The following is a 64,452-nucleotide window of genomic DNA, read 5'->3' as shown; positions in this document are numbered from 1 at the left end:
TCTTAAAGATGTCAACTTTAATAAAAATTTTGTTCATTGATCTTCACCTCTCTGGTAACGTATTATTTCGCTAAACAAATCGATCTTCATTTATTCCATAGTAATGTACATGTTTTCCTACATGTTTGCAGGAACGTTTATTATTGAGCATTTCACACTTAGCTCTGAATATACCTGGAATCCTTTGAATGAATAGTAGAAGGGAGAGTACAAGATCCATACCAAAGAACTATTCAGTAGTTCCACAACTTTTCACTGAAAGACCATGAGGAGAGCACCCCACCATTGCAATGCCTCATTTATCCTAAATCACATGCCTATTCACACATGTATCTTTGTCTAGATAATCCATACTATGCCAATATCGTACTTAATATCATAGACGTTGGTGATGAATATAGGCTCTAGCTTTCTTCTTCAGGTTGTGACTTGTGGTCATGTATATTTTTGTATTATAATTCAATTATTTTATCAGTTCCACAACACCTGCTTGAACTTTAATAGTCATCAGGCTGAGTTTACAGATGAATTTGAGGAAAATTGATGTCTTAAAAATATTGCAATTTCCATTCCATTCTATGGCTCATGCAGTGAGTTCACATCTGTGATACTAACCCATTGATTTGTGGAAAAGAAAAGAATGTAAGTTCAATGCCAGCCCAGGAAAACATTCACAAATCTGCATTTCCATCAATAAAAGCCTGAGCAGAGGAGCTGGGAAAATGGTCTAGTGTTAGAGTGCTTGCCTTGTGTACATGAATCCCTGGGTTCAATTCCTCAGCACCACATGTATAAATAAGCTAGAAATAGAGCTGTGAATCAAGTGGTAGAGTGTTAGCCTTGAGCAAAGAGAAGCCAGATACAGTGCTCAGGCCCTGAATCCAAGCCCCAGGACTGGCAAAAATAAAAAAAAATTTTAAAGGCACTCTTTTAGTTCTGTTTTAATAACAAGAGACTTATCTGTAGAATAAAATAGAATGGGATTTCATTCCCATTTTCATCTGAAAATTTTACTGTCTCCTCTTCTCCTCTCCTGTCCTTCTATCGTCTCCTCCCCTTTCCCCCCTCCCCTCCCCTCCTATTCTCCTTCTCCTCTCTTTTTTCTCTCTTCTCTTTTCTCCGGACAATTTATGTTTGCAGTACATGTTACTATTCATGATTCCAAACCCGTGTGGTTTAGAATGTGTGTAAGGCCACTCTGATGGCCTTCCGCAGTTGTGGGGGTTGCTTGATCAGAGCCCTTGCCCTACCATGATTGATTGTGTGCTCCCACTGCGCCTAACTTTGGGTGATTATGGAGACTTGAGTAAATGGTCAGCTGTGCATTCAAAAAAAAACAAAAAACGCCAGAACTGGAGCTGTGGCTCAAGTGGTAGAGTGCTAGCCTTGAGCAAAGAGAAGCCAGGGACAGTGCTCAGGCCCTGAGTTCAAGGCCCAGGACGGGCAAAAATAATAATAATAATAAGATTAAAAAGCTGAACAGAGTGGAGTGTATTTATAATTCACCTTTGGAAAAATATACACAGGAAGATCATGGTACAGATTAGGCCCAGCATAAACATAAATGATACCTGAAAAACTGAAGTAAAAGGGTTATACCTAAATGAACTCCATGTTAAGGAAACGATTGTTACATCACAGTTGTAACTACTTTCAACGTCCCATGTGTATCTGTACCTTCTATTATTGATGATGTTCTTTTATTACCTTCCTGTGGGTGTACCTACACTTTCTTTGTAATCTTATCTGAGTATACTGGAAACCGTGTATACTGGTATTAGAACTCAGAAATTGAAAGGGAATACCAAAACTGAGAGACACAGGGTAAAAAAAGACAAACAACTACAAAAGCAATACTTGCAAAACTGTTTGGTGTAAGTGAACTGAAAAACTCAAGGGGGAAAAAGGAAAGGGGGAGGAGGGAAGAGGGTATGAGGGACAAGGTAACAAACAGTATAAGAAATGTATCCAATGCTTAATGTATAAAACTGTAACCTCTCTGTACATCAGTTTGATAATAAAAATTTGAAAAAAAAGGCTTATGGCTAAGTAACTATCTGGAAAGTCTAAGACCCTGATTTCAAACTGCAGTAAAACCAAAAATAAAATAACATTTCCAATTTATGAAAACGGTAATATTCTCAAGTTATTTAAGTTCATTTTACCAGAAAATTATGTTGTGGATGTCAACACAGAGATACTGAAAATATTTTATTACAGTGTCAAAGTATTACAAGTTTTTTCAGATGATAAAAATGTTATAAATTCATACTTTTCCTATTTAATTTGCTTTAGGCAGTGGGCAATTCAAGTTGTGCAACTGTTCCCTTATGATACTTTTTGGTACAAAACTAGTTACGAATTGCATTGTCTTTTACATTGGCTAGAAAATGTTGTATGATAGTATTTTAAATGAAACATCAATGATCACAACTTATTACAAAATACCTACATTTTTCAGTTTTTCTATAACTCTATTTACCTGAAATATTCGCTTTTTCAGATAAATGAAAGATACTTAAGGATGATATGTGTTAAAATCTTTTTGAAATCGGAATACACATTGCTCACCCCTGTAATCCTAGCTGATCAGGAGGCTGAGATCTGAGGATCACAGTTCAAAGCCAGCTCAAGCAGGAAAGTCAGTGAAAGTCTTATCTTCAATTAAGCACTAAAATGCAGGGAGTGGGGCTGTGTCTGGCTTTCAGTATAAAAGATCAAAGACAGAAGCTCAGAGACAGATTCCAGGCCCTGACTTCAAGCCTCAGGACTGCTGCGCACGTGCATGCGTGCGCGCACGCACACACACACACTGTCTCTTCCAAAAAGAAGAAAGAAAAATATGGCATTGGTGGCGCATAGCTCTCAGTCAAAGTACTTGGGAGGTTGAGGAAGAGGATAGAGAGTTCAGTCCAGAAAAAGATTTGCAAGTCTGTAAAGGAATCTTTAAAAAAAAAAAATAGAAAGGGTTGGTTGAGGGGCAGAGGGAAGGCAGGAGAAAATGAGGAAGAGGTAACAATTTTGACAAGAAATGTACTCACTACCTTACATACGTAACTCTAACCCCTCTGTACATCACCTTGACAATAAAATTAAATAATAAAATTTTAAAAAGAAAGGATATGGTTAAAGCACAGCTTTGTTGATCTATTGAAATATCTAAAATAGTTTTCAAAGATAACTTTGTTGAGCTATGCCTCCAACATTTTCTGGGCAGGAAAAAATATTTTGCCAAAAAATTAAAAGTGAATTGTAGAAGTAGGATTCAAATGTAGGCCACCTGAGTTTAATGCCTACAGGATTACCACAAAAGTCCATGTGCTTTACTTAACAGAGCACAAAAGTATAGTAAGTTAGAAAATTCTTACCTGTATAACACTTTAACAAATAACATTAAGACCAATAAAAATTTCACAATAATTTTAAAACCATAAGTGTGAATACTTGAAATCAGTAACATTTTCCACTACTAAACCTATCTCTCCTGGATGGAATTTAAGGAAAAATGTCAAAACTAGAAAATGCAAAATTTATGAGCATGGTTAGAGAAATGTCATTATATGTTTTAATCGCCAGGATCACCTTGTGAGTTTTTCAAGGAGAACAATTAGATGATTTCTGGGAACTCTCAGAAACCATTTATTACTTTCACTATCATAATGAAAGACTGAAATAGCTGAAATCTGAGATTCAGTATCCAGGCCTCAAGATTAAACATAAAGATGACCACAGACATCTAAGTTTCTAGGAGGCTCCACCTAGACACACAGTTACTTGAAACTCATTCAAGTTTTCCTGTTGGACTTTCCGAAGTGCACGACTCAGCTGGCAAGGTGCTGCTTCTCATGTGGAGCTCAGACCCGCAGCCCAGGCAGCACCTGAGAGCCTGGCAGGCTCTGGGCTTCCTCTCCAGCTCCACCTGAGACCTTCTGCATGGGAACTTGTGAGTGTGCGCATGCGCCCTGAATCTTCACAATTCTCTAGACAGTTCGTGTGTCCTTTAAATTTTCCACAACCTTGAGCTACGGGCAACAGAAGCACAGGTTTCCCAATGCACTCTGCCTTCATATGGAAATTTCAACGATCCCAGTTTCAGCTGTCGGAGGAAATGAGAAAATGATTTCTTTTTTTCATTTAGCCTGTATGTGTTTGGAAAGACGCCACCCTATACCTTCCCTGAATAGCCTTAAGTGGCCCTGTTCTCTGGGAAAACAATGTTGTTAAAGTCTGTGTGATTCTAGAAGAGATGTCAGATGTTATGACAACCTTCCATAGTTACCTACACACCTAGAAGACAAGCAGTGAGTTTTCAAATCTTGAATGAGGAAGGAGGAAAGACTATGGGAATTACGACAAGACTTACAGTCTTCAAATTGCATTAGAGAACCAAGACTTCTAATTTTAACATGAGAAGGAGTATAGATCACTGAAAATGAGCAAGATTTACAAACCCTATTATTTGATTTATGTACATTTATTACACACGGGACATGAATTGATAACCTTTTAATTAAGAAATGTTGTTATTTGTATATTTATGTAATTAAAGAACCTTCCAAGCTCTTGAAAAAATTTCTGACATCTTTAGGTATGTGTTTATTGGTCAGGCAGTGATGAAAATCCGCTCTGCTGAGAGTCGCTGGAAGGCCTTTAATACCTGGGCTTCACATTTACTTGTGGTCTTCCTTTCTACTTTACAGCCATTAGTATGTATGTCCAACCTCCCTCTAGTCATTCTCGTGACAGGGGTAAGATCATGGCTCTCTTCTATGGCATTGTCACACCTACCCTCAACCCATTTATCTATACGTTGAGAAACAAGGATGTGAAGGCTGCCCTGAGAAGAGCACTGACTAAGGCGTTTTGGGTGAAGACACGATGATATCTGTAAAGATGGATGAATGCATTCACCCTTCAAAGAAAAATGTTGGATATGGAACTGTTGAGGAAACCAAGCTTCCATTGGCACGAAGTCCACGAGTGGACCAACGAAAAGCAAGCAACACTTGGCAACATCTAGACATCACTTTTCCACTTAAGAGCATGCCATATCCCTTCCCCCTCAGTGGAAAGTTTCATAGCCCTTTGCCATAAACCAGTGGAAAAAACATCCATATTAGCTTAATGTTTCTAGACAGGAGAAAATAAGCTTAGAAAAAGTCAGTATCATCGTCTGAAATGAAATGTAAACATCATACTCATCATAAATGCCCCATCTACATAGTCCAGACTGGTGTACAAGTTGTGTGTCTTCATGGAATAATAATTTGTTTCCATTGATTATAGTTGTCTTGTTGCCAAATGTACATATTGACATTTGCCTTAATTAAAAGTTTTGTGTGTATGTATGTGTATGTGTGTCTGTGTGTGTGTGTTTGTGAGTGTGGGAAGACAAACTAGATTATATTTGAACATGCTTTTGATTATTTCTCTGTTATAGTAAATTTAATAATTAAAACTGTACCTGTGTCCCAAAAGGAAAAAATCAATAATAAAATATCATTCTTAATAAGTTTCTCTTTGATGGTTTATAAAACCACAAATAATCACTAGCTTCAAATTATTATCACACTTTAATATGTGTCCCTAAAATTTCTTTTAGAAATATAACTTCCCAGAGTTAAAATGGTCTGTAAGTGTATCTAATCATTTATTTATTTTAGTTCTCTGTAGTTATTCCAAAGTAATGGATTGCAGTCTCTTCATAATGTATGACTGGAAGTCTTGAAAAATATGAAAATTTTTAATACCCTCAAGTGTGTTTTATTAGAATTTTTAATTTGGGGAAATAAATAAATATGTTAGTGGTGTGAATGCTGAGATTTTATTCTAATAAGTATGTGAATGAAATACTAATTATTTACCGGAGTTCAACACTGCCAAAAATTATGAAATATTGCAATTTCAAATATTGAAAATATGATCTAGTACAAAGCATATTTAAAATATCTCCCCCAATGAAGTTCTCTATCAAATTGCAATTATGACACACAATATATTTTAAATGAATGTCTCCATTTCTCCCCAGACATAAATGTAACTTGGGCTTTTCCTCAGATTATTCAACCATTTCTGAAACTTCACTTCTTCTTCTGACACTAATTAATCCCAACCACATGAGCTTTCATTTCCTCAAATGGATCCTATTTTGAATGTCTCACCAGAATAGCACATCCTTCAACGCAAGTCCTTCTCAACCCATATAATATCTGTGTCTGTATCCTCTTCTTAGTACCACATTGTGGACATACTGTTTGATAAATAGGCCCAACTGGACTTGGAGCAGGCAACACTTTTCCTAAAGATTCTTGTAACCATTTCCTGTCCTCTGTCCAATAATTGCAAGGGTTATTTTCCCGTCAGCGAAGTCTATGGAGCAAAATTCTTCTTTGTGGCTCCAAATGGTAAGAGAGATGAAGCTGAAGTATCAAGAAAAGACCTCTGGAAATATATTTGCAAATCCTAGATTATACAAGGGAAAAAATTTCCATTTCCTCAATTTTAGTATAATCTGAAAAAGTACTCTTGTTGTATTTGTTATCACGGTGTGTCTGCTAATACATGACTCATTCCCTCTTGGGACTCATATCAATAGGAAATAAAATATATCCTAATGTGAATTAATAAAATGTTTTTCTGTACTGACTTATTCTATTCAAGCAGTGCAGTTTTCAGTTGCAGTGTATTTTAAAACACAAAACAAAATGCTACACATTTTTGTATTAAACTTATTTAGAAGCCCAGACCAAATTCAAAGGAAATTAATATTGAAACTATTATTTTATATTAGAATAAACGTGGAAAAACATGAACAACATTTCACCATCCTCTCAATCTGCATGTCTCTGATTGATTTGTTATCTTGAACATTTTTGTGTGTACTTGTTGCTTTGATCATTTCAAGCTACTCCACCTTTTCTGTTATTAAAATCTTTTCGCTTGGGCTAGGGATGTGGCCTAGTGGTAGAGTCCTTGCCTAGCATACATGAAGCCCTGGGTACTTCAGTACTTACCACATAAACAGAAAAGGCCAGAAGTAGCGCTGTGGCTCAAATGGTAGAGTAATAGCTTGGAGCAAAAGATGCTCAGGGACAGTGTCCAGGCCCTGTATTCAAGCCTCAGGACTGACAAAAAGAAAAAAAATCTTTTCACTTCAGTATACAGTCAACATATTAACCCTATCTCCAGTGAAAAGTTATCAGATAGGTCTCTGTAAGGTCTGCCACCAGGAGAGCTTCATGCAGATGTCCCCACCCCCTTTCAGTCTCTCCCCAGTACCTGCAAGTTAAGTAGGTAATTGCTACACCTAGAAGTAGTTACCTCCCCCTTCTCTGAGGTCTCATCTGAATCCACCTAGCCACACCTCCCCTGCCCCTGCCCTGGATAAGGAATGGGCAGGCTGTGGTTCAGCCTTTCTCCCGCCATGCATCATCTCCACCACAGGCCAGCAGTTAGGGAATAAACTTTTCTCTTACAGTCTCATTTTGTAGTTTGTCTCTTCTTTTGCTGATTGCTTTCTTTGCTGTGCAGAAGTGTTTTAGTTTTACGTCAGAAAGAACTGACTTTACATAATATCATTTGCATATTTTTGCTTTCTTTATCTGTATGTCTTCTAATCTTATCCAAAAATTCCTTGCCCAGGTCAATATAAGGAAACGTTTCTACCATGAAAATAAAAGAAAGCAAAAATTCAGCATTCAATTAGATAGAAGGAAGTCAAATTACACATGCTTGCAGAGGAAATTGTCATATTTATTGAAAATCATATAGAATCCTCCAAAAATTGTTAGGACTAAAGAAGAATTCAATGAAGTTCCAAAGCTAACATAAAACAATCAATAGCTTTCCTATGTGTCAATATACAGCTGTTTTGAAAAGATAAAAAGTAACCCATTCTTAATAGCACAGTGTATATAATACTTACATAATATATAATATATTTATAAAGAATTAAAATTAAAAATTACATATAATGTATAAATATATCTCAGAATACATTTAACAAAAGGGATGTAAGAATTCCACAATGAAAAAAAAGAAAAGAATTCCACAATGAATACTATAGAATATTGGTCAAAGAAAATAAACATTGCTAAGTTCCCATACTACACAAAAAAACTTATAGAGTCACTACAATTCCTGTCAAAATATCAGTCACATTCTTCACAGTAAGAGAAAAAAAAATCCTAAAATTCACAATGAACCAAATAGACCCTGAATAGCCAGAACAATGCTCAACAAAAAGAATAAAGCTGAAGGCATTGCATGCCCTGGCTTTCAAGCCTACTACCAAACAGAAGTAACTAAAACTATATGACACTGGCTTTTTAAAAAAATGTTCCAAATGTAACAGAATTAATAATCCAGAAAAATCATATCATGCCTTTATAATCCCCTGTCTTTCTGTCTCTGTCTTTGTCTCTCTGTCTCTCTCTGTGTCTGTCTTTCTGTCAGACTGTCTGTCTCTCTAGTGAAACTGATCAAACACAGGGCTCTTCTTCCAGGCATTCTTTACCATTGAGCCCAATTTTTAAAACCATTTTTAAATTTAAATGTTGACTAATGCATAAAAACAAAAGTTTAGGTAATGTTTGATGCATGTACAGATTCTGATGTTTAAATAAATGCCTTCTCAAATACTCACCATTTCTTTTGGTGGCAAGACTTAAGCTTAGGATCTCAGGCTTATTAAGTAAGTAATCTACCACTTAAGACCCCTTTCACTAGACTTTTCTGTGGGAGGAAAAAGGTTGTCACATGTTTTCCTGTGGCTAGTGTCAGATTGAAATCCTCCTACCCATGCTTACTACCTATGTAAGATTATAGGCATATACCACCATGCCCAGCTTTGGGGATGGGAAGAATGTGATCTCAACCTTTTCTCTAATTTGGCTTCAAATAATCATCTCCCCTTTCTCTTTTTTCCTGGGATTACAAATATTATAACTCCTAAGATATACAGCAGGTGATTGCTATTTATAGTCACCCTATTATGGAATAGATCACAATAAATTCTTACTTCTAACTATAACTTAGTACCCATTTGTAATCTTTTTTCATCTACACTTCACACCCTCTAACAATCAAAATTCTACTCACATCATAAGATAAGATTTTTGAAATTCCACTAGTGTGAGGCCATATGTGCCTTTCTGTATCTGGCTTACCTCACTTACCTCTATGATCTGCACATCTAGACTTGTCTCCCATTGCTTATAACATAAACTCAAAATGGACTAAAACAAATGTAAAGGTGTGGGTCTATATTCAATTTTTTTTTTCAGTCCTGGGGCTTGGACTCAGGGCCTGAGCACTGTCCCTGGCTTCTTTTTGCTCAAGGCACTATAGCACTCTGCCACTTGAGCCACAGCACCATTTCTGGCCATTTTCTGTATATGTGTTGCTGGGGAATCGAACTCAGGGCCTCATGTATATGAGGCAGGCACTCTTGCCACTAGACCATATCCCCAGCCCAATATATTCAATTTTTGATAATCAAGTATCTAGATGACTTTTAAAAATTTAATTGCTTTCATTGCTAAGACTTGATCTCCTATTGAGGGTTCTTATCATAATATGATAATGTATTTTCCATAACCATAGACTATGCTTTGAATCCATTTGTGTTTTAATAAAAGTTACTCATAAAGGCAATTTTTCCAAACTTTACTTTTTTAGAAATACAGTTTTTATATATAGCTTAAAGCTATGAATGTTTAATTCTAAGATTCTCTGATTCTATGAGTATGAGTTCTGGTAAACAAATAATTTTACCAAATATCATCTCTTATTATATAGGCCTATAAAAGCATGCATTGTATTAATTGATGACCAATTAAACTGAAATTATTAAGGAAAATAACACAGGCAGGATTGTGACTCCGATGGACACTATTATGAAGCTCACAAATCCCTGGGTTCTCTCAAAACATTTTCCTCCAAAGCAAATTTTTAAAAATATTCCTTGTGGGAGGAGGTGGGAACTGGGGAGGGGGGGAAATAAGTAGGAGGTAACCAGTTGGATAAGAAATGTACTTGCTTTACATATGAAACTGTAACCCCTCTGTACTTTGACAATAAAGAAGAAAAAAATACTACTTATTGCAGAAATCTGTGAATTTAATCACAAGAAAACAAGTTATGGACAATACTCATTTTCCCTACATGAAACACAGAACTGTAAGGATTTATAAAACCACATTATTAATTAGTGACTTTCCACTGAGGCTATTCCTTGAGGGAGAGCCCAATAAAATCACATGCTTGGAACTCAAAATGTTTACCTAAAGCACCAGCTTTGTTTAATAAGTTGTTCCCTAGTGCCTGGGCAGCTCTGGCTTCATTGTAGGTATCATGGACTTAGTTAAACTGTCCCTAATCTATGTTCCCTATGAAAACACCTTGCTCCTATCCTTAGATAAAAAGTTTATTGCTAGATTCTAGAAAACATACTCAATATCAAGCACTAAGATCTGTTTCTTCTAAGATCAATATTGGTGAGTTAAAAGTCTTTAAATTTTTTTGAATTTCATCTAATATTTAAATAGTGCCTGTTTAATGTCAGTGACTATGCCAATCAGCTATAAAATTCTAAGTGAGATATGGAATTTCTCTTTATAAAATTAACAATAGTTTAAGTAGGCTGGAAAATATACACAAAAAGGGAGAATAATAAAGTTAAATAAATTATAATATATCTTAATGGATACAATCTGAGTTCCAGTACAATCTGAGTTCAGTTCTATTTGGGCTCGCAATTTTTTTTAGGAAATTTTAAGTGAGAAGAAATAATATTACTTTTTAAAGACAATGAAATATTTGGAAAGAAAATGAGTAGGGCATCTAACAGGAGAAATTCTAAGCAAAAGAAATAGTATGATTGTTTAAAACCAATAGCAGCCTTATAATATTATTTATTCATTTAGATTATTCTCAGTAATTCCTCATTATTAAACATGGCATATTACATGGAATAGAAGAAGTCACAATGAGAGATACTCCTGGAGAGGTAGTTTTATAACACCTTGTGCAAGATTCTGTTTAGTATCCTAGGATTTATTTTTGGACATCATTTTATAATAAAGTCAACCAGAAGATTAAGAAATAAAATGAATGATTTTGTAAGATGTGACTTGTATCATTCATCATTCTAGCATTAGCATGGAAGTTGGATTGGAGTTACATATAGCTGAAGAATGAAATGTTTCCAGAGATGAAGGTTTGAGCTAATCTACAGATGACAAGAGTTAATAAGTGTAAAACACAATTAACAGACAAAAGATTGACATTTGATTGCGTATACAGAAGACAGAGGTAGCGTGCCTTCTTAGGAACAGGTATCAGTGACAAAGAGGTAGTTGGGAGAAAAGATGAGTTATGATCAAAATATAAACAGTGGTAGTGCTTTAACTACCATACATTTAGTGAACTAAGAAAACATGAAGAAAGCTGGATTAGCTGCCTCCATTAATTGGACTCATTTCAGAAAAAAAAAAATTGACAAAATAAAGGTATGGGGGGGGAGTTGGAGACCATTTTCAGCAGATGATCAGAAAAGGACCTGGATTCAGAGACTAAGAAAGGACAATCACAAAGAAAAGAAAACATACAATAACAAGGGGTGTAGAGACAAAAGAACAGAGGTGTTCTAAAAGAAAAATGTCAGAATAATGTTATATATTTGAGAAAAGGAAGGGGTTGCAGAGAATCATAGATGTGTGGAACTACAGCAATAAAAAGAATGGAGACTAAATATGTACTAAGTGTGAAACAAGGGGTTCTCTATGTCTTTTAAGTGAATGAGAAGTATAATCTATATATTAAATAATATAGTTATATATTATGCATTTTAACACCATTAAAATAATCTCAGTAATTTCAGGGAACATTCCTGAATATAATCAAGGCAGTTTATGACAAGCCAACAGCAAGCATAACTCTAAATGGTGAAAAACTAAAGCCATTCCCTTTAAAATCAGGAACAACGCAGGGATGTCCACTCTCTCCCCTGCTCTTCAACATAGTACTAGAATTCCTAACCAGAGCAATTAGGCAAGAAGAAAATATAAAGGGGATACAAATAGGAAAAGATGAAGTTAAACTTTCTCTCTTCGCAGATGACATGATCCTATACCTAAAGAATCCCATAGACTCTACCCCCAAGCTACTAGAACTGAACCAAAACTTTGGCAAAGTTGCAGGATATAAAATAAACCTTCAAAAATCAAAGGCCTTTCTCTATGCTAATGACCCGAAGACCGAGGCTGAAATCAGGAAAGCAACTCCTTTTTCAATAGCCCCCAAAAACATAAAATATCTAGGAATAACCTTAACCAAAGAAGTGAAAGACCGCTATGATGAGAACTTTAAAAACAAAATTAAGGCTGAACTAAGGAAATGGAAAAACCTCCCATGCTCCTGGATTGGGAGGATTAATATAATCAAAATGGCAATATTGCCAAAGGCTATCTACAAATTCAATGCAATACCCATTAATATCCCAACACCATTTTTTAATGAAATAGAGGAAGCAATCCAGAAATTCATATGGAACAATAAAAGATCTAGAATAGCAAAAACAATCCTAAGCAGAAAGATCAGTGCTGGAGGAATTACAATACCCAACTTCAAGCTGTATTATAAAGCTATAGTAATAAAACATCTTGTTACTGGCACCGGAACAGGCCTGAAGACCAATGGAACAGAATTGAAGACCCAGAAATGAACCCACAGAACTACGCCTACTTAATCTTTGATAAAGGAGCTAAAACAATAGTATGGAAGAAAGATAGCCTCTTTAACAAATGGTGCTGACAAAACTGGCTCAACACATGCAACAAACTAAAACTAGATCCTTATATATCACCCTGCACCAAAATCAATTCCAAATGGATCAAAGACCTAGAAATCAAAATAGACACCCTGAAAACACTAAAGGAAGAAGTAGGAGAAACACTTGGGCTCCTTGGCGCAGGACGGAACTTCTTTAACAAAGACCCAGAAAGGCTACAAATCAAAGAAAGTTTGGACAAATGGGACTGCATCAAACTGCAGAGCTTCTGCACGGCAAAGGACATAGCTCGTAAGATAAACAGAAAGCCCACCGACTGGGAGAAAAGCTTTACTGGCCATTCAACGGACAAAGGCCTCATATCGAAAATATATGCAGAACTAAAAAAATTACCTTCTTCCAAAAAAAAACCTCAAAGAACCTATAGCCCCCTCAGCAAGTGCTCTAAAGACTTACAAAGAGACTTCTCTGATGAGGAAATGAGAATGGCCAAGAGACATATGAAAAAATGCTCTACATCACTGGCCATAAAAGAAATGCAAATCAAAACAACATTGAGATTCCATCTCACCCCAGTAAGAATGTCATATATCAAGAAAAATAATAATAACAATTGTTGGAGGGGATGTGGGCAAAAGGGAACCCTACTTCATTGTTGGTGGGAATGTAAACTGGTTCAGCCACTCTGGCAAGCAGTATGGAGATTCCTCAAAAGGCTAAATATAGAACTCCTCTATGACCCAGCAGCCCCACTTTTGGGTATCTATCCAAAAGACCACAAACAAAATCACAGTAATGCCACCAGCACAACAATGCTCATCGCAGCACAATTTGTCATAGTGAGAATCTGGAACCAACCCAGATGCCCCTCAGTAGACGAATGGATCAGGAAAATGTGGTACATATACACAATGGAATTTTATGCCTCTATCAGAAAGAATGACATTTTCCCATTTGTAAGAAAATGGAAGGACTTGGAAAAAATTATACTAAGTGAAGTGAGCCAGACCCAAAGAAACATGGACTCTATGGTCTCCCTTATTGGGAATAATTAGTACAGATTTAGGCAATTCATAGCAGAGCATCACAAGGCCCAATAGCTATACCCTTATGAACACATAAGACGATGCTAAGTGAAATGAACTAGATGTTATGGAAACAATTGTTATATCACAGTTGTAACTACTTTCAACGTCCCATGTGTATCTGTAGCTTCTATTATTGATGATGTTCTTGTATCACCTTCCTGTGTTTGTACCTACACTATCTCTGTAATCTTAGCTGAGTATATTGGAAACCGTGTATACTGGTAAAACACACACACACACACACACACACACACAAATACATAAATCAAATAAGAAAGTTTCTTCTATTTATGACTGTTACTGCCAAGTGAAAAATCATAGAGAGAATTCCCATTGAGGACAACACACAGAGAGTTCACAGCAAAGAGAATGGAAAGAATGAGTTTCCAAAACACAAAGTTTTACATGAGTAGCAGATACTCTATTTCATGTATTAGTATGAGGGATCGGAATTAACCCTTTTTTCTTCAAGGTATCCTTGAACTTTATGAGGTATGATCTTATTCAGTTTTGGACTATTTGACATATCTGCTAAAATATTCAATTGGTTTAAAGTATTGTACTCCATTTAGACAGTCTCATTAGAACAATTGCTAGGTTCAATATATATTGATTAATTTAAAAAAATAATCTCAGTAAATGAATATGATTAAACATGTAATTTGGCATGGCATTTTATACACACATGTATACACACATACACATAGAAACAAAGTGCATGAGAGAGACAGAGAGAGAGAAGAAGAAGTAGTAGTCGTAATAATTTCGTTTGTGTCTAGGTAGGAAATCGAGGGACTGATCTATGTTTGCTCATTGAAGTGAATGGCAAAGCCTCCTCCCAAGAAACAAGGAGAAAACTGTTGAGAGAAGATTTGTATAATAATTTCAATTTCTTCAGAGAAGTTTATATAATATATTAGAAGAGCCAGATTACTGAAAGTACATGTGTTTTCAAGAAAATAGTTTTGACATGAGAGTTCAAAAATAGGAGGACAAAGTTCAGAAATGTTTTATAGACACTTGCATATCACCCAACATGTTTACTTATAGGTACATTCTATTTACCACAAATGAGGGAAAGCGTGCAACTTTTCTGTCTCTGGGTCTGGCTTACTTCACATAATATAACTCAAGTATTTTTATTACCTTACAAATGGTAAATATCATTCTTTCCAATGAATGAGTAAAATTCCATTTGGTGTATATACTACTTCTCTTCATCCATTCATCCATTGAGGGACATCTGGGCTGATTCCGTATCTTGGCTATGGTGATGCTGCAATGAAAATGGTTGTGCTGGTGGCTTTCTGTAACCTTGTTTATGTTTTATAGGATAAATGCCCAGGAGTGGAATTGCTGAATCACAGGTACTTCTATATTTAGTTTTTTGAGGAATCTCCATATTGTTTTCCAGAGCTTTCTAACCCACCAACAGTGCATTAGAGTTCCCTTTTGGCTGCATCCTTGCCAGCATTTGTTGTTTGTTTTCTTGATAGTGGCTATTCTAACTGGGATGAGGTAGAATCTCAGTGTTGTTTTGATTTGTATTTCCTTTATGGTGAGAGATATTGAACATTTCTTCAGGTGTCTATTGGCCATTCTCCTTCTTCTGAAAAGCCTTTAAGTCAGTAGCTCATTTATCAATTGTGTTGTTATTTCTTTAAGGATTTAATTTTTGAGGGTTTAATGTTTTGAGGTATAAGTATAACTGATAGATTCCATGCATATCTCAGACAGTATAAATGTGTTGCAAGACTAGGTCAAAGACCAGCAAAATCAGCACTGGGAAAAGGATACATCCAAGGGGGATTCAAGGGGAGAGGCATAGATGAATGAAGGGGTAAAGGAGTAGAATGCAATCAAGCATTCATTGTACATGCCACAAAATTTAGAAAAGTGAGAGAAAAGAAAGCCCTATTTTTCTCTCAACCCTGTTGCCATACTGTGTTAATTGGAGACAGGGCTAGAGGTTATGAACGTAGGCCTCATCTAGCCCTAAGAATATTCTTTGTAGAAAATCTCCGTAAGTTTGTGTCAATGATTTCCTCAAAATAAATTATAGGAAAAATGATAAGATACCTGTTTATGTGGTTTGTTTTTAACCCTTTTTCCCAAGGTTTAAGGCTTAGTAAACAGAACAGACTACCATATCTGATGGAGTAACTCATATAGCTTGATGGCTTATGTTTGGTCCATATAGATTTGTAACCACACTTGTTTACTCCATTCAGTAACTATTATTTAATTCCTATAAATTAGATTCCTTGTCAAGGTTGGAGGAAAGATGATGTTTCAGAGATGAAAAAAATAATCTTCACTAAGTTTGAGAAAATTAATGACAATAATACTAATTTACCTTTCAAAGTGTCCATTTTTTAAATATGCTGATGACATGATTCAAGTAGTAGAAAATATGAGGTCCTGAGCACAAATCTCAGTATCAACAACAAACAAACAAACAAATAAATAAGCCAAAACCACTTAGAATAATTCTGACAGTCACACTAAAATTCTATAATAATAGTGCATTTCAAAAATAACTCCTCCAGCAATTATGTTATATCCAGCATGTAGGATTGTTTTTAATCTATGAGTTGGTTATTTCTAAGAAATAAATTTAATGAAAACATAGCTCTGCGTCCTTCTAAAGATTTGAAAATTAAGTGGTATTCTCTAGGACAACGTGTTCTTACTCTCCAGATCTCTCAAAGATCACAAGTCAGGATTAAATGCTTGGTGTCATGTTATTATTTTTAAAAATATTCTTATTTGATTTGTAATGGACACCTAATAATTACACATATTTGTGGAGTACAGCGTGATCTTATAATTTTCAGAAATGTTTCACTCTTCAAGGTTGCACTTGAGAGTTCATTCCAACCAACCAAACATAATCTTTAAAAAAAAATTATTGCCAAAGTGATGTACATAGTGGTTAGAGTTATGTAAGTCAAGCAATGAGAACATTTTCTTTTGAACAGTGTCACCTCCTCCCTCATTTTCTCTCAGTTCTTTCCCTCCTTCTAAGTTACATAGTTCATTTCCAACAGAGTGTCTAGTGGGTTTCACTGTTGAATTGGTTCACCCTTTGTCCCACCATTTCTATGCTTCCCCTTCCTCTCTCCATTTCTGATTAACTTATGTACAAGACAAAGAGTATGGAAAAAAATGAAAAATATATGACTGTGCTTTAATATGACACCTCTCCTATATTTGCCTGTAGGATTTTCCTATATCCATTTCTGAGAGCCTATGAGTAACTTCTTTTGAGACATTTAATGCATGAAGCTTGGCACATCATTACAATACTAAGGTACCATATATATGATGATGATTATGTATCAGTGTCATTTTTAAAGATTTATTGAAAGAAAAAAATCACTTCCATCTTTTCAATCAAGTTTTCCAGCACTGACAACTGAAACTATGCTTCAAAATAAAATGCTAAGGACTTTTTGACCACACTTCAACTTTTGAGTTCTGAATTGCAAATGCTTTTTTGCTAATATGTTTTCCCACCACTCAAGATTAACCACAATGTTGATGATTTTATCCTAATATCAGTAACTCTAGGCTAAGGAAACCATGATAATTGACAAATAGTTATCGTAAACACCACATATTATTTTCTTGTTCTTCTTTGGCTTCTTACACAGAAGTAAGCTTTGAATCATCAGTAACTATTATCAACTTGACTTCAGAGACAGGATTTCTCCTCATGGGGTTTTCTGATGATCGAAGGCTTCAGATTTTATATGCACTGCTCTTTATGGTGATATACCTGCTGGCTTGAACAGGCAACCTCCTCCTCATCACCATAATTACCTTGGATCCTCGTTTGCATTCTCCCATGTATTACTTCTTGAAGCATCTTTCTCTCTTGGACCTCTCTGTCACAGTCCCCCAGTCCATTGCAAACTCACTGATGGGCAACGGTTACATTTCTCTTGGTCAGTGTTCTGTAGGTGTTCTTCTTCATTGCCCTCACTGTGATGTATTACGACCGGTATGCAGCCATCTGTCAACCACTGCATTATGAGACCATTATGAATTCAAAGGCCTGCAGCCGGGCGGTGATGGCTGCGTGGAGTGCTGGAGGTCTTTCGGGGCTAGCACACACGGCTGTGAACTTCTCTATTCCTCTTTGTGGGGAGCGTGTGATTCACCAGTTCTTCTGTGACGTTCCTCAGATGCTGAAGCTAGCCTGTTCCTATGAATTCGTCCATCAGTTTGTCACGGCTGCCTTCACAACCTCCATGGCGTTTCTCTGTCTCCTCTCCATCATGCTCTCCTATGTTCGCATCTTCTCAGCCGTGCTGAAAATCCCATCCGCCGAGGGCCGTACCAAGGTCTTCGCCACTTGCCTCCCACATGTGTTCGTGGTCACCTTCTTCCTCTCAACCGCAGGCTTTGAGTTTCTGAGGCCTCCTTCTGACTCCCCATCCGCTATGGACCTCATGTTCGCCATATTCTACACTGTGATCCCTCCCACACTCAATCCGGTCATCTACAGCTTGCGAAACGAAGCCATGAAGGCAGCTCTGAGAAAGGTGCTGCCTAACGAAGAATTTTCTCAGAGAAAGTTGTGTTTAAAATCCCTATTTAAACTCTAATAAAATGGCCCTGTATGTTCCAGATTGGGCAAAGGTTAAGTCATTTTTTTCCAAGACTCCATTCCATCTTTTCTATGAGGGGGAAAGGGAAGGAGAGGGTGTTGGTTGTGGGGCTTGAACACGGTGCCTGGGTGCTGTCCCTCAACTTTTGTGCGCAAAGCTGGCACGCTGGCACTTGAGCCACAGCTCCACTTGGGTTTTCTGGTGAGTAATGGGAGGTAAGAGTCATGTGGACTTCCCTACCCTGGCGGGCTTGGAACTGTGATCCTCAAATCTCAGCCTCCTGAGTAGCTAGGATTAAAGGTGTGAGCCTCCAGTGCCCAGCAAAATTTTCTAATTTTTATATTAGTCTCAGGATATAATTTTTCCAAAAAAAAAACCTTGCTTCTAAGGATAATGGCTTTTTTCCATTCCTTCAAGCCAAGTATTAATTTAGTACATCTTTTTATTTTTATTTTATTTTATTTATTTATTTTTTTTTTTTTTTTGGCCAGTCCTGGGCCTTGGACTCAGGGCCTGAGCAGTGTCCCTGGCTTCTTTTTACTCAAGGCTAGCACCCTGCCACTTGAGCCACAGCGCCACTTCTGGCCATTTTCTGTATATGTGGTGCTGGGGAATTGAACCCAGGGCCTCATGTATAAGAGGGAAGCACTCTTGCCACTAGGCCATATCCCCAGCCCCAATCTTTTTAAAAAATCTCTGTGAAATAAAGGAAAAGTAATTGGCTTGTGGCATGACCAACATATTTATAGTTGGATTTAACAAATTAATCCAAAACTGACATCAGTTAAGTCAACTATATTTATGCGATAGCAAAGCAGGAGTGTACATATGTAATTTCCAGTAGACTTCAAAGATTCTTATATATGATACGTATACTTATTATTGTATATGATACTTATATAGGTATCTCCCTTCTTATTAAATATTAGAATAGTGAGTTGCACAATGTATTCTGCCTGTAATAAATGGAAAAGTGCTTTATATTCATTATTTTCTAAATCCCAGCATATAACTCTTCTGCTATATTGTTCCCTTTCTACTAATGATAACACTAAATTTGAAAGAAATTAATTTTCATGAAGTATTACAAATATAAAGTAGTAAAGTTGCAATTCAAACTAGCAGTTTTCTTCCTCCATCTCCTTTTTATTTCCTTTGTCAGTGGTGGGGCTTGAACTCTGGGCCTGGGTGATGTCCCTGAGCTCTTCAACTCAAGGCTAGAGCTCTACCACCTGAACCACATCACCACTTTCTAGTGGTTAATTGGAATAAGAGTCTTAGCCTTTCCTGTCTGGGCTGGCTTTGAACTGCTTGGTGGCTCATACCTGTAATCCTAGCTACTCAGAAGGATGAGATCTGAAGATTGTGGCCTGGCTTTGAGCCATTGAACCGCAGTTCTCAGATCTTAGCCTCCTGAGTAGCTAGGATTACAGGCATGAGCCATTGATGTCTGGCATCTTTCTTAGATGTAGTCTGTGACCTTTTTTAAGGAAATCCAGCAACTGTTATACAGATGATAACAATAGCTACCTTTGAGTGTTACATTATGTTAATTTACTAATTATAGACCTTTGAGGGAAGTATTCTCATCATTACTTTAGAAAACTAAGACTAAAAGATTAAAATTTTTCTCCACATTTAGTAAACTAACACATAAGAAATCACACCTATTTTAATTTTATTTTTATTATCTTAATTGGTACCATTGAGCTATTTAACAAGTCAGTTTATAAGTACAATAAACCTTGATTGATATCAACCCTTTCATCATTCTCCCATTCCTCCCGACCCAGTCCCTCTCCCTCAATTTTCCCAGTTTTATAGGATATGCAGTGAATGTTATGACTACATTCTCCCACTCTCCTTTCTCTCTTCATTTGCCTGACCTTTTCCCTGGCTCACCCCCATCCCTTTCAAGTACTAATTTCCTGGTATTTTGGTGAACCATCAATTCATTTTTTAATTTTCCTTTGCAAATACTATACTTTGGTAATTATGTTTGTGTACACTTGGATACAATCCTGTATGTGTTTGCTTGGATATTTATAAATTAGATCTAGCTTCTAGGTATGAGAGAAAACATGCATCCTTTGTCTCTCTCGGCCTGACTTACTTTATTTAACATTATTTCAATCACTGAAGGCAAACAATTGCTAATGCAGAATATTGTATCCATCCTTGTTTTCATTCACAACCTAAGAGCAAATAGATATTCCGTGAAAAATAACTAAAACTACATAAGATATTTAAAGACATCTTTCATACAGAACATCAACATTAACATGAATAGGTAGAGAAAACAGACCCTACCAGATGAGCAGATGAACATGGCGGAAAAGAAGAGACAAATCATCTAGGGGGATAACATGATACCACACTTAATATTAATGTACTTGATTCTCTCATCAAAAGACATAGATTGGGTAGTTGGCTCAAAAGACAACACCCAACCATTTGCTGTATACATCAAACCAGTGTTTCTTTGGGGTTTTTTTCTGAATTCCAGCTCCTTTATATATCTTTCTTTGAAAATGTTTGCCTCCAAAATGTGGGGTTTGTGTATGTATATCAACTATAAAATAATAATACTTCACTGCTGACTGAGATAACCATCCAGCATCTTCTTTTCCCTTACTGAAAACTTTATATTAGTTAATTCCACCCATTGATGCATAAAGGCTTCGAGAAAGAAAGTGTGTTTAGTGGACATATCACATCACTGCATGTGATTCTTTTTAAAAAATATTTAGTCGTTCATGTATTTTTACTCGTACCAGTATATTCAAAGATTTTGCTCTCTTTTCTGTAGGTCCTGCGGCTTTGAACTCAAGCCCTGAATGCTGTCCAGAATGCTTTTTTGCTCAAGGCTTGTCTTCTACCACTGTGAGGCACAGCTTCACTTCCAGTTCCAGGTGTGTTTGGGGAGAGAGGGAGGGATGTTTCATTGGAGACAAGAGTCTATTGGATTTTCTTACTCAGGCTGGCTTTGTACCAAGATCCTCAGATCTTATCCTCCTCAGCAACTAGGATTACAGGTGTAAACCACCAGCACCAGGGGATTTTGCTCATTTTTAAGTGAGGTTTTTTTTTTTAAAAAATGTTATACATGCATAAAAGAATATCTCTGTGTCTACAAGTATATATAGGAAGATTGGTTCATTTGTCTAATATTTGTCCGTAAAAATGCCTTCCTTTTTGATGCACTCCAGATTATTGATTTTTTTCCTTTATGATTGTTTCAGTGTCCACACACACACCCTAAAGATACAAAGCTATTTTTATGCTTGCCTTAAAAAATTATAATTCCAGGTCTATCTCTAACCCTGATTGAGTTAATTTCTGCCTACGCTACAATGTCTGCAATGTGTAGCCTTGTAATTGTTGAAAAATGTTCAAAAGTGTGCATCCACAGTGTTTTGTCTATTTGTTATTTTGTGTTACTTCCATTGGCTTCTGAGGTTTCTGTCTGAAGAGTGACTATAAACTCCAGCCCTACCCCATCAAAACTGTGTAGGAGGTGATCATAATGTTTGAGTGATTTGTTTTGTCTTGTTGTGAAATCTTATGAACACACCACAAACACACACACACATATGTGTATATATACATATATATGTATATATACATACATATATATATGTCCCAGCCTTTACTGTCAGCTGCTTTCACTCGAAACTTATCTATATTTGCAGACATTCTATGGATCAAGTTTGAATGTTTACACTTTGTTCCTGTCAAGTTATCTTCTTTTTAGGAAAGCTTTAATAAGAAAGAGAATCAAGCTGGCCTACATCAGTAAAATAAGACAGAAGAGGTAACATAATAAAAATACATGAGACCTTCTGAATCCAAATTTCAGAGTATGCAGATCACTGTTTTTAATAAGCTCTCCCTGCAATTCATATGTCTTCTAAAATTTGATTGCCATAGAATTATAGACAGAAAAACCTCTACCTACACAGCCTTTTAAGCCAGGCCCAATTAGTGTGGAAATTTTAATGGTTCTAACTCCATAGAGAGGCAGAATACTTTCATCATTCAATTTAAAATTTTGTGTCAAAGCCTCCTCCCTTAAAAAAACAAACTCTTTCTCAAGGGAAATAATATGGGTTTAAACAATCCCTGTAAGAATATATATCTGAATTGGTATCAGTTTTTCTCATGATTTACCCAGTCATCAAGAATGCTGTGGTACATTTTCCAATCTGGGATAAAGGAAGAGGTAAAGGATTATGGAAATTCTGATTAAATATTCTATTCTTCAAGTTGAATTAACCAAAGCAGAACTATTCATTCTAACAAGGAAGGGAGCTGGCCTTACATAAAATGTGTCCATTTAAAAAGTCTATATGGTTAGTTCATACAAACAGATTATGATTAGTGACCATTGGAGGAAAACCAGGAAATTGGAAAAAGCTAATATTTCATGTTTTTCTATCAATAAAGAGTAAAACAATATTTCATGTTTTTCTATCAATAAAGAGTAACACTCCTCCAAACAATCACTAATATCAGTAAGAGAAACAAATCTCTAGAGAGATGTTTGCTAATGGCATTGCAGCATTCCCCAAAAGTTCCACAGTACCTTTTTTATGTTAATAGCTTTTACGTGGGAAAGTGATATGAATTACTGAAGCTAAGTGTTGGAATGTATATCTTGATTTTGTTATATACATTTTCTGCATTCCATATTTCCCATGAAAGGATACTAAAAAGACTAAAAGAAGATTACACTAGTTTTGTGAATTAAAATCTATATTTTGATGAAATCTATCACACTGTCATTTAAAAGTGCTCAAAATATCAATATTTAATATTTTATTTACTGTTTCTTGATGGCCATTTTTATTAATTGGCAAATTAAACTATTAAGTGAATAAAAATTGATTATGATGCTTTGTACAATTTAAAGATTTCAAGGAAAAATGTCACAAAAATGTAGCACGTGGAAAGTTCTGTGATATGTGGCCTGAGGAAATAACAAGTCTCATGATATTCGAGTTAGATTCAACTTGTGATTCATATTTGTGGAATAACTATCAAGAGGCTTTTAGGTGTGGCAGTTAAAGCAAAATTTAGAAAATTTGAAGTTAATTTAGTTGCCACATGTGTTGCAATATGAAGCCACTGACGTCTGACAGGCATAGAGAAGGAAAGTTTATACAAGGCACAGAGTACCAAAATAAAAACCACTGACAACAGAGGATAAACCAAAGGGGGGCGGGGATGAAAGAAAAAGCAGAATGTTGCATGTGGTACATTCAAAAGAAAAGGAACGCTTATATTGTAACGTTATTCTTCACAAAAGAGAAGATGGGAGAGACGCAAGGAAAGAGATAGGAAATAGAGGGCAAAGGTAGTTCTTATACTGGTAAGTAATGGAGAAGCACATTGACCTCAAATTTGACAATTCTCCTAAGGATCATTTCTCAGAATAAGACTCTCTCTCTCTTTCTCTCTCTCTCTCTCTCTCTCTATCTCTCTCTCTCTGTCTCTCTCTCTCTCACACACACACACACGCACACAAAATCTCACTTACAACATTTCACAACATTTGGAATGTTGGAAAGTTTCAAACTACTATCACAGCAGTTTTTTTTTTCAGTTGTTGACTTAATTCTTCAATGGAAGTAAAAACGTGCAAAAGTATGGGAGTTGTTATTAATGACTCCCCTCACACCATATACCTATCTACAGTGCAATGAGGGGTGAATTTTTGCTAATTTCTATGGCACAATAGTTAAAACTTTGGATCATAAAGGAAAAAAGAATTTTCTCTCTTGTCTGAAATATGAATCAAGTATACTCATAGTCTCTTTCTCAAGTTGTATACTGGGTATTTGCTTTTCTCACACTTGAGCACCATTTCAAATTAGCTATATTTTCACTACAAGAATCTTTACTGTAAAACATTGATTATGTCATCAGATAACAAATTATATTAAGATCAGGGAAATAAAGTGATCAAATAGAAGTTACTTGATTCCAGAATATGTAACACAGTAAAATGAGACAATGAATGTTTGAAATTTTTAGCAATTTTTGGATGTGGGTGTGTGTGGGTGTGTGTGCATACACAGCTACTTCTGAGATTTAAACTTAGTACCTGGATCTGTCTCTGAACCCTGAGATATATTTCAAGGCTAGCACTCTATCACTTGAGCCATAGCTCCTCTTCTGGCTTTTATGGTGGTTAATTAGAGTTAAGAATCTCTCAGATTTTCTGCCCAGGCTGGCTTCAAACCACAGTCCTCAGATCGTAGCCTCCTGAGTAGCTAAGATGACAAGGTGTAAGACACAACCAGCACTCAGATTTCAACATATTTTTAATGTTGATTCCAACAGGACATCAATTAAATAAAACAGTAATAGGAACAGCATTGACTCTACACGTTTGTCCCCTACATCCAAAATAAGCCTTTCAAAATGATGACCATATTGATGGCTAGGTAGGATTCAGGAATAAACAATATTCAAATAACTCATGCTTTAATACTGAATACTGAAGTAATTCCAAAATAGAGCTGAGGCATAACAATTCCTTAATGATTACTTATTAAAAATAAATAACAATATAAAAATAAACAATAGCTTTCAGTATAATTATATTTACCATAACCTTTCATTTTCTAGATGCTGCACACTTTCTTTTTTTAGGATGATTACAAATAAAACCGGAAAGAATGGATTCCTTCTCACGGGATTTTCTGAGAATCCTCATCTGCAGCTCTTACAAGCTTTCCTGTTCTTGGTCATGTACCTTTTGGCCTTGACAAGCAACTTCATCATCATCACCATCACAACACTAGATAAGCATCTCCAGTCGCCCATGTATTTCTTCCTGAAGCAACTTTCCATTCTGGATGCCTCCTTCATCTCTGTCACTGTCCCCCAGTCCATTGACAATTCCCTCACAGGCAACGGCTATATTTCCTATGCTCAGTGCATTCTCCAGGTTTTCTTCTTCACATCTTTGGGTGGGGCTGAGCTGGCCATTCTCACGGTGATGTCTTATGACCGCTATGTAGCCATTTGCTTCCCACTGCACTATGAGCTCGTCATGGATCCCAGAAAGTGTAAGAGCGCTGTGACAGCTGTATGGGTAAGTGGAGGCATCACAGGAATCATGTACACAACTGCCACATTTTCTATCACATTCTGCAGGGCTAAAGTCATCCACCAGTTTTTCTGTGACATTCCCCAATTACTTAAGTTCTCCTGCTCCAATGATTACCTTGCAGTCATTGGAGTGGCTGCATTCATGTCGCTGGTGGCCTTAGCCTGTTTCATCTCCATTGCCTTCTCCTACATCCACATATTCTCCACGGTCCTAAAAATCCCCTCTGCTGAAGGCCGATCTAAGGTCTTCTCCACCTGCCTACCCCACCTTTTTGTTGTCTCATTTTTCCTCTCCACAGCCATCTGTGCCTACCTCAAACCAACTTCAGATTCTCCAACTGCTTTGGACCTTATGTTATCCATCTTTTATGCAGTAATTCCTCCAACACTCAATCCAATTATCTACAGCCTGAAAAATGAGGCACTAAAGGAAGCTTTAGTGAAGTTACTGTTGGGTAGCTATTTCACTGGGAACAAAGCTTATCTCTTATGTTGTTAGTGTGTTTACAATAGTATACGCATGTAGTCCTTTAGCAATTGCAATTTCTTCATCATTTAATGATCATAGAAAGCAGTAACATTTTTCAATAGATCAATGCTATATACATTTTCATCATATGAACACTACATTTCTTTTTTTTCTTTATTGTCAAAGTGTGATACAGAGGGGTTACAGATTCATATGAAAGGCAGTGAGTACATTTCTTGTTCTACTTGTTACCTCCTCCCTCATTTCCCTCCTCCCCTTTCTCCTCTCCCCCAAGAGTTGTATAATTGGTTTATACTAAATGGCATTTCTTTACTTAAGTCAGTGAAACCATCTAGTTGTTTTATAGTAAGAAAAGTTAACAATTGTGACTTTTTCACATAGATCCTATACTTTCTAATCTTCCCAATACATGTACATACGACCAAATGTCCACACATGGACATATGAACAATCACAATACAATCTGTAAACCCATGAATGTGCAATATTACAATAAAAACAAGAAAATAAAATCAAAATATTTACCAACAACTCAACCCATGAAGAATTCAAACTTTTTACAAAAATCTTCTAATTTCAAATGTCCATTTAAAATGTTTTGTCTTTTACAGATCAATTTTACCTATTAGTACAAATTTATATGTCATTACTAAGTTCATCAACATAATTGAACTATTATATTTCTCTTGGAGCCATAAGACTCAATATAATTTATAAGAAAAATAAGCCCTTAACAATGAGACATGGAGTGGTTATTTTCAGTGTGTTATGCTTATAATTCATGGTAAAACTTAGAGCTCACCCCTTCTGAATTCCAACAAATTTATGAGGCTAATTTCTCAAATTGTACCAACTGTTTCAACTGTCTCTTCAACTTGGCCATATTGTTTCCAAAAATATGAAACTATTCATGTATATGTCAGCTAGTTGTGGCCATGTCACTTTGCGGTTCACATGGTTTTTATTATATTGGTATTCAAATATTCCAAAAGAAACTATTGAATGGTTGATGTCCTACTAGGTGCCTGAAACACAAACACTAGCCAAATACATACATTAGTAAGTGTTGAGGTTTTCAATACTTTACCATTCCTAATATTTTCAAATGTGTAATGATTAAACACACATATATGTTTTCTATATTACTTATCCTAATTTAAACATTTAAAGTTAATATTGTACAGAAGTCTTTATGAGAATTAGAGTGCCAAGTTTTGAAAAACCAAACAATTTTTCCATATCTCTTACTGTCAATTATCTTCATATCTTTTTTTTTTTTTTTTTTGGCCAGTCCTGAGACATGGACTCAGGGCCTGAGCACTGTCCCTGGCATTTTGCTCAAGGCTAACACTCTGCCACTTGAGTCACAGAGCCACTTCTGGCCATTTTCTGTATATGTGTTGCTGGGGAATTGAACCCAGGGACTCATGTATATGAGGCAAGCACTCTTGCCACTAGGCCATATCCCCAGCTCCCATATCTTTTATTTTTATGCCAGCTCTATAAGGTAAGTTAAGCTGACATGGACCATGATCCTGCTGTTTGTACATTCTCATAGGTGGAATGACAGATGTGAACAACTATTAACTCAGCTTCTTATTGGTCAAGGTAAGGTCTTGAGAACTTTGTGTCTGAGCTAGCAAAATAAGCCAGGTTCAGCAAAACAAAGGTGGATTATCATTTTCCCTACTATTTGGATACTAAAGCTAAAATGAAAACATATGAACATATAGGATACAATGTATTTCAAAGACAAAAAGAGAGGCGGGATGTTGGAATTAAAAGAAGAAGTGGGGCTGTGAATATGGCTTAGTGGCAAGAGTGCTTGCCTCAAATACATGAAGCCCTGGGTTCTATTCCTCAGCACCCCATATATAGAAAAACAGCCGGAAGTGGCACTGTGGTTCAAGTGGCAGAGTGCTAGGCTTGAGCAAAAAGAAGCCAGAGGCAGTGCTCAGATCCTGAGTTCAAGGCCAAGGACTGGCCAAAAACAAAAGAAAAGAAAAGAAAAGAAAAGAAAAGAAAAGAAGTTACAGGACATCCAAAAAGCCAAGAGAAACAGACACAGTGATAAGGAGGCTGAAAAACAATTTTTAATCCTTGATCAAGAGGGTTAAGCAAATACAAAAAAGGAGGGTAGTAGCAGCCCTGGAATTGCTAGTGAAGAAACTAGCAATCTTTCTACAAAATAAACCCATATATTCCACATGCCTTATACTCATATTGAGGGTTAGGTGTGACAGTGACTTGTCCTGCAAGACAAGCAGGAGAAAGACAATTGATGTCTTCTAATATCTCAAACAGGTATAGAGTGAGGCCTTGTCATGAAAGATAGTATGTTTTTCCATATTGGATCACACTGGGGAATTACATTGATTTGTAATGAGGACAATTGTAATGAGGTCAGAGAGCATATGAACACACTGTCATAGTGCCGGGGTTAGAGATGACCACAAGAGAAGAGGGACAGAGGCTGGCAATGTGGCCTAAAGGTAGAGTGCCTACCTAGCATACATGAAGCCCAGGGTTTGATTCTTCAGCACCCCATATACTGAAAAAGCCAGAAGTGGCACTGTGGCTCAAGTGGTAGAGTGCTAGCCTTGAGAAAAAGAAGCTCAAGGACAGTTCTCAGGCCCAGAGTTCAAGCCCCAGGACTGGCAGAGAGAGAGAGAGAGAGAGAGAGAGAGAGAGAGAGAGAGAGAGAGAGAGAGAGAGAGAGAGAGAGAGAGAGAGAGAGGAGAAGAGGAGAGGAGAAGAGGAGAGGAGAGAAGAGGAGAAGACAAGAGGAGAGTAGAGGAGGAGAGGACAGGAGATAGGAGAGAGAAGAGAGAAAAGAGAAGAGAGAAGAGAGAGAAATCTGATACATACCTTCTGAGAAGTTTAAGCACTGGAGAACTTGTGCAATGGTCCACCCTCCATGGTAGGGAATCAGTCCTATTCCTTACAAGTCGCTGTCGAAATGGAACACAGAGCACACCACCTCAAGAAGGTGAACGCTGCATGTATTTCTGCCAAGTAGGACTTACAGCTCAAAGTCTAGGTCTTCCTTCCTGATCTCTATCTTCTGACAGGAACTTAATGGATATCTGGATATAGTAGGAATGTCTTGAGAATAGCTTTGCCCTAGATTATTGTATTTACTTCCAGGTAGGACTCAAAACTCCACACCTTAAGCTGAAGTACATCCATGTAAATTCTAATTTTTTTTCAAAATGCACTGTGTGCATGTATGGAAATACCATAGATAACCATATTATCAAAATAAGCTAATTCAAAAATAGAATAATAAAATATCATACACACATATTGTTTCTTTCATTCCATGTATGTAAGCAGAGTTCAGCATACCCCAATTCAAAAATGTAACATAGCACATAAATAGAAAAAATCATATGATCATCTTAGTAAATGCTAACAAAGCCTTTGACAAAATTCAATATCACTTCACAATAAAATCCATTTCGAAATTAAAAACAGAAAGAATGTGCCCTTAAATAACAATGTTATATATATGCTCAACCTAACATTGTGCTAAATGGGGGAGAAAATGAAATCATTTCCTTTGAGGTGAGAAAGGAGACAAATACACCCACTTCTGCATTCTTATTGAACACAGTGTTTGAATTCTGAACTCAATCAATAAGGCAAGAGAAAGAAAGAAATGGGATACAAGCAGGAAAGAAAGAAATCAAGTTAGTCCTATTTTCACATGATAGGATTCTATACAGAAAAAACAATGCCTATGAAGTTAGGAAGAGGACTCAGAAATGACCAAGAGAATAGATTCATTTCCAGTAAGTTAGGAAGTTGTTGCAAATATTTTACTAAATTTCAGTGTATGGGGTCACCCTGTGATCTTTCCAGGTGCTGATACTGAATACTTGCTCCTTTAACAGCATTTCATTATGTTTTAATCACTATATCACGTATCATTTTCATTCATTATAGCACAGATCATGTACTATCACATTTTCACTATCCTTTGCCATCATAATGATGACCAACCTAACATCTCCAATCTGAGATCCTACATATAAATCCAGTGTCATGGATAAACAGCATTAATTTCCAGTTTTATAACAGGTCTGAAATTATAGATTCATTTATTTAGGGAGAAATAAGTGTATTTGTCTTTCAGAAATGCATGAATTAATAGTGTTCTCCACATGTGCTCAGACCATTTCCAGCAGCATCTGGGTTTTTGGCAGGCATTCGACTTTCTGGTTGTCTCCTGAGAGCTTCTGCATCAGAATTCTAAATGTGGAGCACTGATCCCTGACCTTTAACAAGCTCTCCAGGCAATTTACATATGGTATGCACTCTGAGAGCCACTACAGGCTACCAAACTATTCCTCACTTGTGTGGAGATCTTAATTTTCTCTCATTTCCCAGGTGGTAGAGTTGCAGAATATTTTTGTCATTTAGTTCAAAGTTCCATTTCCAAAAATATTCTTGTCCTCAAAAAATAAAAAATCTGAATAATCTTTTTCTCTAGGGAAAAAATATAACATGTCTGGTTTTTTTTTAAATATGTGAGCTTAGAGAGGAGAAATGTCAGAAGCAAGTTCATGATCATTTTGGATGTCTGCTAACAGACTAAAGAAACTTGTGGTGAGTTTTCCAATTTGGGAGCAAGGATACAGGGAAAGGTTTTATGAAAAACTAACATACTTCATGTTGAATTTGTAAAAGGAAAACCACAAATTTACAAGAAATGTATCCAATGCCTAACGTATGAAACTGTAACCTCTCTGTATATCACTTTGACAATAAATAAGAAAAAATATTTAAAAAATAAAAAATAAGTTAAGAAATAAACAATGAAATAAGCTTACCTCCTATAATGAGCATATTAATGAAGTCTACATATTTTGCGCAAATAAATGTATTAAAAGTAACGGGCTATATGTGGAAAACTTTTAAGTTGAAAAAAAGGCTTACAATTATGTGATTATACATGTTAAACATTTATAAAAAAACTTCTTTAAAATCTCTGATGTTAGTTGGGGGACAAAACTTTAGCTCGACATACATGGAATGTAATTATGGATGTCCTCCTGTGTTCTTTCATGCTTTTTATTAGTATTGATAAATTTTGGATATAAATAAGCAGCAAATAAGCATACAAAAAGGCCTAGTGTTCATACCTCAGTCCTTTTCTATAAGAATTTTAATACATAATTTTAAGCTATTAAAATACAGATTCGAATATTAAATTGGGGGGGAGATCTGTCATGAGGCTTGAACTCAGCATCTGGGCACTGTCCCTGAGCTTTTAAGTTTTTGTGATCAAGGCTAGCACTCTACCACTTGATCCATTCCTCCACTTTCAGCTCATAGACTTCCTTGCCCAGGCTGTCTTTGAACCATGATCCTCAGATTTTAGCCTCCTCAGTATCTAGGATTACTGGCGTGAGCTACCAGCACCCAGATATTCAAATATTGAACTTACCTGGTAGGAACCAGATAAAAATACATTGTGGATTGAATGAAATCTATTTTGTGATAGATTCAATCTGGCATGAGACCGCCGTATACAAACAAACACTCAAAATTTCTGTTTAATTACTGGTATATTGATACTGTATGTATAAATGTGGCAGCTTAAAATATCAAATAAAACAAAAAATAAAATATGGAAAATAATTCTGCTTTTCATCTTTTTTTCAAAATTTTATTATCAAACTGATGTACAGAGAGGTTACAGTTTCATACATTAGGCATTGGATACATTTCTTATACTGTTTGTTACCTTGTCCCTAATACCCCCCTCCCTCCTCCCCCTTTCCCTTTCCCCCCATGAGGTGTTCAGTTCACTTACACCAAACAGTTTTGCAAGTATTGCTTTTGTTGTTGTTTGTCTTTTTTTACCCCGTGTCTCTCAATTTTGGTATTCCCTCTCAATTTCCTAGTTCTAATACCAGTATACACGGATTCCAATATACTCAGATAAGATTACAGAGATAGTGTAGGTACAACCACAGGAAGGTGATACAAGAACATCATCAATAATAGAAGCTACAGATACAGATGGGACGTTGAAAGTAGTTACAACTGTGATATAACAATCGTTTCTATAACATGGAGTTCATTTCACTTAGCATCATCTTATGTGTTCATAAGGGTATGCTCTGCTATGACTTGCCTAAACCTGTACTAATTATTCCCAATAAGGGAGACCAAAAAGTCCATGTTTCTAATAGCAAGCCCACAGACTGCGAGAAGATCTTTACCAGCCATTCAACGGACAAAGGCCTAAAATATATGCAGAACTAAAAAAATTACCTTCTTCCAAAACAAAACCGCAGAGAACCAATAGCCCCCTCATCAAGTGCTCTAAAGACTTACAAAGAGACTTCTCTGATGAGAAAATGAGAATGGCCAAGAGACATATGAAAAAGTGCTCTACATCACTGGCCATAAAATAAATGTAAATCAAAACAACATTGAGATTCCATCTCACCCCAGTAAGAATGTCATATATCAAGAAAACTAACAATAACAATTGTTGGAGGGGATGTGGGCAAAAGGGAACCCTACTTCATTGTTGGTGGGAATGTAAACTGGTTCAGCCACTCTGGCAAGCAGTATGGAGAGTCCTCAGAAGGCTAAATATAGAACTCCCCTATGACCCACAGCCCCACTTTTGGGTATCCATCCAAAAGACCACAAACAAGAACACACTAAAGCCACCAGCACAACAATGTTCATCGCAGCACAATCTGTCATAGCTAGAATCTGGAACCAACCCAGATGCCCCTCAGTAGACGAATGGATCAGGAAAATGTGGTACATATACACAATGGAATTTTATACCTCTATCAGAAAGAATGACATTGCCCCATTTGTATGGAAATGGAAGGACATGGAAAAAATTATACTAAGTAAAGTGAGCCAGACCCAAAGAAACATATATAATACATTTTAATCCATGGTTCCAAAGTAATGAAACTTCTCAAGAAAATGACCGTATTGTTTGCTAGCAAGTAAAGAAGCATTAGTTATCCGTAGCTAATTCTTAAATACTGAAAAAGCAAATATGCTAATAACAAACACATAACGCATCCAATGCTCAGAAATCTGTCACCAAACACTCACTGAAGTATTGCTGTTGATTACTTTCAATCAATTCAATCGATTTCCTCTGTAAGTGGAGTAGTTTCTCAAGGAGCAAACACACATTTTCCCTTAAAGGCAAAAGTGGAATGACTACATTTATACTCAAAAGTTACTCTTGGTTTATACTATAAATTGAATACTCCATATATACTAAAAATATGCATTTGTCACCATTGGATTATCTACATCAAATAAATAACAAGCTAGTAAATAACAATTGCTTACAACATTGCTTAACCATTGGAATAAACAATGATGAACACATGTAATTTATTTTATTATAATTCTACTGCATTTCCCTTATCTTTTAAGATTCCAGCTGCTGTTACAATTTATTTTTTCAAATTGATGAAGACAAATAGAACCACAATGACTGGATTCCTCCTCATGGGGTTTTCAGATCATCATGAACTGCAGATCTTACATGCTTTCCTGTTCATGGTGATATATCTAATGGCATTAGTAGGTAACTTCACAATTATCACCATCACAACACTGGACGAGCATCTCCAATCTCCAATGTATTTCTTCCTGAAGCAACTTTCCCTCCTGGATGCCTCCTTCATCTCTGTCACCATCCCCCAGTCCACTCTACCGGTTCATTTGGGAAACAGCAAAGGTAGTACTCAGAGGAAAATTTATCTCTGAGTGAATACACGATCAAACTGAAGAAACAGCAACTCAATAATTTAAGGAAGTACCTTACTTTCCTCGAAAGAGAACAACAAGTCAATAGACGGAAGCAAATAACTAAAATCAAATCTGAATTAAATCAATTAGAGACAAAAAAAATTGAAAGAATCAACAAAACAAAGAGATGGTTCTTTGAGCAAATCAACAACATGGACAGACCCCTAGCAATCCAACCTAAAAACGAAGGCAGCACACTCAAATAAACAAGATCAGAGATGAAACAGGTAACATCACCACAGAAACAACCAAAATTCAGAACACAATAAGGGACTATTTTGCAAATCTTTATGCCAACAAATTCGAGAACTTAGAAGAAATGGATGATTTCCTAGGAAAAATTCCTATCCCCAAACTCAACCATGAAGATTTAAACCTTCTAAACAGACCCATATCCAGTATTGAAATAGAAACAGCAATGAGTGATCTCCCATCCAAGAAAAGCCCAGGTCCAGACAGATTCACAGCAGAATTCTGCAAGGCCTTCAAAAAAGAACTCACAAAAATATTTCTCAAACTCTTCAATAAAATTGTAAGAGAATGTTCACTACCAGACACGTTCTATGAAGCCAGTATAACCCTCACCACACAACCAGACAGGGACTCATCACAGATAGAGAACTATAGACCGATTTCCCTGACGAAAATAGACACAAAAATTCTCAACAAAATTCTGGCCAATCGACTTCAACAGGTCATCAAAAATATCATACACCACGATCAAACTGGATTCATCCCAGGGATGCAAAGTTGGTTTAATATACACAAGTCAATTAATGTAATCCACCACATCAACTGGAGCAAGCTAAAGAACCACATGGTATTATCTCTGGATGTGGAAAAAGCATTTGTACAAATCCAGCACCCATTTACGATAAAAGCCCTGGAAAAACTGGGATTGCAGGGAACATCCCTGAATATAATCAAGGCAGTTTATGATAAACCAACAGCAAGCATAACTCTAAATGGGGAAAAATTAAAGCCATTACCTTTAAAATCAGGAACAAGGCAGGGATGTCCACTCTCTCCCCTGCTCTTCAACATAGTAGTAGAATTCCAAGCCAGAGCAATCAGGCAAGAAGAAAATATAAAGGGGATCCAAGTAGGTAAAGATGAAGTTAAACTCTCTCTCTTCGCAGATGACATGATCCTATACCTAAAGAATCCCATAGACTCTACCCCCAAACTACTAGAGCTGATCCAAAACTTTGGCAAAGTTGCAGGATATAAAATAAACCCTCAAAAATCAACGGCCTTTCTCTATGCTAATGACCCGAAGACCGAGGCTAATATCAGGAAAGCAACCCCCTTTGCAATAGCCTCCAAAAACATAAAATACCTAGGAATAACCTTAACCAAAGAAGTGAGTGAAAGACCTCTTTGAGGAGAACTTTAAAACCTTGAAAAACGAAATTAAGTCAGAACTAAGGAAATGGAAAAACCTCCCATTCTCCTGGATTGGGAGGATTAATATAATCAAAATGGCAATATTGCCAATGGCTATCTACAAATTCAATGCAATACCCATTAATATCCCAACACCATTCTTTGATGAAATAGAGGAAGCAATCCAGAAATTCATATGGAACAATAAAAGACCTAGAATAGCAAAAATAATCCTAAGCAGAAAGAACAGTGCTCGAGGAATTACAATACCCAACTTCAAGCTGTATTATAAAGCTATAGTAATAAAAAACAGCTTGGTATTGGCACCAGAACAGGCCTGAAGACCAGTGGAATAGAATTGAAGACCCGGGAATGAACCCACAGAACTAAGCCTACTTAATCTTTGATAAAGGGTCTAAAACAATAGTTTGGAAGAAAGATAGCCTCTTTAACAAATTGTGCTGGAAAAACAGGCTCAACACATGCAACAAACTAAAACTAGATCCTTATATATCACCCTGCACCAAAATCAATTCCAAATGGATTAAAGACCTAGAAATCAAAACAGACACCCTGGAAACAATAAAGGAAGAAGTAGGAGAAACACTTGGGCTCCTTGGCACACGACGGAACTTCCTGAACAAAGACCCAGAAAGGCTACAAATCAAAGAAAGTTTGGACAAATGGGACTGCATCAAACTGCAGAACTTCTGCACGGCAAAGGACATAGCTTGCAAGATAAACAGAAAGCCCACAGACTGGGAGAAGAACTTTACCGGCCATTCAACGGACAAAGGCCTCATATCTAAAATATATGCAGAACTAAAAAAATTACCTTCCTCCAAAACAAAACCGCAAAGAACTAATAGCCCACTCATCAAGTGGGCTAAAGACCTACAAAGAGACTTCTCTGATGAGGAAATGAGAATGGCCAAGAGACATATGAAAAAGTGCTCTACATCACTGGCCACAAAGGAAATGCAAATCAAAACAACATTGACATTCCATCTCACCCCAGTAAGAATGTCATATATCAAGAAAAATAACAATAACAATTGTTGGAGGGGATGTGGCCAAAAGGGAACCCTACTTCATTGTTGGTGGGAATGTAAACTGGTTCAGCCACTCTGGCAAGCAGTATGGAGAGTCCTCAGAAGGCTAAATGTACAACTCCCCTATGACCCAGCAACCCCACTTTTGGGTATTATCCAAAAAACCACAAACAAAATCACAGTAATGCCACCAGCACAACAATGTTCATTGCAGCGCAATTTGTCATAGCGAGAATCTGGAACCAACCCAGATGCCCCTCAGTAGACGAATGGATCAGGAAAATGTGGTACATATACACAATGGAATTTTATGCCTCTATCAGAAAGAATGACATTGCCCCATTTGTAAGGAAATGGAAGGACTTGGAAAAATTATACTAAGTCAAGTGAGCCAGACCCAAAGAAACATGGACTTTATGGTCTCCCTTATTGGGAATAATTAGCACAGGTTTAGGCAAGTCACAGCAGAGGATCACAAGAGCCCAATAGCTATACCCTTATGATCACATAAGATGATGCTAAGTGAAATGAACTCCATTTTATGGAAATGATTGTTATATCACAGTTGTAACTACTTTGAACATCCCATGTGTATCTGTAGTTTCTAATATTGATGATGTTCGTGTATCACCTTCTTGTGATTGTATCTACACTATCTCTGTAATCTTATCTGAGTGTATGGGAAACAGTGTGTACTGGTATTAGAATTAGGAAATTCAAAGGGAATACCAAAATTGAGAGACAAAGAGTAAAATAAGAGAAACAACAACAAAAGCAATACTTGCAAAACTGTTTGGTGTAAGTGAACTGAACACCGCAGGGGGGGAAAGGGGGAGGAGGGAGGGGGGTATGTGGGACAAGGTAACAAAAAGTACAAGAAATGTATCCAATGCCTAACGTAGGAAACTGTAACCTCTCTGTACATCAGTTTTATTATAAAAACTTAAAAAAATTTTAAAAAATCATACACCACGATCAAACTGGATTCATCCCAGGGATGCAAAGTTGGCTCAATATACGCAAGTCAATTAATGTAATCCACCACATCAAACAGAGCCAGGTAAAGAACCACATGGTTATATCACTCGATGCAGAAAAAGCATTTGATAAAATCCAGCACCCATTTATGCTACAAGCCCTGGAAAAACTGGGTTTCCAGGGAACATTCCTGAATATAATCAAGGCAGTTTATGACAAGCCAACAGCAAGCATAACTCTAAATGGGGAAAAACTAAAGCCATTCCCTTTAAAATCTGGAACAAGACAAGGAGGTCCACTCTCTGCCCTTCTCTTATACATAGTACTAGAATTCCTAGCCAGACCAATTAGGCAGGAAGAAAATATAAAGGGGATACAAATAGGAAAAGATGAAGTTCAACTTTCTCTCTTTTCAGATGACATGATCCTATACCTAAAGAATCCAGTAGACTCTACCCCCAAGCTACAAGAGCTGATCCAAAACTTTGGCAAAGTTGCAGGATAAAAAATAAACCCTCAAAAATCAACGGCCTTTCTCTATGCTAACGACCCAAAGACCGACGCTGACATCAGGAAAGTAACTCCTTTTGCAATAGCCTCAAAAAACATAAAATACCTAGGAATAACCTTAACCAAAGAAGTGAAAGACCGGGACTGGGGATATGGCCTAGTGGCAAGAGAGCTTGCCTCGTATACATGAAGCCCTAGGTTCAATTCCCCAGCACCACATATACAGAAAATGGCCAGAAGTGGCACTGTGGCTCAAGTGGCAGAGTGCTAGCCTTGAGCAAAGAGAAGCCAGGTACAGTGATCTGGCCCTGAGTCCAAGTCCCAGGACTGGCCAAAAAAAAAAAAAAAAAAAAAGAAGTGAAAGACCTCTTTGAGGAGAACATTAAAAACATGAAATATGAAATTAAGGTAGATCTAAGGAAATGGAAAAACCTCCCATGCTCTTGGATTGGGAGGATTAATATAATCAAAATGGCAATATTGCCAAAGGCTACCTACAAATTTATTGCAATACCCATTAATATCCTAACGCCATTTTTAATGAAATACAGGAAGCAATCCAGAAATTCATATGGAACAATAAAATACCCAGAATAGCAAAAACAATCCTAAGCAGAAAGAACAGTGCTCGAGGAATTACAATACCCAACTTCAAGCTGTATTATAAAGCTATAGTAATAAAAAGAGCTTGGTATTGGCACCAGAACAGGCCTGAAGACCAATGGAACGGAATTGAAGACCCAGAAGTGAACCCACAGAACTATTCCCACTTAATCTACGATAAAGGAGCTAAAAAATAGTTTGGAAGAAAGATAGCCTCTTTAACAAATTGTGCTGGTAAAACTGGTTCAACACATACAACAAAATAAAACTAGATCATTATATATCACCCTGCACCAAAATCAATTCCAAATGGATCAAAGACCACGAAATCAAAACAGACACCCTGAAAACACTAAAAGAAGGAGTAGGAGAAACATTTGGGCTCCGTAGCGTAGGACAGAATTCCTTAACAAACACCCAGAAAGGCTACAAATCAAAAAAAGGTGGGACAAATGGGACTGCATCAAACTGCAGAGCTTCTGCATGGCAAAGGACATAGCTTGCAAGATAAACAGAAAGCCCACAGACTGGGAGAAGATCTTTACCGGCCATTCAACGGACAAAGGCCTCATATCTAAAATACATGCAGAACTAAAAAAATTACCTTCCTCCAAAACAAAACCGCAAAGAACCAATAGTCCACTCATCAAGTGGGCTAAAGACTTACAAAGACACTTCTCTGATGAGGAAATGAGAATGGCCAAGAGACATATGAAAAAGTACTCTACATCCCTGTCTATAAAAAAATGCAAATCAAAACAACATTGAGATTCCATCTCACCCCAGTAAGACTGTCCTATATCAAGAAATCTAACAATAATAATTGTTGGAAGGGATGTGGCCAAAAGGGAACCCTACTACATTGCTGGTAAAATGTTTCAGCCACTCTGGCAAGCAGTATGCACATTCCTCAGAAGGCTAAACATAGAACTCCCCTATGACCCACAGCCCCACTTTTGAGTATCTATCCAAAAGACCACAAAAAAGAGCACACTAAAGCCACCAGCACAACAATGTTCATCGCAGTACAATTTCTTATACCTAGAATCTGGAACCAACCCAGATGCCCCTCAGTAGACGAATGGATCAGGAAAATGTGGTACATATACACAATGGAATTTTATGCCTCTATCAGAAAGAATGACATTGCTCCATTTGTAAGGAAATGGAAGAATTTGGAAAAAATTTATACAAAGTGAAGTGAGCCAGACCCAAAGAAACATGGACTCTATGGTCTCCCTTATTAGGAATAATTAGCACAGGTTTAGGCAAGTCACAGCAGAGGCTCACAAGAGACCAATAGCTATACCCTTATAAACACATAAGATGATGCTAAGTGAAATGAACTCCATGGTATGGAAACGATTGTTATATCACAGTGGCAACAACTTTCAACGTGCCATGTGTAACTGTAGCTTCTATTATTGATTATGTTCTTGGATCACCTTCCTGTGGTTGTACCTACACTATCTCCTTATCTTATCTGAGTATATTGGAAACCGTGTATACTGGTATTAGAACTACGAAATTGAAAGGGAATACCAAAATTGAGAGACACAGGGTAAAAAAAGAGAAACAAGTACAAAAGCAATACTTGTAAAACTGTTTGGTGTAAGTGAACTGAACACCTCATGGGGAGAAAGGGAAAGGGGGAGGAGGGAAGGGGGTATGAGGTACAAGGTAACAAACAGTACAAGAAATGTATCCAATGCCTAACGTATGAAACTCTAACCTCTGTGTACATCAGTTTGATAATAAAATTTTTTTAACTTTTTTTTTTTTTTTTTTTTTTTTTTTGCCAGTCCTGGGGCTTGGACTCTGGGCCTGAGCACTGTCTCTGGCTTCTTCTTGGTCAAGGCTAGCACTCTGCCATTTGAGCCACAGCGCTACTTCTGGCCATTTTCTGTATATGTGGTGCTGGGGAATGGAACCCAGGGCCTCATGTATGTGAGGCAAGCACTCTTGCCACTAGGCCATATCCCATAGCCCTGATAATAAAAATTTGAGAAAAAATAAATAAATTTTTAAAAATGTGGTACATATACACAATGGAATTTTGTGCCTCTATCAGAAAGAGTTACATTGCCCCATTTGTAAGGAAATGGAGGGCCTTGGAAAAAATTATACTAAGTGAAGTCAGCCAGACCCAAAGTAACATGGACTCTATGGTCTCCCTTATTGGGAATAATTAGTACAGGTTTAGGCAAGTCACAACAGAGGATCGCAAGAGCCCAATAGGTATACCCTTATGATCACATAAGATGATGCTAAGTGAAATGAACTCCATGTTATGGAAACAATTGTTATATCACAGTTGTAACTACTTTCAACGTCCCATCTGTATCTGTAGCTTCTATTATTGATGATGTTCTTGTATCACCTTCTTGTGGTTGTACCTACACTATCTCTGTAATCTTATCTGAGTATATTGGAAACCGTGTATACTGGTATTAGAACCAGGAAATTGAAAGGGAATACCAAAATTGAGAGACACAGGACAAAAAACGGCAAACAATCACGAAAGAAATACTTGCAAAACTGTTTGGTGTAAGTGAACTGAACACCTCAGGGGGTGAAAGGGAAAGGGGGAGGAGGGCGGGGGTTATGAGGGAGGAGGTAACAAATAGGACAAGAAATGTATCCAATGCCTAACGTATGAAACTGTAACCTCTCTGTACATCAGTTTGATAATAAAAATTTTTTTTAAAAAATAAAAAGAAAATATCGTTAATAAGCATTGTTACAGATATCATGATATGTTTTAATAGCCAGGACCACCTTGTGAGTTTTTCAAGCAGTACTGTTACATGTATTTTAGGAACTCTGAGAACATGTATTTATTACCTTCAATATCTTAATGAATGACTGAAATAGCTGACCAAAATCTGAGATCCAATACCCAGACCTCAAGGTTAAACATGAAGTTGAACACTGACAACTAGGTTTCTTGGAGGCCCAACCTTAGAGGCTCTGCTACATTAAAACTATCTAAATTTTCCTGTGAGACTTTCAGAAGTGCACGACACAGCTGCCAAAGTGATCTTCTCACATGGGGCTCAGACCCGCAGCCCAGACAGCACGTGAGAGCCTGGCAAGCGCTCGGCTTCCTCCCAAGCTCCACCTGAGACCTTCTGCATGGGAACTTGTGAGTGTGCGCATGCGCCCTGAATCTTCACAATTCTCTAGATAGTTCATGTGTCCTTAAATTTTCACAACCTTGAGCTACAGGCAACAGAATCGCATGTTTGCCCATCCACTCGTTCTTCATATGGAAATTTCAGTCATCCCAATTTCAGAGAGAGAGAGAGAGAGAGAGAGAGAAAGTGATTTCTTTTCCTCATTTAGCATGTACGTGTTTTAATAAACTTCACCCAATACCTCCCCTAAAAAGACTCAACCGATCCTGATGTCCAGGAAAACAAAGTTGTTAATATCTATGTAATTATAACAGAAATGTCAGATGTTGTCACGACATTCCATAGCTACCTTTACATCTGGAGGACAGGAGGTAAGTTTTCAAATCTTGAATGAGGAAAAGGGAAGGTAACAAGCTTCAAATTAGATTGGGGAATCAAGATTGTTAATTTTAACTAGACAAGCACAGATAACTGGAAATGAGCATGTTTTACAACTCCTATTATTTAATGTATATTTATTACATTGATGGACAATAAATTGAAAATGTTTAATTTAAGAAATATTGGTATTTATTTGTTTATCTAGGTAAAGAATTGTCCAAGCTCTTCAAAGAATCCCTGCCACCAGTTACTGTGCATAAGTTCAATTAAATTATACTTTTTCATCAAAAGCCCCTACGTGTTGTTTAATGTATAAATTCAAAGCCAGGCAGCAACAGCTCACACCTGGAATCCTAGCTACTCAGAAGTCTCAGATGTGAGGATCATGGTAACATGCTAGCTCGGGCAGGAAAGTCCATGAGACTTTTATCTCCAATTAAACACCTTAAATTTGGAAATACAACTGTGGCTTGCATGGTAAAACTATAGTCTTGAGCCCAATAGTTTAGTGACAGTTTCAGGCTTTAATTTCAAGCCACAAAAGAGACACAAAAAATAATAAATAAGAACAATAAAATAGCAATACTAATAGATGTAGTAGTAGTAATAGTAGTAGTGGCTGTAGTGGCAGTGATGGTGGAGGTAGTAATATATAATAACTATTTTAAAAAAAACAAACAGGTTGAAGCCAGGTGCCAATGGCTTACAGGATTATCACTGTAATCCTAGCTACTCAGGAGGCAGAGATCTGATGATATGGGTTCAAAGCCACCCTGGACAGAAAAGGCAATGAGACACTTATCTCCAATTTACCACCAGAAAACTGGAAATAGCATTATACCTCAAGTGGTAGAGGGCTAGACATGAGCTCAGGGACATGCCCTGGTACAGAGTTCAAGCTCAATGACTGACAAAATAAATGACAGGTTAATGATCAGGAGCTGCATTAATAAATGGTGGTTACCAATGGGTACCTTATTTAAGCTTCTTTGACTGGATTTCACATACGATTAAATTTTCCAGGCGCTAATACAATTTCCATTTTCCAATTGGTTTAGACCAATGGAACCAAAGGAAGTGGATTCCTCCTCATGGGATTTTCTGAGAATCCTCATCTGCAGCTCTTACAAGCTTTCCTGTTCTTGGTGATATACCTTTTGGCCTTGACAAGCAACTTCATCATTATCACCATCACAACATTGGATGAGCAGCTCCAGTCTCCCATGTATTACTTCCTGAAGCAACTTTCCATTCTGGATGCCTACTTCATCTCTGTCACCGTCCCCCAGTCCATTGGCAATTCCCTCATGGGCAATGGCTATATTTCCTATGCTCAGTGCGTGCTCCAGGTTTTCTTCTTCATGGCTTTGGCCTGGGCTGAGGTAGCCATTCTCACGGTGATGTCTTATGACCGCTATGTAGCCATTTGTTACCCACTGCATTATGAGCTCATCATGGACCCCAGAAAATGTAGGAGTGCTGTGACAGCTGTATGGGTAAGTGGATGCATCTCAGGAATCATGTACACAACTGCCACATTGTCTCTCACATTCTGTAAAGCCAAAGTAATTCACCAATTCTTCTGTGATGTCCCTCAGATCGTGAAGCTCTCCTGCTCCAATGATTACCTTGCAGTCGTTGGAGTGAATATACTCATGACTGTGGCAGCCTTAGCGTGTTTCATCTCCATTGCCTTCTCATACATCCACATATTCTCCACAGTTCTAGGAATCCCCTCTGCTGAAGGCCGATCTAAGGTCTTCTCCACCTGCCTGCCACACCTCTGTGTTGTCTCAATTTACCTCTCCACAGGCATTTGTGCATACCTCAAACCAACTTCAGACTTTTCAACTACCTTAGATCTTTTGCTATCTATCTTTTACACAGTAATTCCTCAAACACTCAATCCTGTTATCTACAGTCTGAGAAATGAGACAATGAAGAGAGCTATCCAAAAGTTAATATTGGACAGAGAATTTACTGAGAGAAAAATGGTTTTTCAATGCCATTGAGATATCTTCAATATTATGTATCTGGAAATTTTTTTTCAAATTTTTATTATCCAACAGATGTGCAGAGAGGTTACAGTTTCATAGTTTCATATGTTAGGCATTGGATACATTTCTTATACTGTTTGTTACCTTGTCCCTTACCCCCCTAGAAATTTTTATTAGCAGAATTCCTTCTAGAAATTTTCATTAGCAGAATTTCTTCGATATATTGCGTAAATAAAAAGCAACCAAGATGCATTGTGTTGGTATATTACTTTGTTGAATGGCAATTACTTAGAGATCATACAATTCTATTTTGCAAAAGCAACATTTTTAGTATAAACTTTCACTTTCTAATGCAGTTGTGTTCATCTCTTGTTTTAGAGGTAGTTTTCCTTAATAATGAATATAAGTTTTAACACTTGTGACAAGAAATATTGACCAGCCTAAATTACCAGACATAAGCACAAATGACTAATAATCATATCTTTTATCCACTCAGTTATTAAGTATTTAACCCATGTAAAAAACCCATTTATGCATATTTCCTTTTTGAATAGTATACCAATGATAGCTTTCTATACAATATTTATTGTGCAAATTCTAGGGCTTGAACTGAAATCCTGGGCACGGTCCCTGAACTACTTTATTCACGGCTGGTGCTCTATCACTTTGAGCCTCAGCAGCACCTCTGGTTTTCTGGTGATTAATTGGATATAAGGTTTTCATGGACTTCTTTGTCTTTGCTGCCTTTGAACTGCATTCCTTAAATCTCAGGCTGCTGAGCAGCTAAGATCTCAGATTTAGCCACTGGCACTAGTCGTTTCATTGAGCCAACTTAATTTAATATTGAATTGATTTTTAAAATATATACATACATTTGTGGTTAAATTTCCTATTTTCATGACAATCACTATGCATTTAAAATATCCCCAGAATTAGTAACTATTCCTTAGTTTAAGTCATTTCTAGTTGTGTCAATATTTTCTAAGGTGGTCTAATAAAATTAAATAAAATATTGAATAATAGTAGGGCAAGTAAGCGTTAGTGGAAACAAGAGAGTAATAAGGAGGGAGGTAATACTATTAAAGTACTAGGTGTGAATATATGGTAAAAGCCCTTTGAGAACTTACCAAGAAGTAATGAAGAATATCTCACAAATGAATGATATGAAGAGAAGACAGGTATTTCTTAAGCTGAGCATATTGGAAAGGAAAGATGATGGAGGTGGATAAAAGAAAGAAAGTGAATATGGTGCTAGTACTTTGTATACATGTCTAGAAGAGTGCAATCTGCTGCAACTGCTTTGTGAAGGAGGAAAAGGGGAGGAAAAGACTGATCAAGAACATATTTTGTTCCAGTTATTTTTGAGATAGGTCTCAATGTGTTAAACAGCTACCCCATACAGCTTGAACTCTGGACCTCTTACTCTTGCCTTTTTTTACGTGTTTATTCATTCATTTATTTATTCTCAAATTATGTTCAGAGGGGTTACAGTTTCATACATAAGGCAGTGAGTACATTTATTATCAAAACTCCTACCTCCTTCACTAATTTTTTCCTCTTCCCCTCCTCCCCAGTTCTCCTCCTCCAGCCCAGGAGTTGTAGAGTTGGATTACAGCATATTGTTTTGTAAGTATTCCTGTTGGATGGGTTCACTTTTTACCCTTTGTCTCTCTATTTTGATGTTCCTCTTCCTTTCCCTAGTTCCAATAAACATATGTACAATACCCAGGATACAGAAAGCAGTAACAGCTACATCAGGGGTAAAACCCTGGGGGAAAAAAAATGACAAAAGAAAGTGGCATAATTTTCAATGGCACATTGAAAATAACAAAGACAACAAGAAACCATTATTTCTATAACTTGGAGTTCCTTTCACTTACCATCATCCTATGTGTTCATATGTATATAGTTAACTATTGTGATCTTCTGCTAGGACTATCGTAGACGTGTACTAACTATTACCAATGAGGAAAAGCATAGAGTCTACGTTTCTTTGGGTCTGGCTCAGTTCACTTAGTATATTTTATCTTCCCGGAAGGTTGAGACATGAGACCACAGTTAGAAGCCAAGCTTGAGGGACAAATCAGTGATTCACTTGAAGAAATCAGGCACTGAATCAGGGCATGCCAAGGCTGGCTTATAAATGTCATGTCATGTCTCAACATTCGGGGTAGATAAAATTATAGTCATGAGCGATCAGTGGCTAACTCAATGGATTTTTGCTCCCCAGATAAGTGGTTTTATAATTCAAAAATATTAAAACTCTATTCAAAGAACACATGCAAAATGTATTCAAAAGTATTTCAATTTCAACAGATATTTTGAATCATAAACATGTCAACTTTAATAAAAAATTTCCATTGATATTCATCTCTCTGTAATGTATTATTTCCCTAAACAAATCAATCTTCGTTTATTCCATAGTAATGTTCATGTTCTCCTACATGTTTGCAGGAACATTTATGATTGAGCATTTCACACTTAGCTGTGAATACACCTGGAATCATTTGAATGAATAGTAGGAGGGAGAGTACAAGATCCATACCTAAGAACTATTCAGTAGTTCCACAACTTTTCACTGAAAGACCATGAGGAGAGGACCACACCATTGCAGTGCCTCATTTATCCTAAATCACATGCCTATGCACACATGTATCTTAGTCTAGATAATCCATACTATGCCAATATCCTACTTAATATCATAGACATTGGTGATGAATATATGCTGTAGCTTTCTTCTTCAGGCTGTGACTTGTGGTCATATATATTTTTGTATTATTATTCATTCATTTTATCAGTTCCACAGCACCAACACCTGCTTGAACTTTAATAGTCATCATACTCAGTTTACAGATGAATATGAGAAAAATTGGTGTCTCAAAAATATTGAAACTTCCATTCTATTCTATGGCTCATGCAGTGAGTTCACATCTGTGATACTAACCCATTGGGATGTAGAAAAGAAGAGAATGTAAGTTCAATACCAGCCCAGGAAAACATTCACAAATCTGCATTGTTATCAATAAAAATTTGACCATGGAGTAGTGTACTTATCATTCAACTTTGGAAAAATATAAATAGGAAGATTATGGTTATGACAGGCATAACTATAAACAATATTTCAAACAAACCCACTAAAGTGAAAGGGTTGTGGCTGTCTAGTTCAAACCACAGCAGAACTAAAAATACATGAGCATTTCCAATGTATAAAAATGATATTTAAGTGTATTGTTCATTTTACTAGCAAATTATGTTGTGGATGTCAACACAGAGATACTGAAAATATATTATTACAATGTCTGAAGTATTATGGGCTTTTTTCAGATGATAAAAGTGTTATGAGGTAATAAGTTTGATAAGAAATGTACTCACTGCTTTATGTATGAAACTCTAACCCCTCTGTACATATTTTCACAGTCAACAAATAAATAATTTTTTAAATCTCGATAGAAAAAGTGATATGAATTCATACTTATCCTCTATTATTTACTTTAGGTATTAGACAACTCAAACTGTGCAACTGTGTCCTTATTATACTTTTTAGTCCAAAACTAGTTATGAATTGCATTGTCTTTTGCATTTGCTAGAAAATGTTGTGTGCTAGTACTTTAAATGAAACATTAATGATCACAACTTAGCACTAAGTATCTACATTTTTCAGTTTTTCTGTAAATCTACTTACCAGAAATACTCACATTTTCAGATAAATCCAGGATACATGAGGATGATGTAAGTGGTAAAATCCCTTCAAAATCTGCGTACTAATTGCTCACCCCTGTAATCCTAGCTACTCAGGAGGCTGAGATCTGAGGATCACAGTTCAAAGCCAGCTCAAGCAAGAACATCAGTGAAACACTTATCTCCAATTAACCACTAAAAAGCTAAGAATGGGCCTCTGTTTTGCCTGCAGCATAAAAGCTCAAAGACAGTAGTTCAGACACAGAAACTAGGCCCTGAGTTCAAGCCCAACGACTGGATCTCTCTCTCTCTCTCTCTGTCTTCCCCCACGCCTGCACAAAAAAAGAGAAAAAGAAAAACATAGCATTGGTGGTGCATAGCTCTCAAAGTACTTGGGAGTTTGAAGCAGGAGGCTAGAGTTCAGTCCAGTCCAGAAAAAGATTTCAAGTCTATAAGTGAACAATTAAAACATCAATAGACAGGAAATGATAGACAGGGACAGGGAAGGTGGGAGAAAAAGGAGGGAGGGGGTAAACATTTTGACAGGAAATCTAATCACTACCTTATATATGTAACCATAACCTTGACAAAATTAAATAATAAAAGATCAAAGAAGGAAAAAATGATATGGTTGAGGCACAGCTTTGTTGAGGCTATTGAAATGTCTAAAATATATTTTAAAAGATAACTTTTAACTATGGCTATGCCTCAAATACTCTGTAGTCAAGAAAGAAACATTTTGGGGGATATGAGGGACAAGGTAACAAACAGTACAAGAAAAGTATCCAATGCCTACCGTATGAAACTGTAAACTCTCTGTTTATCAGTTTGATAATAAAAATTTGAAGAAAAAAAAAAAAGAAAGAAACATTTTGCCAAAGAATTAAGATAAAGTGTAGAGCCATAATACAGACTTAGGCCACCTGAGTTTCATGCCTACAGGATTACCACAAAAGTCCATGTGCTTTCCTTAATAGAGTACAAAATGATAGTAAGAAATTCCTTCTGTATAATACTTTAACAAATAATATTAAGACCAATAAAAATTACACAATAATTACAAAAACATATGTGTGAATACTAGAAATAAATAATATTTTCCCCTACTAAGCCTATCTCTCCTGGTTGGAGTTTAAGGAAAAATGACAAATATAGAAAATGCAAAATTTATAGCATGGTCACAGAAATATAATATGTTTTAATCTCTACGATCACCTTGTGAGTTTTTCAAGGAGAACAATTAGATGATTTCTGGGAATTCTCAGAAAACATATTTATTACCTTCACTGTCATAATGAAAGACTGAAATAGCTGATATCTGAGATTCGGTACCCAGGCCTCAAGGTTAAACATAAAGATGATCACAAACATCTAAGTTTCTAGGAGGCTCCACCTAGACACACAGTTACTTGAAACTCATTCAAGTTTTCCTGTTAGACTTTCCGAAGTGCACCACTCAGCTGCCAAAGTGCTGCTTCTCATGTGGAGCTCAGACCCGCAGCCCAGGCTGCACCTGAGAGCCTGGCAGGCGCTCGGCTTCCTCCTGGGAACTTGTGAGTGTGCGCATGCGCCCTGAATCTTCACAATTCTCTAGACAGTTCATAGGTCCTTTAAGTTTCACAACCTTGAGCTACGGGCAACAGAATCGCATGTTTGCCAATCCACTCTGTCTTCATACGAAAATTTCAACGATCTCAGTTTCAGCCTCCACGGGGAGTGAGAAAATGATTTCTTTTTCCGTTCAGCATGTATGTGTTTTGAAAGACATCACTCTTTACCTCGCCCAAAATGCCTCAACTGATCATGTTCTCGGGAAAAACAAGGTTTTGAAGGTCTTTGTGATTCTAGAAGAGATGTCAGATGTTGTTACTACTTTCCATACCTAACTGTACACAGAGAAGAAAAGCGGTGAGTCTTCAAATTTTGAATGAATAGGGAAAGAGCGTGAGAATTATGACGTTAACAATCTGCGGGTTGGTTTGGGGATTCAATATTGTTCATTTTAATATGAAAAGAAACATAAATCACTGAAAATGAGCACATCTTAAAACTCATTTTTAATCTATGTACATTTATTACACTGATGGGCAGAGATTTGAAAACCTTTAAATTAAGAAATATTTCTACTGATGAGTTAATCTAATGAAGAATCATTCACGATCTTCAAAGATTCTCTGACACATGTAGGTAATAGAGAAAAATCTCTTCTGAACAATACTTCAATTTAATTGTCTTTTTGTCAAAAGTCCCTTTGTGTCTTTGTAAATACATATTTAAAGCCAGGAAGCTGTTGCTCAACACTGGAATCCTAGCTATTCAGGAGCCCGAGAGATGAGGATCATGATTCTAATCAAGCTCAGGCAGAAAAATCCATGAGACTCATCTCCAATGAACCACCATAAACTTGGAACTAGGACTGTGTTTCAAGTGGTAAAACACTCGTCTTGACCACATTAGTTTATTCACAGTGCCCAGGAATTGAGTTCTAGTCCAGAATGGCCTCCACAAATAATAAATTAATAATAGAAGCAGTAGTATTACTAGTAAGTTTTAGTATTTTAAATTGACAGGCTAACTATTAGGAACTGCAGCAATAAATAGTCATTAACAAATGGGTAACATTTAAGCTTCTTTGACTGGATTTTACATATGATTAAATTTTCCAGGTGCTAATACAATTTGTATGTTTCAAATGGTTCTGACAAACAGAACCAAAGTAAGTGGATTCCTCATCATGGGGTTTTCTGAGAATCCTGATCTGCAGCTCTTACAAGCTTTCCTGTTCTTGGTGACGTACCTTTTGGCCTTGACAAGCAATTTCATCATCATCACCATCACAACACTGGATGAGCAGCTCCAGTCTCCCATGTATTACTTCCTGAAGCAACTTTCCCTTCTGGATGCCTCATTCATCTCTGTCACCGTCCCCCAGTCCATTGTCAATTCCCTCACAGGCAACGGCTATATTTCTTATGCTCAGTGCGTGCTCCAGGTTTTCTTCTTCACATCTTTTGCCTGGGCTGAGGTAGCCATTCTCACGGTGATGTCTTATGACCGCTATGTAGCCATTTGCTACCCACTGCACTATGAGCTCCTCATGGATCCCAGAAAATGTAAGAGAGGTGTGACAGCTGTTTGGGTAAGTGGAGGCATCACAGGAATCATGTACACAACTGCCACATTTTCTATTACATTCTGTAATGCCAAAGTAATTCATGAGTTCTTCTGCGATGTCCCTCAAATCATAAAGCTCTCCTGCTCCAATGATTACCTTGCAGTCATTGGAGTGAATATTCTCATAGCTGTGGCAGGCTTAGCCTGTTTCATCTCCATTGCCTTCTCCTACATCCACATATTCTCCACAGTTCTAAGAATCCCCTCTGCTGAAGGCCGATCTAAGGTCTTCTCCACCTGCCTGCCACACCTTTTTGTTGTCTCATTTTTCCTCTCCACAGGCATCTGTGCCTACCTCAAACCAACTTCAGACTCTTCAACTACCTTAGATCTTTTGCTATCTATCTTTTACACAGTAATTCCTCAAGCACTCAACCCTGTTATCTACAGTCTAAGGAATGAGACTATGAAGAGAGCTATCCAAAAGTTAATATTGGACAGAGACTTCACTGAGAAAAAAATGGTTTTTCAATGCCATTGAGAGATCTCCAATATTACGTATCTTGAAATTTTTATTAGCAGAATTCCTTCGATATGTTGTACCAATAAAAAGCAACCAAGATGCATTGTGTTGGCAAATTCCTTTGTTGAATGGCAAATCCTATATACAATTACTTAGAGATCATACAATTCTATTTTGCAAAAGCAACCTTTTTTGTATAATCGATCATGCCCTAATGCAGTTGTGTTCTTCTCTTGTGTTAGAGGTAGTTTCCTTAATAATGAATGTAAGCATTAAAACTTGTTACAAGAAACCTTGACCAGCCTAATTAACCAGACATAAGCACAAATGACTATTTATCATATCTTTTATCCACTCAGTTATTAACTATTTAACCCATCAATAATAACCAATATATGCATATTTCTTTTTTGAATAGTGTACCAATGATAGCTTTCTATATCATGTTTAATGTGCAAACTCTAGGGCTTGAACTCAAAGCCTGGACACTGTCCCTAGGCTCCTTTACTCAAGGCTTGTGCTCTATCACTTTGAGCCTCAGCAGCACCTCTGGTTTTCTGGTGATTAACTGGATATGAGCTTTTCATGGACTTCTGTCCCTTTGCTACCTTTGAACAGCATTCCTTAAATCTCAGGCTACTGAGCAGCTAAAATCTCAGGATTACGCCACTGGCACTAGTTGTTTCATCGAGCCAACTTAATTTGATATTGCATTGGTTTTTTAAACTATACATACATTTGTGTTTAAATTTCCTATTTTTATGACATTATCTATGCATTTAAAATGTTCCCAGATTTAGTAACTATTCCTTAGTTTAAGTCATTTCTAGTTGTGTCAATATTTTTTAAGGTGGTCTAATGAAATTCAATGAAATCTACTAAATAATAGTAGGGCAAGTAAGGGTTAGTGGAAACTAGAGAGTAATAAAGCGGGGGTAATATTATTAAAGTAAAAGGTGTGAACATATGGGGTACTATTGCAAAGGCCCTTTGAGAACTAACTAGAAAGAATGAAGTATATCTTGCAAATGAATGATATGAATAGAAGGCAGGTCTTTCTTAAGCTAGGCATATTGGGAAGGAACGGTGATGGAGGTGGAAAAAAGAAGGAAAGTGAATATGGTGCTAGTACTTTGTGTACATGTCTAGAAGAGTGAAATTTGTTGCAACTGCTTTGTGAAGAAGGAAAAGGGGAGGAGAAAACTGATCAAGAACATAGTAAGCATGTATAGAAATGTTCCAATGAACACCCACTACTAATATGTACTAATAAAATATTTGAAAGAACCATTTTCAAATATTTAGTGAAAATCAATATATACCTCAGAAAATTTTTTGTTTGGCAGTACTGAGGTTTAAACTATTAAATTTGTGCTTTTCAGAAAGATAATATACTCCTGGAGACAGACACTCAGCATATTTGGCTCTGGTTATTTTTGAGATAGATCTCAATGTGTTAAACAGCTACTAGATACAGCTTGAACTCTGGACCTCTTACTCTTGCTTAGCTTTTTTCCCTTATTTAACATCTTTATATGTTTATTTATTCTCAAAGTATGTGCAGAGGGGTTACAGTTTCGTACATAAGGCAGTGAGTACATTAATTCGCAAAAAAGTTACTTCCTCCACTCATTTTTTTCCTCCCCCCCTTCCCTCCCGCCATCCCATGAGTTTTATACTTTGATTACAGCATATAGTTTTGTAAGTATTCCTGTTGCATTGGTTCACCTATTAGGCTTTTTTTTTTCATTTTTTTGCGGGGGGAGGGGCAAGTCCTGGGTCTGGGACTCAGGGCCTGAGCACTGTCCCTGGCTTCTTATTGCTCAATCTAGTACTCTGCCACTTGAGCCACAGCGCCACTTCTGGCCGTTTTCTGTATATGTGGTGCTGGGGAATCGAACCCAGGGCTTCATGTATACGAGGCACGCTCTATTCCCACTAGGCCATATTCCCAGCCGTCTTTTTTTTTTCTTTGTCAGTCATGGGTCTTGAACTCTGGACCCGTGCACTGTCCCTGAGCTCTTCAGCTCAAGGCTGGCACTCTACCACGTAGAGCGACAGCACCACTCACCTTTTACCCTTTGTCTCTCCATTTTGATGTTCCTCTTCACTTCCCTAGTTCCACTAAACATATGTACAATACCCAGGATACAGAAAACAGTAACAGCCACATCAGGTGTAAACCCTGGGGGAAAAAAGACAAAAGAAAGGGACATAATTTCCAATGGTACATTGAAAATAACAAAGACAACAGGAAACCACTTATATCTATAACTTGGAGTTCATTTCACTTAGCATCATCCTATGTGTTCATATGTACATAGTTATTAACTATTGTGATCCTCTGTTAGGACTATCATAGACACGTACTAACTATTATCAGTGAGGAAAACATAGAGTCTATGTTTCTTTGGGTCTGGCTCAGTTCATTTAGTATATTTTATCTGCCCAGAAGGTTGAGACATGGGATCAAAGGTAGAAGCCAGCCTAGAGGGATAAATTGCTGATTCAAATCTCCAGTTCACCTGAAGAAATCAGGCACTGAATCAGGGAATGTCAAGGCTGGCTTATAAATGTCATGTCATATCTCAACATTCGGGGTAGATAAAATTGTAGTCATGAGCGATCAGTGGCTAACTCAATGGATTTATGCTCCCCAGATCAGTAGTTTTATAATTCAAAAATATTAAAACTGTATTGAAAGAATATATTCAAAATGTATTCAAAAATATTTAAAATTCAACAGATATTTTGAGTCATAAACATGTCAACTTTAATAAAAATTTTTCATTGATCTTCACAACTCTGTAATGTATTATTTCTCGTAACAAATCAATCTTTCTTTATTCCATAGTAATGTCAGTGTTCTCCTACATGTTTGCAGGAATGTTTTGTAGTTGGGCATTTCACACTTAGCTCTGAATACACCTGGAATCATTTGAATGAATAGTAGGGGGGAGACTACAAGATCCATACCGAAGGTCGTAGTTCCACAACTTTTCACTGGAAGACCATGAGGAGAGCACCCTACCATTGCAGTGCCTCATGTATCCTAAATCACATGCGTATGAACACATGTATCTTAGTCTAGATAATCTATACTATGCCAATATCCTACTTAATATCATAGACAATGGTGATGAATATAGGTTCTAGCTTTCTTCTTCAGGTTGTGACTTGTGGTCATATATATTTTTGTATTATTATTCAATCATTTCATAAGTTAGACAACACCAACACCTGCTTGAACTTTAATAGTCATCACACTGAGTTTACAGATGAATTTGAGGAAAATTGGTGTCTTAAAAATATTGAAATTTATATGAATCTGTAACCCCTCTGTACCACACTTTGACAAGAAAGAAAACAGTTTAATTAAAGAACTATTGAAATTTCCATTCCATTCTATGTCTCATGCAGTGAATTCACATTTGTGATACTAACCCATTGGGATGTGGAAAAGAAAAGAATGTAACTTCAATGACAGCCCAGGAAAACATTCACAAATCTGCATTTCCATCAATAAAAGCCTGAACAGAGGAACTGGAAATATGGTCTAGTCGTAGAGTGCTTGCCTTGTATACATGAAGCCCTGGGTTCAGTTCCTCAGCACCTCATATAGAGAAAAAGCCAGAATGCTGCTGTGGCTCAAGTGGTCAAGTGCTAAAAGAAGCCAGAGACAGTACTCAGGCCCTGAGTTCAAGGCCCAGGACTGGCAAAAAAATAATAATAAGATTAAAAACCTGAATCGAGTAAAGTGTACTTATAATTCACCTTTGGAAAAATATAAACAGGAAGATCATAGTACAGGTTAGGCCCAGCATAAACATAAATAATTCCTGGAAAAGCTAAAGTAAAAGGTTTATGGCTAAGGAATTTTCTGGAAAGTGAAAGACCCTGATTGCAAACCCCAGTAAAACCAAAAATAAATTAACACTTCCAATTTATGAAAATGTTAAAACTCACAAGGTATTTTAGTTCATTTTATCAAAAAATTATGTTGTGGATGTCAACACAGAAATACTGAAAATATTTTATTACAGTCTCAGAAGTATTAGGAGCTTTCTTCAGATGATAAAAATATTATGAAATCATACTGCTCCTATTTAATTTGCTTTAGACTGTGGGCATTTCAAACTATGCAACTGTTCCATTATGACACTTTTCAGTACAAAACTAGCTATAAATTGCATTGTCTTTTGCATTGGCTAGAAAATTTTGTGTGCTTGTGTAATCTCTTCAATATCTGGGTACTCATTGCTCACCCCTGAAATCCTAGCTACTCAGGAGGCTGAGATCTGAGGATCACACTTCAAAGCCAGCTGAAGCAGGAAAGTCAGTGAAAGTCTTATCTCCAATTAGCCACTAAAAAGCTAAGAGTGGGGCTGTGTCTGGCCTTCAGCACAAAAGCTCAAAACAGAAGCTCAGAGACAGAGATCAGGTCCTGAGTTTAAGCCCCAGGACTGACACACACACATGCACACACACGTACACACACACATGCACACACACATGCACACACACACAGTCTCTTCCAATTAGAGGAAAGAAAAACACGGCATTGGTGGTGCATAGCTCTCAGTCAAAGTACATGGGAGGTTGAGGCAGGAGGATGGAGAGTTCAGTCCATTCAGATAAAAAGATTTGAAAATCTGTAAATGAATATTTTTTTAAATAGAAAGGGTTGGGGGGGAAGGGAAGAAAGGAGAAAATGAGGAAGGCATAAAAATTTAGACAAGAAATGTACTCAACACCTTATATATGCAACTCTAACCCCTCTGTACACCATGTGGACAATAAAATTAAATAATAAAATAAAAAAGAAAGGATAGGGTTGAAGCACAGCTTTGTTGAGGCTATTAAAATATTCTTAAGACAACTTTGTAGAGTTATGCCTCAAACAGTTTCTAAACAAGAAAAAAAGATTTTGCCAAAAAATTAAAAGTAAATTGTAGAACCAGAATTCAGACTTAGGCCACATGAGTTTCATGCCTACAGGATTACCACAAAAGTCCATGTGCTTTCCCTAATACAGTACAAGATGATAGTATGTGAGAAATTCCTTCTGTATAACAGTTCAACAAATAATATTAAGACCAATAAAAATTATACAATAATTTCAAAAACATATGTGTGAATAATAGAAATAAATAATATTTTCCCCTACTAAACCTATTTCTCCTGGTTGGGGTTTAAAGAAAAATGTCAAATATAGAAAATGCAAAATTTACAGCATGGTCACAGAAATATCATTATATGTTTTAATCTCCAGGATCACCTTGTGAGTTTTTCAAGGAGAACAATTAGATGATTTCTGGGAACTCTCAGAAACCATTTATTACCTTTACTGTCATAATGGAAGACTGAAATAGCCTACCAAAGTGTGACATTCAGTACCCAGGCTTCAAGTTAAACATAAAAATGACCACTAACATGTAAGTTTCTAGGAGACTCAAGCTAGAGATACAGTTACTTGAAACTCATTCAAGTTTTCCTGTTGGACTTTCCAAAGTGCACCACTCACCTGCCAAAGTGCTGCTTCTCATGTGGAGCTCAGACCAGCAGCCCAGACAGCACCTGAGAGCCTGGCAGGCGCTCGGCTTCCTCCCCAGCTCCTCCTGAGACCTTCTGCATGGGAACTTGTGAGTGTGCGCATGCGCCCTGAATCTCCACAATTCTCTAGACAGTTCATAGGTCCTTTAAATTTTCACATTGAGCTACAGGCAACAGAATCGCATGTTTGCCAATCCACTCTGTCTTCATATGGTAACTTCAACGATCCCAGTATCTGCCTCCATGGGGAAAGAGAAAATGATTTCTTTTTCTCATTTGGCATGTGTATGTTTTGAAAAGTGTCACCCTGTACCTCACCCTAAAAGCCTCAACTGACCCTATTTTCTTGGAAAATAAGATTTTTAAGGTCTGTGTGATTCTAGAAGAAATGTCAGATGTTGTGACGACATTCCATAGCTTTGTAAACACCTAGAAGAAAAACGGTGAGTTTTCTAATTTTGGATGAAGAAGAGGAAAATACTGTGAGAATTATGACAAGATTAACAATCTTCGAGTTGGTTTGGGGATTCAAGGTTGTTAATTTGAACATGAGATAAGCATAGGTCACTGAAAATTTGAACATTTTACCATTCCTTATTTGATTTAGGTATATTATTATAGTGATGAGCAATGAATAGGAACTCTTTTGTTTTGTTTTGTTTTGGCCAGTCCTGGGGCTTTAACTCAGGGCCTGAGCACTGTCTCTGACTTCTCTTTGCTCAAGGCTAGCACTCTGCCACTTGAGCCACAGCGCTACTTCCAGCTTTTTCTATATATGTGGTACTGAGGAATCGAACCCAGGGCTTCATGTAAACGAGGTATGTACTTTAACATTAGGCCATATTCCCAGCCCCCTGGATATCTTTACATTATGATATACTGGTATTTATGAGTTTACTTAAGTAAAGAGTTATCCAAGCTCTTCAAAGAATCTTTAACACATGTAGGCAATAGTGAAACAACTTAATTGAATATTACTTAAATTAAGTTATTTTTTGGAACTGATCTTAGCTACTCTGGAGCCTGAGATCTGAGGATCATGATTCCAATCAAGCTCAGAAAGAAAAGTCCTTGAGACTCTTAGCTCCATTTAAATATCACAAAGTTGGAAGCAGAACTGTACCTCAAGTGATAAAACACTACTCTTGAATACAATAGTTGAGTGACAACACCCAGGCTTTCGGTTCATCCCCAGAAGGGACACACAAACCCAAAACTATAAATTAATTTTAGTCTGCTACTAGTAGTAGTAATGTAATATGTATTGCATTTAAAAAATGAGACATTACTTATCAGGAACTGTATACTAAACAGTGATTACGAAATAGGTGCTTTTTTAACATGCTTTGTCTGGATTTCACATATGATTAAATTTTCCAGGTGCTAATACAATTTGTATGTTTGAAATGGTTCTTACAAACAGAACCAAAGTAAGTGGATTTTTCCTCATGGGGTTTTCTGAGAATCCTCATCTGCAGCTCTTACAAGCTTTCCTGTTCTTGGTCATGTACCTTTTAGCCTTGACAAGCAACTTCATCATCATCATCATTACAACACTGGATGAGCAGCTCCAGTCTCCCATGTATTACTTCCTGAAGCAACTTTCCATTCTGGATGCCTCATTCATCTCTGTCACCGTCCCCCAGTCCATTGACAATTCCCTCATGGGCAATGGCTATATTTCCTATGCTCAGTGCCTGCTCCAGGTTTTCTTCTTCACCTCTTTGGGCTGGGCTGAGGTGGCCATTCTCACCGTGATGTCTTATGACCGCTATGTAGCCATTTGCTTCCCACTGCACTATGAGCTCATCATGGATCCCAGAAAATGTAGGAGTGCTGTGACAGCTGTATGGGTAAGTGGAGGCATCACAGGAGTTTTGTATATGGCTGTCACATTGTCTCTCACATTCTGTAAAGCCAAAGTAATTCACCAGTTCTTCTGTGATGTCCCTCAAATTGTGAAGCTCTCCTGCTCCAATGATTACCTTGCAGTCGTTGGAGTGGATAGTCTCTTGACTGTGGCAGCCTTAGCCTGTTTCATCTCCATTGCCTTCTCCTACATCCACATTTTCTCCACAGTTCTAAGAATCCCCTCTACTGAAGGCCGATCTAAGGTCTTCTCCACCTGCCTGCCACACCTCTGTGTTGTCTCAATTTACCTCTCCACAAGCCTCTGTGCCTACCTCAAACCAACTTCAGACTCTTCAACTACCTTAGATCTTTTGCTATCTATCTTTTACACAGTAATTCCTCCAACACTCAACCCTGTTATCTACAGTCTGAGGAATGAGACAATGAAGACAGCTATACAGAAGTTAATGTTGGAGAGAGACTTCACTGAGAAAAAATTGGTTTTTCAATGCCATTGAGAGATCTCCAATATTATGTATCTGGAACTTTTAGTTAGCAGAATTCCTTCGATATGTTGTGTCTATAAAAAGCAACCAAGATGCATTGTGTTGGAAAATTCCTTTGTTGAATGGCAAGCCCTATGTACAATAACTTTGAGATCATACAATTATATTTTCAAAAGCAATATTTTTAGTATAAACTATCACTTCCTAATGCAGTTGTGTTCATCTCTTGTGTTAGAGGTAGTTTTCTTTAATAATGAATATAAGTATTAATACTTGTTACAAGAAACCTTGACCAGCCTAATTAACCAGACATAAGCACAAATGACCATTTATCATATCTTTTATCCTCTCTGTTATTAACTATTTAACCCATCAATAATAACCTATATATGCATATTTCCTTTTTGAATAGTGTACCAATGATAGCTTTCTATTCAATTTTTATTGTGTAAATTGTAGGGCTTGAACTCAAAGCCTGGACACTGTCCCTGATCTCCTTTACTCAAGGCTTTTAGCCTCAGCAGCACCTCTGGTTTTCTGGTGATTAATTGAATATAAGCATTTCATGGGCTTCTTTGCCATCGCTTCCTTTGAACTGCATTCTGTAAATCTTAGGCTGCTGAGCAGCTAAGATCTCAGGATTAAGCCACTGGCACTAGTTGTTTCATCAAGCCAACTTAATTAGATATTGAATTGATATTTAAAATATATACATACATTTGTGCTTAAATTTCCTATTTTCATGACATTATCTATGCATTTAAAATATCCGCAGTTAGTAACTATTCCTTAGTTAAAGTCATTTCTAGTTGTGTCGATATTTTATAAGGTGGTCTAATGAAATTCAATAAAATCTACTGAATAATAGTAGGGCAAGTAAGGGTTAGTGGAAACTAGAGAGTAATAAAGAAAAGTAATATTATTAAAGTACAAGTTGTGAATATATAGCATACTATGGTAAAATCCCTTTGAGAACTTAACTTGAAATAATGAAGAATATCTTGCAAATGAATGATATGAATAGGAGACAAGTCTTTCTTAAGCTGAGCATATTGGGAAGTAACGGTGATGGAGGTAGAAAAAGAAGGAAGGTGATTATGGTGCTAGTACATGTCTAGAGGAGTGAAATCCGTTGCAACTGCTTTGTGAAGGAGGAAAAGGGGAGGAGAAGACTGATCAAGAACATAGTAAGCATGTATAGAAATGTCACAATGAAAACCCACTACTAATATGTGATAATAAAATATTTTGAAGAACCGTTTTAAAATATATAATGAAAATCATTATTTAACTTAGAAAAAATTTTGTTTGTTTCATATAGGCAGTACTGAGGTTTAAACTGTTAAATGTGTCCTTTTTAGGCAGACAATATACTCCTGGAGGCAGACCCTCAGCATATATTGCTCTGGTTTTTTCTTTTGTTTTGGCTTTTTTTTTTCTTTCTTTCTTTCTTTTTTTTTTTTTTTTTGCCAGTTCTGGTCTTGGACTCTGGGCCTGAGACTGTCCCTTGCTTCTTTTTGCTCAAGGCTAGCACTCTGCCACTTGAGCCACAGCGCCTCTTCTGGCCATTTTCAATATATGTGGTGCTGGGGAATCAAACCCAGGACTTCGTGTATAGGAGGCAAGCACTCTTGCCACTAGCCCATTTTCCCAGCCCCTCTGGTTATTTTTGACATAGGTCTCAATGTGTTAAACAGCTACTACATACAGCTTGAACTCTGGACCTCTTACTCTTGCTTAGCTTTTTTCCTTTTTTAAATATCTTTTTTTTATTTATTCTCAAAGTGATGGATAGAGGGGTTACAGTTCGTACATAAGGCAGTGAGTACATTTATTTTCAAAACTGTGACCTCCTCCACTCATTGTTTTCCTCCTCTCCTCCTCCCCAATTCCCTCCATCCAACCCATGAGTTGTATAGTTGGATTACAGCATACTGTTTTGTAAGTATTCCTGTTGCATTGGTTCACTTATTACCCTTTGTGTCTCAGTTTTGATGTTCCTCTTTCCTTCCCTATTTTCAATACCATATGTACAACACCCATGATACAGAAATCAGTAGCAGCTACATCAGGGGTAAAGCCCTGGGGGGGAAAAACGACAAAAGAAAGTGGAATAATTTCCAATGGTACATTGAAAATAACAAAGACAACGGGAAACCACTTATTTCTATAACTTGGAGTTCATTTCAATTAGCATCATCCTAGATGTTCACATGTATATAGTTATTGACCTATTGTGATCCTCTGTTAGGACTATCATAGAAGTGTACTAATTATTACCAATGAGGAAAACCATAGAGTCTATGTTTCTTTGGGTCTGGCTCAGTTCACTTACTATATTTTATCTGCCCAGAAGGTTAAGACGTGAGATCACAGTTAGAAGCCAGCCTAGAGGAACAAACTGGTGACTCAAATCTCCAGTTCACCTGAAGAAATCAGGCACTGAATCAGAGCATGCCAAGGCTGGCTTATAAGTGTCATATCATATCTCAACCTTCTGGTTAGATAAAATTGTAGTCATGAGCGATCAGTGGCCAACTCAATGGATTTTTGCTCCCCAGATCAGTGGTTTTATAATTCAAAAATATTAAAACTGTATTCAAAGAATATATTCAATATGTATTCAAAAGTATTTAAAATTCAACAAATATTTTTAATCATAAAGATGTCAACTTTAATAAAAATTTTTTCATTGATCTTCATCTCTCTGTAACACATTATTTCCCTAAACAAATCAATCGTCACTTATTCCATAGTAATGTACGTGTTCTCCTACATATTTGCAGGAACCTTTTATAATTGGGCATTTCACACTTAGCTCTGAATACACCTGGAATCATTTGAATGAATAGTAGGGGGGAGAGTACTAGATCCATACCGAAGAACTTTTCAGTAGTTCCCAACTTTTCAGTGTAAGACCATGAGGAGAGCACCCCACCATTGCAGTGCCTCATTTATCCTAAATCACATGCCTATGCACACATGAACCTTAGTCTAGATAATCTATACTATGCCAATATCCTACTTAATATCATAGACATTGGTGATGAATATAGGCTGTAGCTTTCTTCTTCAGCTTGTGACTTGTGGTCATATATATTTTTGTATTATTCAATCATTTTATCAGTTCCACAACACCAACACCTGCTTGAACTTTAACAGTCATCAGACTGAGTTTGCAGATGAATTTGAGGAAAATTGGTGTCTTAAAAATATTGAAATTTATATGAATCTGTAACCCTTCTGTAACACACTTTGACAAGAAAATAGTTTAATTTAAAAAATACTGAAATTTCCATTCCGTTCTATGGCTCATGCAGTGAATTCACATCTGTGATACTAACCCATTGGGATGTGGTAAAGAAAAGAATGTAACTTCAATGACATCCCAGGAAAACATTCACAAATCTGCATTTCCATCAATAAAAGCCTGAACAGAGGAGCTGGAAATATGGTCTAGTATTAGAGTGTTTGCCTTCTATACATGAAGCCCTGGGTTAAGTTCGTCAGCACCACATATAGAGAAAATGCCAGAATGGCGCTGTGGCTCAAGTGATCGAGTGCTAAAAGAAGCCAGAGACAGTACTCAGGCCCTGAGTTCAAGGCCCAGGACCAGCAAAAAAAATAATAATAAGATTAAAAAACTGAACAGAGTGGAGTGTTCTTATAAATCACCTTTGGAAAAATATAAACAGGAATATCACAGTACGGGTTAGCCCCAGCATAAACATAAATAATTCCTGGAAAAGCTAAAGTAAATGGGTTATAGCTAAGTAACTATCTGGAAAGTGAAGGACCCTGATTGCAAACACCAGTAAAACAAAAAATAAATTAACACTTCTAATTTATGAAAACATTAAAACTCACAAGGTATTTTAGTTCATTTTATCAAAAAATTATGTTGTGGATGTCAACACAGAAATACTGAAAATATTTTATTACAGTCTCAGAAGTATTAGGAGCTTTCTTCAGATGATAAAAATGTTATGAATTCATACTGCTCCTATTTATTTTGCTTTAGACCGTGGGCACTTCAAACTGTGAAACTGTTCCATTATGAAATTTTTCAGTACAAAACTATTTATAAATTGCACTGTTTTTTGCATTGGAAAATGCAATTAGAAAATGTTGTGTGCTTGTATAATCTCTTCAAAATCTGGGTACTCATTGCTCACCCCTGAAATCCTAGCTACTCAGTCGGCTGAGATCTGAGGATCACACTTCAAAGCCAGCTCAAGCAGGAAAGTCAGTGAAAGTCTTATTTCTAATTAACCACTAAAAAGCTAAGAGTGGGGCTGTGTCTGGCCTTCAGCACAAAAGCTCAAAACAGAAGCTCAGAGACAGAGATCAGGTCCTGAGTTTAAGCCCCAGGACTGACACACACACATACACACAAACACACAGTCTCTTCCAAAGGGAGGAAAGAAAAACATGGCATTGGTGGTACATAGCTCTCAGTCAAAGTACATGGGAGGTTGAGGCAGGAGGATGGAGAGTTCAGTCCATTCAGATAAAAAGATTTGAAAATCTGTAAATGAATATTTTTTTAAATAGAAAGGGTTGGGGGGGAAGGGAAGAAAGGAGAAAATGAGGAAGGCGTAAAATTTAGACAAGAAATGTACTCAAAACCTTATATATGCAACTCTAACCCCTCTGTACACCATGTGGACAATAAAATTAAATAATAAAATAAAAAAGAAAGGATAGGGTTGAAGCACAGCTTTGTTGAGGCTATTGAAATATTCTTAAGACAACTTTGGAGAGCAATGCCTCAAACTTTTTCTAAACAATAAAAAAGATTTTGCCAAAAAATTAAAAGTAAATTGTAGAGCCAGAATTCAAACTTAGGCCACATGAGTTTCATGCCTACAGGATTATCACAAAGTCCATGTGCTTTCCCTAATACAGTACAAGATAATAGTAAGTGAGAAATTCCTCCTGTATAACAGTTCAACAAATAATATTAAGAATAAAAATTACACAATAATTACAAAAACATATGTGTGAATACTAGAAATAAATGATATTTTCCCCTACTAAACCTATTTCTCCTGGTCGGGGTTTAAAGAAAAATGTCAAATACAGAAAATGCAAAATTTATAGCATGGTCACAGGAATATCATAATATGTTTTAATCTCCAGGATCACCTTGTGAATTTTTCAAGGAGAACAATTAGATGATTTCTGGGAACTCTCAGAAAACATTTATTACCTTTACTGTCATAATGGAAGACTGAAATAGCCTACCAAAGTGTGACATTCAGTACCCAG

The 64,452-nt window shown here is 36.8% G+C and overlaps 4 protein-coding genes and 1 pseudogene across 4 annotated transcripts; all 5 read left to right on the top strand.

Annotated features, from left to right (window-relative positions):
- Positions 1-4,878: 4,878 nt before the first annotated feature.
- Positions 4,879-18,491, top strand: LOC125353569 (annotated as a pseudogene).
- Positions 18,492-25,152: 6,661 nt separating this feature from the next.
- LOC125353568 (olfactory receptor 14J1-like) lies at positions 25,153-26,112 on the top strand. Its single transcript, XM_048349261.1, has one exon. The coding sequence runs from the start codon at positions 25,153-25,155 to the stop codon at positions 26,110-26,112; it is 960 nt and encodes a 319-aa protein (XP_048205218.1).
- A 15,789-nt stretch (positions 26,113-41,901) lies between these two features.
- LOC125353567 (olfactory receptor 14J1-like) lies at positions 41,902-43,971 on the top strand. The gene is made up of 2 exons (XM_048349260.1): positions 41,902-41,949; positions 43,018-43,971. Exons 1-2 carry the CDS (start codon positions 41,902-41,904, stop codon positions 43,969-43,971), a joined length of 1,002 nt encoding a protein of 333 aa, XP_048205217.1.
- A 6,355-nt stretch (positions 43,972-50,326) lies between these two features.
- Positions 50,327-51,289, top strand: LOC125353566 (olfactory receptor 14J1-like). Its single transcript, XM_048349258.1, has one exon. It carries the CDS (start codon positions 50,327-50,329, stop codon positions 51,287-51,289), a length of 963 nt encoding a protein of 320 aa, XP_048205215.1.
- Positions 51,290-58,230: 6,941 nt separating this feature from the next.
- On the top strand, positions 58,231-59,193 carry LOC125353565 (olfactory receptor 14J1-like). Its single transcript, XM_048349257.1, has one exon. The coding sequence runs from the start codon at positions 58,231-58,233 to the stop codon at positions 59,191-59,193; it is 963 nt and encodes a 320-aa protein (XP_048205214.1).
- The last annotated feature ends 5,259 nt before the right edge of the window (positions 59,194-64,452 follow it).

The sequence above is a fragment of the Perognathus longimembris genome, chromosome 6, assembly GCF_023159225.1.
Source record: "Perognathus longimembris pacificus isolate PPM17 chromosome 6, ASM2315922v1, whole genome shotgun sequence".
Lineage (NCBI taxonomy): Eukaryota > Metazoa > Chordata > Mammalia > Rodentia > Heteromyidae > Perognathus > Perognathus longimembris.
This window is presented reverse-complemented; position numbering and strand designations above follow the sequence as displayed.

What these genes read in the sequence shown, in the direction of transcription:
- LOC125353568 (XM_048349261.1), top strand. Translation starts at nt 25,153, where the DNA reads ATGATTACAAATAAAACCGGAAAGAATGGATTCCTTCTCACGGGATTT.
- LOC125353567 (XM_048349260.1), top strand. Translation starts at nt 41,902, where the DNA reads ATGTTGTCACGACATTCCATAGCTACCTTTACATCTGGAGGACAGGAG. An exon ending in TTACATCTGGAGGACAGGAG is followed by an intron (nt 41,950 to 43,017) that starts GTAAGTTTTCAA and finishes CAATTGGTTTAG; the next exon opens with ACCAATGGAACCAAAGGAAG.
- LOC125353566 (XM_048349258.1), top strand. Translation starts at nt 50,327, where the DNA reads ATGGTTCTGACAAACAGAACCAAAGTAAGTGGATTCCTCATCATGGGG.
- LOC125353565 (XM_048349257.1), top strand. Translation starts at nt 58,231, where the DNA reads ATGGTTCTTACAAACAGAACCAAAGTAAGTGGATTTTTCCTCATGGGG.